Genomic DNA, 72,089 nt, shown 5'->3' with positions numbered 1-72,089 from the left:
GTCTGTTCATTACTGCAAGTTCCCTCATAACATCCGTGCCTAGAACCAACATTTCCTGGTGAAATACAATTACAAAAAATGAGAGTTCTGATACTCGTACATCTTTCAGAACAAATGACAAACTGAATAATATCTTTATTGCCGCATAGAAATTCACGTCCTGTTCCCAATCATGTACCGATATATTATAACATGCGTACCAAAGCCAGTTCATTACTGCAAGTTTCCTTACAGCATCCTTGCCTGGAACCAACATTTCTTGTTGAAAGAAAATTGGAAATAGTATCGGTCCGACTCCTTTACAGCTATCAGAACAAATGACAAAGTAGATAAGATCTATATTCCAAGATACAAATTCACGTTCTGTTCCTAAGCATGCTATAAGTAACATCTATTTGAAATTCTGTGTGCTGTATAAATTAACAAATTGTTTATATTATTCGGGCTTTTCATGTTGTTTCGTTTACATCAAAGATTCATACACCTCACCTATACAGTACCGTATCAATTTTAGCATCCGTGCTCGGAACCAATTTTTTACATTTCTCTTTGTAAATGCCTGAGTAAAATATATTGGGTTTCCTTCATATCTGTAGACATCAAATTATCCCCATGTATATCATTTAGCATCTCTTGATCCTTAGCAATTGCAATTTAGTAGCTTTATTCTTAAATTATTTCGCACAAGAGTTGGTTCCTTTGTAAGGAACCTATACTCGTTTCTGTGAAACTATGCATCTACGTTCAGAACCACGACATTCTTACCATTGCCTCTCACAGCGCAAGTTGATGCCAAAATACATATCTGTATATAACCATTCTGACACTAACCACCAGTAAATTAAAGTAATTACTATTCCTTATTTTAGACGAAACGGTTATCACGAGAGTAGATAGTGTAACAATCAACTCTTATACAGCTATCAGAACAAATGACAAAGTAGATTAGATCTTTATTAGTGTAACAAACTTTTCGATAGGGAGTGGACTCTGACCCCACACCTCAACAGCCATGTCCAAATATCAAAAGTGGGGTGGCAAGGGTCAGAAGAAACTCTGTCTATACTCAAAGATATCCTAACAGAATTCCTAATTAGAGACCATTTCATTTATTGAAAACAAATAACTAACTGTAACGACATTTAATAAACCTTGACCGAAGGAATAATAACACCCGCCTTCACCCTGTCAACTGTCTCTCTCCTCCCTCCCTCCCTCCCTCCCTCTCTCTCTCTCTCTCTCTCTCTCTCTGTGACTCAACAACATTCCAACTGGAAGTGAAATATGGTCACAAGTTATCGACACACATTCAATACATTTTCTTCCAGAAAATTAAGTTAGAATTATTGGTTACGAACTTTCTTTAGATATCATCGATGGACATATAAAAATGTACATCTTACTAACAACCGCTTGTGATAATCTACCTAAGTCTATTTATTACTATAAGTTTCCTCAGTATCATCCGCGCCTTGAACTAAAACTTCTAGATGAAAGATAAAAATAAATAATATTAGTCCGTTTGCCATACAGCCGCATACAAATTCACGTCACTTTTCAATTCGTCGATAACATATGCAATAGTGACATTGACGTCATCAATAATAACATCATCGTTGGGAACCAAATGAAGTTCATATATTATCATGCCATACTAAATATAATTACTTGGAAATTCGAAATTCAGTGTGAAATATTAATCAACGAATTTCATAAAATTCTTGGTTTTCACTCTGCTTCACACACATTAATGATTCATGGACCAATGCTACAAAATACCGTATCAATGTTAGCTTCCGTACTCAGAAACAATTTATACATTTGTCTTTGTAAATGCCTGAGTAAAATATACTGGGTTTCCTTCACATTTGTAGACATAAAATTATCTCCATGTATATCATTTTAACATCTCTTGATCCTTAGCAATTACAATATAGCAGCTGTATTCTTAAATCATTGCTCACAAGAGTTGGTTCCTATATAAGGTACCGATCCTCATTTCTGTTGCATCTGCGCTGAGAACCACGACGTTTTTGCCACTGCCTCTGACAGTACCAGTTAATGCTAAATTTTATATATTATGATTTTGACACTAACCACAATTAAATTAATTACTATTCCTTATTTTTAGGCGAAAACGTTATCACGAGAGTATACAGTGTAATAATCGACCAAAGCCAATTCAGTAATGCAAGTTTCCTTATAACATACGTGTCTGGAACCAACAGTTCTTGTTGAAAGAAACTTTCAAATAGTAGCGGTCCGACTATCAAACGGATATCAAAACAAATGACAAAGCGAAAAAGATATTTATTGCCATATAGAATTTAATGTCCTTTTCCCAAGCATGTGACGATAGCATGTAGAACACGGACATTTACATCACCGCTGAGAACCAAAATCACTTCATACATGAATTATCATGATATATTTAACAACTTTAGTAGGATAGTTGGACTTGAGTGTGCAGTATATATCAAAAAATTTCACACAATTCGTTATTTTCATGTTGTTTCACTTACATCAAAGATCCCTGGACCCGTGCTTTAAAGTACCGTATCAGTGATAGCATCCATGCTCAGAACAACTTATACATTTAGGTTTACCGATGCCTGAGTAAAATTATATTGTGCTTCCTGCACATTTGCACAGGTCAAATTATCTACACGTATTCAATACGTTTGCTTCCACACAATTAAGTTAGAATTATTGGTTACGAATTTTCTTTAGATATGGTTCTAAGCGCCGATGCATATCATCAAATATACGTGTATCGGTACCTTACATAAAACCACGTTTTTCTGATTTAAGAATAAAGATGATAAATTATATTACCTAAGGAACAGGAGATGATAAACAATTCGCATGGAGACAATTTGACTTATACAAATGTGGGTGACGCACAATATATTTTACTCAGGTATTTATAAACATAGAAAAACAAGTTGGTTCTGAGCACGGATGCTAATTATGATACGGTACTTTACAGTACATGTGGAGGAAAATTTGATGTAAGTGAAACAACATGAAAAGAACGAACAGTATGAAATTTGTTGACTAATACTGCACACTGAATTTCAAATTTCCTGGTAAATATATTTAGTCTGTCATGGTAATATATGAACTTCATTTTGGTTCCCAGCGATGATGTTATCGTTGATGACATATATTTCCCTATTACACATGTTCTCGATGCATTATTATTGGGAAAAGGGTCGTGACCTTGTATGTGGATGTGTGGCATATAAATCTATATTATTTCTAATTCTAACAAGAAGGTTTAGTTCCAGGCACGGATGATATAAGAAAAATTATATCAATAAACAGACTTCGCTAGATTGTCACACGCGGTTGGCAACAAGATGTACATTTTATGTGTGTGTATCGATAATATTTAAGAGTTCATAGCCAATAATTCCAATTTAAAGTTGTGGAAGCAAATGTACTGAATATTTGAGATAATTTGTGTATGTTTATTTCAGTTCCAGTGCGAGAGAGAGAGAGAGAGAGAGAGAGAGAGAGGACAGGGTAGACGCAAATGTTACTTTTCCGTAAGTCATGCTTTATTAAACGTCGTTGCAACCAGGTTTTTTTCTTTTCAATAACTTAATAGGTCTCTAATTAGGAATTCTTTTAGGATATCTTTGAATACGGATGTCGTGGTTCTGAGTGCCGATTAATATCTTCAAATATACCTGTACGGGTACCTTACATGGAAACCATGTTTTTCTACGCAATGATTAAAGAATCAAGATGGTAAATTATATTACCAAAGGAATAAGAGATGCTAAGCAATTTAAATGGAGATAATTCGACTTGTACCAATGTGCGGGAAGCACAATATGTTTTACTCAGGCATTTACAAACACATATGTATAAGTTGGTTCTGAGCGTGAGTAGTGAAGGGGGATATTATAGCGACAATGGGAATTAGCATTACAGGACCCCTTGGGAACATATAGCGACAATGGAAATTTAACATGGAGAAAAATCGTGGGAACATATAGCGACAAGGGAAATTTAACATGGAGAAAAATCGTGGGAACATATAGCGACAAGGGAAATTAACATGGAGAAAAATCGTGGGACTGTTGAGCGACAAGGGGATTTGAACATGGAGAAAAATCGTGGGAACATATAGCGACAAAGGAAATTAACATGGGATTTTTTTAAAAAAAAAAAATAAAAAATAAAAAAGGGGTAGGCAATGGAAAGGCTATCTCTTTTCGAGAAATATGGCTGGCCCTGAAAAGGGCCTTTGGGTTTTCTTCTTCTTCTTCTTCTTCTGCTTCTAATTTCTTCTTTTCCTCCACCAAGTTCTTATTTTATCTCCTACACTCTTCTTCCCTTTCTTTTTTTTCTTCTCCTCCTCTTCTTTCTTCTTCTCTTCCTCCTCTTCTTTCTTCCTCTTTTCATTTTCTTCTTCTTTTTCAATTTTTTCGTTCCATTTGCGTATTCTTATTCTTTCTTCTTCATCCTCCTTCTCCTCCTTTATCTCTTTCATGACACCACTAATCTTGTCCTTTGCTTTTCTTAAGTTATTAATTTCCATCTTTACACGATGGGGACTATAGGAATAATGGTCTTCAACGAGTCTTATTAGCATCTGTTCCATTATTCCTAAGTTGTCTAAAACGTCTTGCAAGGTTTGTATTTTGTCCATTTGGTTTGACGCCATCTTCTTTTTATTCTTTGCAGAATGGTTTGAACGACGAATACTGTGGGTTCTTATACTTAAAGCGCGTACGTGAAGGAAAACACCCCCCTAAAAACATAAAATGGATCTTACCTAGATCATGACCAAACAACGCGCGGACGTGAAGGAAAACATCCCCCTACTTTTTCATTTCATATAATATAACCCAAACTATACTCTCCACATTTGCTAAGAAACAATAAAGAAACCCATAATCTACTATTCGCACAAACATACCTTTACTCTTACAAACACAAACACACTAACACATACCCTCACATTTTTTTAAAAAAGAGTTAGTGTTTATATACACACTACTCTACCTACACACATTGGCAAATCGATAGTTATTTCTTTTCTAGAGTATTGGGTAGCCCTGAAAAGGGCTGTTGGTTTTTTTTGAACTCCTGATGCACCTATCCAATGGTTGCACCTTCCTGGCCTGGCGCCACACACGCATCTTCTTCCCCAGTCTTCTTTCACCTTTCTTCTGGGGAGCGCAGAGGGAGGATGATTCGCTTCAACACCCCAATCCTCTGTCTCGGGAATATTGAACGACATCCTCTCTTCTCTTTTCTTTTCCTCTTCTTCCCTCTCTCTTCTCTCCTCCTCTTCTTTCTTTATTCTTTCTTCTTCTATTATAGCCTCCGCAGCCAGTTCATTGACCAGGCGCCTTACATATTCCAGATGTATCTGGAGTTCAAGAAGTTTGCTTATTCTGCTACTATTCATTCTTGTGTTGATCAATCAACAAGGGTAGCTAGACTGTCCAGCGAGTTTCAAGTTATAGTGAAAGCGCGGACGTGAAGGAAAACATCCCCTAAAAACATAAAATTGATCTTACCTAGATCATGACCAAAAACAACAACAACGCGCGGACCTAAAAGAAACACTCACTCACTTTTTATGCTACCCATCACTATTTTAAAATTTTTTCATAAATCACTTCAATAGACTATTTACATACGCAAAGCAATCCAATTTAACCCCAAATACACACCTCAAACACCAAAAAAGACATCATTTTAATCTACTATCCATACCAACTTACTTGATCACTTACAAACACAAACACACAAACACATACCCTCACATTTTTTAAAAAGAGTTAGTGTTTATTTTCACACTACTCTACCTACACACATTGGCAAATTGATCGTTATTTCTTTTCTAGAGTATTGGGTAGCCCTGAAAAGGGCTGTTTTTTGTTTGCTATGGCATTCTTTTTTTTAGTTTCTTAGAATGCGATGTCCTCTGAGGATTGACTTTCTGGCGATAGGTCTGCTTCTTCGGAAAGAGAAGAAGAACTCTTTGGTGTCGATACGACAATCGACAAAGCCTCTGTCAGCTTCAGGTTGTTGCTGCTGCTGTTGCTGTTGTTGCTGCTGTTGCTGCTGTCTCTGAAGTCTGTACTTCTCTGTCCATTCTTCTTTCTCCCTGTTCATTTCTTCTCTGAAGAGCTCTTCTATCAGGTCTTCAGTGATTTTTAACATTCTCACATTCTCTATTTCTTCTGGCTTCGGTATCAGACTGTGTCTGACCCTATGCAAATTCACGTAGGCTTCGTTGAGCTTAGCTAGTTTGGAGCACATCTTCGTAGGAGGATGAGTCAACAATGGATGGTTAGACTGGAAACAACCCCGGTTCTTAAAGTCAAAGCGCGGACGTGAAGGAAAACATCCCACACGGTTTTCGAGCCGCAACGTTCATGAGAGGGATAGTAAGAAATGAAAGAGCATCAATCCAACATTCTTATAGCTAAACAAAAGACAAAGGCATTTTTTTCAAAACAACATTTTTTATTCAAAAATCACTTAACACTAAACAACAACATTTTTAACATTTTTAACAATAATCCAACACTATAACATCAAACAAATTTTTTCAAATCACAAACATTTTTTCTCAATGGACAATCTACTTTAAACAGGGCTGACAACGTTGTGAATGAAATTGTGATTTCCACTGTTGGAAATCATTAGGCCATTGATGGACACTACGTTTCCTAGCTTGAGACAAAAGATAAGCATAATGGTCACAAAACCATCGATCTACTTTCACATCATTTCTAGCAGAAGAACGAGGATCGAAATGAGTCACTAAATGTTCTAAGGAATAGCCTAGGCTGCGATGATGCAGAAAATACACACAATATTGTCCACACACCAAGGAATCTGTGCCTTGTAATTTCACATTATTGAATCGGGTGGTTTGAGCATTTCTTCTCATAAAGTCAATGATATCGTCTTCCAAAGGGGGCAATCCGTACGAATCGAAATATTCCACACATCCTTCTTGAGGAAAGTAGACGGCTACCCAGTGGGTTCCTGGGAGATGACTGTCGTCCGTGTTGATCACGTAAGCTTGATGGTCTTTAGGTTTGCGATGAGGGAGTTCATCTTTAGCACAGACGACAGGATTCCAAGAAGCCGTATACGAACTGTGGTTCAAAAGGTAATAAAGTTCCCAGGTATCCATTTGTGTTGTTTTCTTCTTCACAGGTAATAATAAGTCGTCAATTCGATCCTGACTTTTTGCTTGAAAATGTCTGACGAATAAACGGTTATTCGTTCTGTTTCCTCACTCTGATTTAGGAGAGCTTCGATACGATGGATCTCTTGAGTGGTTAATGGTGGACAAGAATGTTCACGCAAGTCTTTATACCACTGGTGCAACACGTCTTTGTTCGAGATGAGACTCCAAGCTTCGTCCAGATACTCGTCCAATTTTTCTTCTTGACTCAACATCAGGCATTTATCGTGTTGAATTTGACTGGGATGATCGTTTTGACATCCATAACAATTTTTCTTGATCAATTCCGTCATTTTTTCGACCAAGTGTTTGGCAAAACAGGAGACTAAATGGGCTTCTTGTTCTGGCCATCTCGACTTCATCATGATCACTTCTTCTTTTTCCACACATTCCATCTTTAAAGTTTCTCCACTAGGTAAAGAGGGAGAACAGTCTTCCATGGTTTCTAATAATCTAGAATGACTTCTCTCAAACTGTTGATTTCTATGGTATTATCGAATTCTGCATACAGGATGACGTTCACCGTTACATCAGGGTCTCGGTTTGCAAACTGAATTTCCACACGAATCTGGCCTGATTTTATAGGGTGGAAATGTCCCTCGTCGCTGCCTTGGTCAGGAGTGAAATCGAAAGCCCACAAAGCGTAGCCTCCTACATAATCGTCGTACGTAATACCGTGACTGGTGTTGGTTCCTAACTGGCCGGTGGCTTCGTACAGGGACAAGTACGATCTCAAGTAATTCTTCTTCTGAAAGTCAGGCTCAAAGGGTCGGGTACACAAGGTCTTGCCATCGCGACTGACTTCGATTTTGGACACGCCAAAGTGTTGAAAGTAGAAAGGATTTTTAGCCAAAGCTCCGTTGAAGGCTTCATTTTCGACGATACCAACGATCAAACGTTTGGGTAGCTGTCCTTGGAACAGATGATCTTCGATCATGGATCGCTGTCCCTTGGGAATGGTGAAGGTTTTCACTTCCACGCGTCGGATCGGATACTTGGCGGTCGTTCTGCTCAACGTCTGACTGATGTCGTTACCCACTTTAGGTAACACTTCTACGCGTCGTACGTAGAGCCTGGCTTCCTCGATGACAGTTTTGCAAGCAGTATTACCTATCAAATGGAAAGCGGCACTGCTACGATTCAGTCTCAGGCGGACATTCACCCCGTTCAGCAAATATTTCTCTTGCAACCACATGTCCAAATGTAAACGATCCATTAGTTCTAAACTTTGTCCGTTTTTGATTTTGTCTCTTCGTTCTACAAATCCGTCATTGTTTGGTGTTTTGGTTGCATCAGTTTCGAATGTTTCAAACTGGCCTGCTTCGTCAGCTTCCCATACCACACAGGCATTGAGATGAGTGTTCTTGGCGTCTATTCCGTACGTCAAGAGATTTTCCAGGTACGCTCGATAAGGGTAAGTATCCATGCTGCTGCTGACCAGTTTGTTGTTCAAGTACAAGTCCACTCCGCTAAACAAGGAATGCATGAAATTGTTGACGGGAGCTATTACCTCATCGCCATCTAGGGTTGAATTGTCCTCATCGACAACTTTGACTTTCAAGTACAAGTAACTGCTATTCAGATCGATGTAATCTTCGGGCTGTCCTTTGATTTCAAACTCGATGGGAGCTGAGGCTGTCAATGAGGAGACGGGGTGAAATTCCACCCATTGGGATTCTTGCATCGTCATCATGGTGGGGGGCATGGCAAACAGATCCAGTTCCGTCTTGGAACAAGCGCAAGACTCTCGGTGCATCATTTTTTTGTCTCTTTTCTCAATAATCGAAAACGTCTAAGTCTCGAACGGTTCTTCTTTTCTTGGCCTTTCTAGCTTGAAGTCTGGTGAAAGGGTGTTTTCTTCGTCGTCTCTTTCTGCCTTGTCCTTGCTGAATGCCTGACTCGGTAGCGTGCAGGGCATTTATAGGTGTGTCTCGTCGGCCTAAAATGTCTTTGCCCGTTTGTAGCAAGACATTTTTGCCTGCCCTCATGAAGGCTTCTTTAGGGTTTTGTTTGTCGATGATGACATTTTGGAGAAATTCTTTGCCTTGCGTCAGTGCCGCATCTTTCAAGGCGTGCAATCCGCGTGTCACCATCGGTTTCAACACCGGGGCCACCGAACGAAAGGCTGATTTCAGCATATCTCCTAAACCGTGTCCTCGCTGTCGAGCAACCCCTCGGTACACTGGATACATGACTTACGAGTCGTGAGAGAACCGTTTTCGAAAATGGAGTTTCACCGTGACTTTTCCTTTGGTGAATGGAATATTTTGTCCCAGATCTCCCTTTATAGCAATGTTGACCGTGTCCAAATAAGACTTGCTGACAGGCAAATAGTGAGGATGGACAAATTCGCGGTGGACGTGGTAAGTGTTTCCACCTTCCTCGTCAGCGTTCGTGGCAGAATCCACTTTGAAAGGAATGACACGCAGTAACGGTACGGAGGTGTGTCCCACCACGTTGTACTCCACCACATCGGAATACACGAACATCAAATTCAGTCCTTGATTCAGTTCTACTGGGGCACGAAATAACTTGCTAAAAGACTCGTTGTCGTAAACGATGGGTAATTCGTTTTTCTTCATCATGGTCATTCTCATGTCCATGTCTCCGCCCAACATGTCAAACAATTCAGGACAAAATAAAATGGACACGATTTTACTCCCGTCAAATTTCATCAAGAAGCGACGAGCTGCTTTGTGGTATTCCATGGTGACACTTTTTTTGGCATCCTCCAAAGCTTTCAGAAACACGACATTAAACCTGGAGGTTATGGTGCTGACCAAATGTTGACCACTAAAATAATACCCTGGGGGAATGAACAAGTGATAGGTGGTGTACTTTTGATTTTGTAAACGGGTTTTCTTGTCATATTTGCCATGGTTATCCAACCACTGTTGCACTCGCTCGTCATAAACTTGCACATCAAATTTATTTTGATTGGGAAGGACATTGAGGACTTGGGTCGGGTGAATCATTTCTACTATAGCCACTTCCCAATGGGCTTCGTGATCTAAGGGGATGGCTTGAGGTAATTTGGCCGTGTAACAGCACAACGTGTTGTGGGGAAACACCTCCATGGAACTGTCACTGGGTAAGGTTAAGTAAAATTGGTTTTCGTGACTCATAATTCCAGAGTTCTGTGGCTGTCCGAGGGGATATTACTGGACGTCAGAGGCGTGTCTCCTCCCAAAATGGGGTTCTGGTTGTGGTTGGAGTGGTGACTGGCACTGGCACTGGACACAAGATTCCCGTGGTTCCCGTTCGAGGAGAATTTCAGGGAGGGATTGGGAAGCAGGTAACCGATGCAACTGCTCAATAAAATGGTCCACAATTGTTTGTCTCCTTGTTGCAAACTCAAATTGGCGATGGCTGCCCCGATGACACAATACACCACGAAGATTTGGCAGAAAAAGACGATTTGCGTTTTAGGCACACGTTCTCCACACCACACCCACAAGGGTTGTTTTTGTAAATCTTGCACAGAAGAACTAGGTGAAGGAGGAGTGGTCGACGTAGCTGCGTCTAGTGTGTGAAAGGGCATGATGGTCACTTCTTCTTTTTATAGTCGATGACTTGCGAAGCGTCGATCCAAGAATCGAAACTGGGTGGATATCCTTTCCAACGTACTTTGACTTCTTTGAAACGTCGTTTGCCCACTTTACGGGTTCTATGTTCGAGAATGCTTTCGATGTCGTACACGTCGTCTTCTTTTTTGGTGACACGTTGTAACTCGGGCAAATAAAACGTTCCTTTGAGCAGTTCTCCGTTCATGTCTTCCAATTTATAGACGGCAGGATGACGGCCATGCACTCGTCCAGTGACGCGAAACAATTCGGTCGTCCAGTTAGGTAAGTAACCTTTGTCGAAAGTGCGTTTGGTTTTGCCAATGCGCACCCAATCTCCTACGGCCAACTCTCCACTTTTCTTGGGGACAGCCCTCGTCGGGGACGTACCAAACAGGCGCTCAAACACCAACACTTCGTTCTCGGGAGTCACGTCTTGCGGGGCACGTCCTATGCTTCGATGGTAAGATTGGTTGTACGTTTGCACCAGGTGCGGTAAGATGTCGATGTACTTCAGAGTGTGGTGATGCGTAAAATATTTCCACATGCGTTCTTTCAAAGTGCGTTGAAAACGCTCCACGATGCTGGCTTTGGTTTCGGGATTCTCGGTGGTAAAAAAATGAATGTCACGTTTCTTTAATTCTTTTTGGAAAGCTTGGTTCAGAAATTCGGTGCCTTTGTCCGTTTGCCATCGAAGAGGGTGACGACCGCTTTGTTTCAACACCCGTTGCAGGGCTCGCACTAACTCGCTGCTGGATTTGGAAGTCAAGGGCACGACCCAGGCAAATTTGGAAAAGACGTCGATGACACAAAACAAATATTTGTAGCCACGATTGTAGCTGGCCAAATGAGAGACATCGGCTAAATCGGCTTGCCATTGATGATCGATACCTTCCACTCGGGTGCGACTTCTGGCAAACTTGCGTCGAATGGGTTTGTGCAAAGTGTAGGTAGCTTGTTCTTGTAACCATCGTTGCACTTGAGGTAAACGGAGACTTTTCAGTCGAGTTTTGGCAGCACGATACAATTTTTGAACTCCTGCGTAACCTGCAGGATGCGAGGGATCGTAGTAAATGCTGGCTAAGACTTTTTCCATTTTTGTGTTTGTGTGTTAATAAGGCACCCACTCTTGGAAGAGGCTACTCTTTTTCTCTTGGGGTATTTTCTTGGATTGCAAGGCTTTGCGTGTGCGACCGGCAATAGGTGTTGAAGAGGAGGATACGGGGGATATCGGTTCTTGTTTCACTTCTGTCTTCACTTCTGTCTTCACTTTCTTTTTCTCTTGTGATGAAGAAGGGGTGGTCATCATCTTTTTAATCCATCCAATTCTGGAGGTAGGTGGTGTTGTTAACTTGCGTACTTTTTCTGGTGGAGTTTGAAACCCTTCTTCTTCTTCTTCTTTTCCTTTTTGTGTCTTGACCACTGGTACTGGTACTGGTACTGGTACTGGTGATGGTGCTGGACTTTTCATCAAGGTCTTAAAATCTTTCAAAGTGGGTAGAGCTGTTTCGTCTAAAGCTTTCTGGTGAAAGAGTTGCAATCGTTGCAAGAGTTGACCGTACTTTTGCGATTTTTCTGTTTCGGACAAATCTTGGCGATCCATCAAGGACTGCAATTCGTGTTGTAACTGGGACATCTCGCTCAAATTGGGATTGGGAGGTAAATGCGGGGTGCGTTGTTCTTGCCACCGATGGTATTCCATCCATCGTTTGTAAGGCACTAAAGCTAGTTTTCGTCCTTCCATGGGGTTGTCAGGGGTCGATTCTGAGATCTTGGGACTTCCGAAGGCCTTTTTATCTTGCTCCCACCAGTCCTCCCAACATGGTTCCCAAGACTCCTTTCAGTATGGGGCCTAACAAGAGAGGTAAAATGCCTCCACGCTGGACCAACATCTTCTTTTTTTGACGAATGGGAATTTTCTTTTGAACCATTTGGCGAAGAACGTGACGATGTTTGCCTAAGCATTGTTTCTGGTGTTTGGACAAAGGGATCGTGCCTTTCAAAACGTTCAAACAACATTCGCACACGGTATCGATGACCTCTTTGGAGGCCGTTTGAATGAGTTTTTTTCGTAGAGGTGGAGAAGCTTTGGACAGGACAGATAACAGGTCCCCATGTTTGGCTAAACGTGGTGGCAGTCCTTTCCTTTTCTTTCCTTGGGGTTTTTTGGAGGGTGACATCTTTGAGTCTTTAGGAGCACCAAAAAAACACTGATACCCTACTTGGTCACAGGCCTTTTTTATACTGGAACGCGTCGCCACTGATTATCTTTACGGCGTATTAGTTTGAGGACAGGCATGACACGTCGTGCAGGGGTACGTAACGGACTAAATCGAGCCAGTTCTTGCTTGGACAAATCCAGTAAACTTTGTAACATGCCCGATCTTTCATGGACTTTGATTTTGGGAGAAGGTACTTTGTGAGCAGCAGCCACTGCCACTAAATTGGAGGGTCCTGCCACTGGGGAAGTTCTTTTGGGGGTCATCAACGGAGATGTTCTTGGTGTGATCAACGTCTCCAAGTACTCTTCAGTTCCTGGTGTCATCAACGGAGAAGTGGACAAACGTGAGGATGCTGGGGACGTAGTCACCGCCGTGGCAGGTCGTGGTTTGCGAGTGTAAGGTTGCTCCTGGCCGAAGTGCCTCTCTTGCGACTAGTTTTCTTCTGTGGACTTTTCTTTTTCTTGGGGCTTCTTTTCTTTTTCCGGGGTGGTGTCTGGTAAGAGGAGGGTCCCGCCACTGGAGAAGTTCTTCTCTTTGGGGACCTGGTCTTTTTCTTTTTCTTCTTGGGGCTTCGTTGGACTTTTGTCTTGGGGATGACTTTGGGGGCATTAGGATCCCATCTTAAGAGTGAACGAATGATGACCCCTCCTAGAGTACCGCTCCCTCCAGGTTTCAAAATGATTTGTTTTTTGGTTTGAGTGTCGATGCGGGGATCGGCCAGTTGGACCAAAGCGACTTTGTTTCGATCGAAAAAGCGTTTGGTTTGATGAGGAATCTGAATGATTCCTTGGAGTAATTGACGTGCCGTCACCGTGAACCATCGTAAGACTTCTTTGAGACTAGCTTCTAAGACACGAGCTCGTGTTTGTGGATCTTTTTCTCGACTGATCCCATACAAGGCACGAATCAATTTGACGGGAAGATGCGACTGAAGGGACGTCATGTTCACACTGTGTGAGACAGACGAAAAAGGGTCTGAGGTTTTTATAGATTTTTTTGATGGGGAGTGAAATGAAGTCGAGGACGGAGACGTGTACAGGACAGGCCCTCCGTCTTGGCACCAGTGGTGAAACAAGTGGGTACGAAATCGCAAATCCTCGGGAGTCGTAGGTTTCAAATCGACGAGTAAATAGGCGGGTGGAGTTTGAGTGGCATCGTCGTACGCCTGAGTCAGCCAAGGCGTTCCTAACTGTTTGGCTAAGACTTGCACTTGCGATTTATCTCGAGGGCTTTTAAACAAGACCACGTAATGTGCATTGAGACTGATGGTGCGATGGGCTTTACTTTGTTGAAACAAATTTTTGGGTGATGTAAACGACACTGGCATTACGATGATGCCCTTTGCGCGTGAACCACAATTTAATTTCTTCTTCGTCTTCTCCTAACATGTCGTCGAAAATGACCAAATGGGTTTGACGGGAGTCAGAGACGATGCCGTCGTCTTCTTTAGGAATACCTTCCACAAACACGATGGAATCGCCTTGACTTTCTCGCAAGAGGCTGTACGCCGATTGCCACTCTTTGTAACACCACACGATCCGTTGAGGGGGCCGATCGATCAAATGATGTTTATGTTCGATCAAACGTTTGACGAATTCGGTTTTGCCTGAACCGCTAGGTCCAGCAATGAGCATGTTAAAGGGATGGCGAAGATACAAAGCCTCCCAACTGGCACGATCTAAGTGTTCGTCGATGACTTTGACATTAGAGGAAGAGGGAGTAGAGACAGCAGAGGTAGTCATGGTGTGAGAAATGTCACTTGTGACACTAAAACAAACAAGACAAGAGTTTATATACTTTTTCAGAACACGTTTATTGAATGTTTTTTTTCAAACATGAATACGAAAGACAAAAATACATAAAAGCCAAAGGCTTAAGTACAACAATAAAAGGCACATGATAACTATGAACGTGGAATAAACACAAGTGTCTGTACAACAATCACATGTTTTGGGTAATGTTCTAACCAGTTCTATAGTAGGGGGTAAGGTCACACAAGTGTCCTCCCGAAAGGGTCTTTCAGGCCTGTCCACGACAGTCCTGTCCTGGGTGACGGGTTCTTCTGGCACCGTCACTAACACGGGTTGAAAAGTAACTTTTTTCCTTGAACAACTCTCGTGCATACTGGGCCACTTCTTGGGTCCAAGCCTCAAAACCCCATTCTTTCCAGGCACGGACATCTGTCCAGTGGGGATGTAAGTCACAAGCTACACACACATCGTCATACACGTCTTGGGTAGCTAAAAGTTGACGAATCTTTTTTTCCTGTTGAGGTCGAGAAGTATCCAGATGAAATCGCAAGGCTTTGAGCAAAAGGAGTTTTTCGTGACCATTTAAGGCCATTGAGGTGGTAAGTACTGATCGTAAAGAGTCCAAAAAGAATCGGCTGGTAAACGAAATCCCAGAAAACAAGTCACTAAGACACACACCACTTGTCGTCCCAAATTGAATGGATACAGTTCTTGTAATAATTGATGGTAATGATCCACGGTTTGAATATGGTCATTGAGTTCCTTCCACGGAATCTGTTGGATGACATGTGACATAAACCGTGGCATGGCAGCCTGTTTTTATATTCTCTTTTTTTCGGATGCAATAGACGTACTTTCTAGCCAGAGATCTTCGTTCTCCAGTAGGGAATCTAAATCTTGCATACTGTAACCGAAACGTCAGAGATCGTTTAGGTGTTTCCTCTTCCGCTAAGCAGATTCCACGTAAAATATGTTTGTAATCCTTTAACTTGTCTTCCTCAATGCGTTGCACTAGGTGAATCTCGAAGTAACCATAATCATGAACATGTCGATCATTAGCGACCTCAAAGTTTTGAACAATGTCTGACCATTGAAAGAATTTCTGACGAATCAGTTCTCTTATACCATTCAGGTACCAGTGGTTAAAGATCTGGTGACGTATCGGATGCAATTGTTCTTTACGTTTGACTTGTATTTTGACCAGCTCTCGGTAAATGCATTCTCTCAATTCCACAGGCAAGGCACGAATGTTCTCTAGCAAAGTATCCATGAATAGGTCATACTAAATCCTCTTTGGTCTGACACAAGAAATGTACTGTTGGCACAAACATGGTTTTAATTCATTGTCGAATCTAAATCGTTTCACCACTAATCTACACATTACAATTCGTTCAGAAGTTTCCTCTTTCACTAAGTTGACATTGCGTGAAAGATGTTGGTAATTCGTTAACTCTTCCTCTGGAATTCGATGCAGTACGTTTACAATGTAGTAGATAGAATTATCCATACCAAACCATTCCTTTTTATAACCAGGAGGTCGTTGATCAATGTCTGTCCAATGGAACACTTTCAACTCAATCAATCCTTGTATAGCCTTCAGGTACAAGTGGTTCAAACACCGGTGACGTAACGGATGCAATTGTTCTTTACGTTTCACTTGTATTTTGACCAGCTCTCGGTAAATGCATTCCCTCAACTCCACAGGCAAGGCAAGGGTAAGTAATGACAATTCGGTGACCATCGAGCATGTTCTACGTAGGCCGAATCTTGCGGTTCCCAGTGGTGAAGTGACACACCGCAACTGAAGCACTTGACTTTATCTCCTTCGCCCAAGTAGAAAAATCCGGCTCTGGCTAATTCTTCGGGGGTCGGTCCTCCCAGATACTTAGGCCATTTTCCTTTGAACGATTGAAGACGATTTTCAAAGTCGCAGTATTCCGACAAACGCACAGGAAACGAATATTCGTCTTTCACAGGTTCGTTTCGATGAGGGTTGAGTGACATGGGTAGGAGTTTGCTCAGGGCTGGATGACATCCGTAGGGGGGTAGACGTGAAGGTGAACATTCCCCTTTAAAACGAAACCCAGTAAAATGTCCAAGAGGACGAGTGGCATCGCTTTCGCATCCCTCAGGTCTGACACGCACAACATCACTTTCCATGATAGGGGTAGTGAGAACAAAGTTCCCATGATGCTTTACGGCATCGCTCAGGTCACAAGGTACAGCATCGTATCCATCGCAAGGCTCACAATCGCACTCGTCTGCAAACTCCGTTACGCAATTACAATGGTAACCACATGGACAATCGCAGTTTCCTTCCGGACATTTTCCGTCGCAATGCCTGGGTCCTATCCATCCAGTATTAGTCACACTAGAGGAAGATACAACTTTTTTACAATCCCCAAACTGGAACGATGTCTCTTTCAAAGTATTCATCTTGTTCGCTCGGTCTTGGTAGTCCCAATGAACTATCGATCTTGCCTAGGGTTCCTTTTTTATATACAGACCAATACCGACGTGTCCATACGGTAAGGTGAAATGATTGGGAAGTCGCACTCGCTTCTGGTATACAATTTGATAGACTTTTTCCAAGGGCCGACTGACGATGTGGTGAGTGGGTAAACGTACAATCTTGTTCGGTTGATAGGTGGTCACTTTAAAGTTTCCATCCTCTCCCGATTGCAAGGCTTCTTTCAATACCCCAAAGTTGACCACTCGACTGGTACGATAATTCAGAGTCAGTCCTTTCACTTTGCACGTCGTGTGCACTTCTCCTTGTTTGTCACGGTATTCGTAGCCGTAATTTTTGGGACCGCCACTGACGAAACTTAGAATCTTGTCGTCGGGATGCTCGTCTGTCCAGGCTCCTAAACGGTCTCCTTCGATGTTAGGGTGATGTTGAATCGGGTGATGGATGTAAATGCAACTGTCCGTGTCAAAGTACAGGACGCGTTCCCCTAACAGTTCTAAAGCCTCGTACAATTTTAAGCGAGCATGAGCTGTCACGTAAGCCGCAATGATGACATTTCCAAAAGGGTCGTCTTGTACAAAGTCCAGAACTTCTTCGTAATTGACCAAGATCAAATTCTCTCGAACGACGTCCACGTGTTTCATGTATTTGGTTTTGTCGTGAATCATCTGGAAGTAGCGGGAAGGTTCTGTCAATTATTCCGTCTTGGGTAAACACGGTCGTTGTGCCATTTTACCCCACAAGCAATTTAACATCACTTTGGCAAACGATCGCCTGCCTTCGTTTTTCTCGATGTGGTCTAAAGTGATGCCTTCTTGTTCGTAGTATTTCTCTTTGAATTTTATTTGGTCTTGGGGAGTGTGACACCAGGAAGGATAGCCGCTGGCTTCTTGCTTCAGTTTCAAAAAGGCATCCACGTAGTCTGCGAAAATGCCTTTCTGAGTAGGGTCACCCTTGTGGTATTGTTGTGTCTTGGGAAAGTGGCAAATTTCGTACACTTCTAACAGTTGGTATCCCATGTCCAGAGCTTTGAACAATTCTACGCTGACCCAGGTTCCCGTCAAGGCCCGTTCTTCCTGGCTGTGCTGACAAGGTTGATCTTGGTTGCACGTTTCGGCACAAGTACGGCACAAGGGAAACATCAATTTGCCTTGACAATGGTGAGGTAAGACGGGATGGTATAGGTTCGTGGGAGGCAAAACTTTGCACTTGATCAAGCCTTCGTATTGTCGAATGTTGACCAGGTCGATGTGTTCCGTCAGCAATTGCGGGTGCCCTACAGGAAAGCGACAATATTTGCACACGTAGGGATACAGCGAACACACGTCCAAGTATTTGATTTCTTCTCCTTTCTCTTCGTCAGCTTGGTACAGCAAACAGGTGGCATTGGTCCTTCCTCCGTACAAACTATCCCTCGGGTTCAGCGGGTCCATGAACTGGTAACTTTCCACGAGGCGTTTAAAGTCGGGATCGGTTTTCATACGGTGATCGTACTCGTGTTCCCACATTTCCACCACTTGGTATCCTTGCTGTTCTAACTTTAGGCGCCGCTGACAAGTGTCCTGGTACAAGTCTTCCATGGTTCGTTGCAAAAACTGATTTTTAGTGCCACGGTCAGGGTAACAGACGGGACATCCGTGAAATAAGCAACCGTTAAACTCGTACACGATCTTGGGGTTTTCTAAGTCCCAGCCATCGACCGAATACGTTCCGATGGTCTTTTCGCCCCCTCCGTTGCGGGCATGCTGAATCCACTTGTCTTCCTTGTCGCACAAGTAATGTAACCAACGTAGGGCTTTGACCGAGTATTGACGTTTGACAAAGTGGGTCGTTTGAGGACTGATGACAGCCACGGTGTTTTCAGGCATGAATCGTTGTCGATACACTAAGGAACACGCTTTGGCAATGGTGCAAGCTTCTTTCAAAGGATCGACCCCTCCGTGTTCCATGAACAGTTCTCGAAATTTTCCACAGCAACGCCGTAAAATGTCCACGTCGGAACGACAATACTTTAGCATTTCTTCCTGAAAGTCGAAAGGGTCCGAGGCGTGAGCCTGGTACCAAGCGTAGAAATCTTCTCGTTGTTCGGTACGCATGTTGTCGGGGTCGTAATAGTGAGCCTCAGGCAAATGGGGTAGAACGGCGTGTTGATTGGCTTCCGTATTGAAAAAGTGTGGAAAGTACCCTTTAGCCATTTCTGTCATTCCAAACGTTTTAGGCATTCGACTCAAAGGCATGGCCAAATAGCTCATCGAATCTTTAAACTGTACTTGTCCCACTTGCATGAAAATGATTTTGGCTCCGTTCAAAGTCACTTTAGGACGCTCGGTGCCTTGTTCCGTATAGTATCTGAGAAGAAATTGTCCATCGTATCCGGAGAAATTGTGAGCCATCACCGTGGCATGACGATGACAATCTCCGTAAAGTTCGATGTCCTCTTGGCTCCACGTCTTCTCGACGGGGTCTAAGACCCATTGGGCAAAATCGGCTAGCGTGTTCGGTCCCCGAAAGATTTTTTCACGCCCTCCAGGAATCTTGCTACAGTGAGGGCAATGACTGAAGATAGGTTCTTGAATGCACTTCTCGCACGCTCGATGAGCCACGCAGAAATTAGGAATGTGAATGCCGGTCTCTTGCATGCATTCGAAATCGAAAAAGATGAAATTGCCTTTCTTCTTGTGACCATCCTCTTTCTCTGGTGGGGGCTGATATTTTTGCACGTAGCATTGGTGTTCCAAGTCCACGATGTGGTGACAAATGTGACATTTTTTCTTTCCTGAACATACGTGTGCCTTGGTATTATTGGTACGTATGACTTGTTCACACGTAGGGCACAATCTCAGAAGTTGACAAGCACATTTCTTCTGTGAACCTTGCGTTTTCAGATGTTGTTGGTAACAGGTAGGGCTAACAAACTGCGCAGACAAGTTGAACAAGGCACTGGTTCTTCGCTCAGACAGGGTGAAGAGGCCAAACATCCTGAGCATTTCGATCCACAATGCTTGTGTTGCTCTCGATTATTATAACCATGGTCACATTTCTCACAGTAATAACCGTATCCCAGGAATCCGGTGATAGTGGTAATGGTATCGAAATGGTCATCGTGATAATAGACATGAATGTATTTTCCGTCCTTAAAGTCTTGCCCTCGAAACAACAAAGACCCGCGCACTTCTTGAGGGTGCACTTTCAAGGTGTAACGTGGAGCTAGGGCATCTTGCAATTTTTGCATCTCAGGAATGCCACAGGGTGTGTCTTTGGACAGGCCAGCTTGTTGCAACAGGAGTTCTGCTTCGTTTCGTTGTTTGGCTCGATCGGATCGTTGAATAGTTTTCCAGGCTCTTTTCCATTGTACCGTGTCGTTCTTGTTGGCATAGGTTCGTCCCACCACGATGGCACGGGCTAAACACATCTGGTCATGAGGATTGTGAATTTGGACAAGGCTACGCTTAATGCTGCGAAGGTCGTTCACCAATAACATCTTTTTGCGTCCGGTCCCTTGAGGAGGAGAGACGTGGGTCATGTCCAATGTGGCTTTTCCATCGGTGATGTCAAACTGGTCATTAGATTGTTGCACGTGTTGAATCTTGTCCATGACTTTGGAAGCGGTCAATTCTGCAGGGGTGCTAAACTCGATCCAAACAGGGGATTTCAAACCGTCGTGTTGTATGGAAAGTCTCAAGCGATCGTCTTCTTTGGGTTGACATTGTTGCTTGAGTGCAGTGAGCAAAGAATCCCACACCTCAGTGATGAACACTTCTGCTTTCTCTAACGGCACTTCAGCCTTGAAATCTTTAAACTTCACCGTGTATTTGTAAGCCGTGGTTCTAAATTTTCTAGAGGAGCGCTTTTCCGTCTCTCGAATGGAATAGTATTTTTCAGGGTTGACTAAGGGTGGTGAACTTGGTTTAGAGGGTTCTGATTCTGGTTCACTCATGTCCTCTTCAAAATCACTGGCATGAATTTGTGCCAAGATTTCAGCTCTGGTACGAGGCGATAGATCACGTTTCTGCCTCTTACTTTCTTGTTCTTTCTTCTCAAATGAATTAGATCGTTTCATCTTGAAAGCAAAAAGTCAAATGACTCAAGTTCAAACACCATGAGCTACTTTATAGTCATAGCAGACCAGCGTATATAAAAGGGTGTGTGTCTTGTCCTTTCACTATTCATTTCACTCTCAAGCCGAGCACAACGATGGAAGAGACTAACCAGATGGAACGTTTCGTCAGAGCTTTGCGAGGGGTCATTAGAAAATTCTCTTCAGACCAGCCTACGGACTACTCTCCTTCCTTTCGAGATAAAAGTCAAGATACTTGCTATATCTGTCAGAAGAAAGGGCATTGGTCTTCAGAGTGTCCAGACCGTCAAAAAAGAACAAAAACAGGGACTAAAAAAGACAAAAGTCAAGATACCTGTTATTATTGTAAAGAAAAAGGACATTGGTCTCCAGATTGCCCAAAAAAGAAACAAGAGGAGTCAGAAGAAAAGAGGGATTCTTCAGAAGAAGAGAGGGATTCTTCGGAAGAAGAGAGGGATTCTTCAGAGGAAGAAGAGGAGGAAAGAAGACAATTCTATTTACAAGAGGCAAAGAAACAGGAGAAGAAGAAAAGAAGAAGGGAAGAAAATGAGGAAAAGACGGTGAAGAAATTTAAAAAACAGAGAGACTAAACAAGGAGAAAGAAGAAGTCAATGAACTTTTTATTAAAGTGTTGTGTTGTGAATTGTGAATTGGATTGTAAAAAATGGAGAAAAGAATAAATTAATGATATAAGGTAAGTGTCTTTGAGTTTTGATTTTAAAATAAGAACGTACACTCACGCACTCATACACAGACACGTACTATAAGGGTAAAATGGGTGGGGTTTATTTATGAGTTATTGGCAAATTGAAATTGTATTTCTCTTCGAGAAATGTGGGTGGCCCTGAAAAGGGCCTTTTTACTTTATGGCGTAGGGGTGAGTTTAAGCAATCAACTTTAACTGCCTTATGCCTTTGCCACGGCCAAGGCCTACTTCTGGACTGCGTAATGTTGATGATGATGATAATGATTGAGTTGAAATCACTAAGGGTGGTACGGTAGGCTTAATCACAGGGTTGACGTGTTTAGCTCGGGAAGGTCGTATTCTCTTCGGTCGTAATAAAGAAGTCTGATACATTTGTTTCAGACTTCTTAACTCCGCTAAAATGTCCAACAGTACCGTGACCGTTTGATTTTCACCCTCTTGTTTCTTTGCTGCTACTTCTTCTTGCTGTTGTTGCTGTTGTTTTTTTCTTACCTCTTCTTCTTGCTGCTGTTGCTGTAGGAGAAAAGCTTGTTCCGCTTCCTTTTTTCGTTGTATAAATTTCTCCAATTCTTCTTTCTGTCTCTGTCTAAAATTCTCCACTTGCGGTAATGAAGAAGGTAACGAAGGTTCCGGAACAAATTCTTGCGAAGAGAGAAAATCCACAAAATCCCAATTCACCTCTTCTGAAAGTAAGTCCGGGTTCCCTTGGGCGGTCTCCCCTGCTGGTGCACCCCATTGGATCGTTTTCTGAGTTTCCGTCATGTTGAATCACTGTCGCATAGATTGACTGAACGCAAGCGCTAACGAATCTATATAGACTACGTGACGTCACAGACTGCTCTCTTCGGATTGGATGTGGGCTGACTGAATTTTGTAACGCGTGTTCGGATTGGTGAATGAACTCAATCCGTTTCAATCCTACCTCTGCCTATAAATAAGCGCAGTTCACTGCATTGATTCACCTGTTCTCGGAGCCTCAGGATGTGGACCGACGTTCAATCTTCAACCCTTGTGTCAACAATGATGTTCAGGACGGACATGCTCATGTATGTCCGGTCCAAGTGGACTGTTGTTGATAGGACAGATACTAGTCTATGGATGAGGAGAGTTTATATAGAAAGACAAGGATGTCTCAAGAGGGTACTTGTGTATGGACCGGCAGTTAGAAGGAGTTTAAGAAGAAGAAGAAGATGTGACAGATGCCATCTATGTTAATATTAATATTAACATAAACCCAAAGGCCCTTTTCAGGGCCAGCCATATTTCTCGAAAAGAGATAGCCTTTCCATTGCCTACCTCTTTTTTATTTTTTATTTTTTTTTTAAAAAAAATCCCATGTTAATTTCCTTTGTCGCTATATGTTCCCACGATTTTTCTCCATGTTCAAATCCCCTTGTCGCTCAAGAGTCCCACGATTTTTCTCCATGTTAATTTCCCTTGTCGCTATATGTTCCCACGATTTTTCTCCATGTTAAATTTCCCTTGTCGCTATATGTTCCCACGATTTTTCTCCATGTTAAATTTCCATTGTCGCTATATGTTCCCAAGGGGTCCTGTAATGCTAATTCCCATTGTCGCTATAATATCCCCCTTCACTACTAGCGTGGATGCAAAAACTAACACGGTACTTTATAGGACAGGTCCAGAAATCTTTATGTAATTGAAAGAACAAGAAAAGAAAGAAATGTGTGAAATTTGATGATTTATACTGCACACTGAATTTCAAACATCCAACTTAAAATGCTGACTATGGCATGATAATACATATTTGATGTCGTTTTGGCTCCCAGCGGGGATGTTTGTAGTGTAGTGGGGCGAAAGGGGGACAATGGGAGTTAACATTACAGACCCAGAACCCCCCTGGGTCTGTATAGGGACAAGATATATAGGAACATTGGGGAAATGCAGTCAAAAACATAGTGGGCATGTGTAGGGACAAGGGAAAGATAGCGTCTGACGTCACAGTAGGGGAGATTGGTAACAATGTGGCAACTAGGGAGATGACGTCACAGTACTGAACAAAGAGCGGGTGTACAGAGATAACACTGACAAGAGACAAACACTTATGCAACATTAGGAGGAACAAAAAAAATTCTTTTCGAGGCATATGAGTGGCCCTGAAAAGGGTCTTTGGGTTTATGTTAACAGTATTCCGTTAACATAGAGGGCATCGCATAGGTCTTCTGCTTTTCCTCAAAGTTTGCCTGACTTCGGGTCGGTAAATCAGAACCCTCTTCAAACAGCCTTGTCTCTCCACATAAATTCTTCTTCTTTAAACGCTTGTATCCGTCATCCTGACAATGGTCCACGATGATTTGTACGGAATAGCATTGAAGATACGAGAGTAGAGAATTCTACGTTGGTCCACATCTTGTGACGAGAACAGGTGAAGGAATGCAGCGAACAGCGGTTATTTATAGGGGAAGGGAGGATCGAAACGGATTGAGTTCATTCACCAATCCAAACACACGTTACAAAACGGAGTCAGTCGTCCTATCCGAAGAGAGCAGTCTGTGACGTCACATTCCCTATACAGAGGCGCTAGCATCTGTGCTCAGTCAATCCATGCGACACAATTTTCAAACATGACGGAAACTAAGAAGATGATGAATTGGGGTGTACCGGCTGTGGAGACGAAAAGCGATGGAATAGCATCGACTACCCAAGTCAACACAGACCTACTTCCAGAAGAGGTTAATCTTAATTGGTATTTTGTCGATTTTCTTTCGCAAGAATTTGTTCCGCAGCCAGTATCTTCTCCACCTTCTCCTTCTCTACCACACGTGGAGAATTTTAAGCAGAGACAGAAAGAAGAATTGGAGAAATGTTTAGAGCAGCAAAAGGAAGCAGAACAAGCTTTTCTCCTTCAGCAACAACACCAATGTCAAGCCAAAGAAGACGATCGCTTAAGACTTTCCATTCATCACGAAAGTTTGAAATCCCCTGTTTGGATCGAGTTTAGCAGCCCAGCAGAACTGACACCTTTCAAAGTCATGGACAAGATGCAACACGTGCATCAATGCAACAACCAATTTCACATCACCGATGGAAAAGCGACACTGTTCATGACTCACATCTCTCCCCAAGGGGACCAGACAACGCAGAAAGGTGTTATTTTTAGACGACCTTCGCAGCATTAATCGTAGCATCGTCCAAATTAACAACTCTCAAGACCAGATGTGTTTAGCCCGTGCCATCGTGGTGGGACGAACTTATGCCGACAAGAACGACACGGTAGAATGGAAAAGGTCCTGGGAGAACATTCGAAAATCGGACCGAGCCAAACAACGAAGTGAAGCAGAACTCCTGTTACAACAAGCTGGTCTGTCCTAAGACACACCATGTGGTATTCCTGAAATGCAAAAATTGCAAGATGTCCTAGCTCCACGCTACACCTTGAAAGTGCACCGTCAAGAAGTACGCGGGTCTCTGTTGTTTCGAGACAAAGATTTTAAGGATGGAAAATACATTCACGTCTATCATCACGATGAGCATTTCGATGTCATTACCAGTATCACTGCATTCTTGGGATACAGTTATTACTGTGAGAAATGTGACTATGGCTATAACAATCGAGAGCAACACAAGCATTGTGGTTCGAAATGCTCAGGATGTTTGGCCTCTCAACCCTGTCTTGACAAAGGACAAGAACGAGTGCACTGTCCTGCTTGTCGGCGCACTTTTGTCAGCCCTGACTGTTACCAACAACATCTTAAGACACAAGGTTCACAGCAGAAATGTGCTTGTCAACTGCTGAGAGCGTGTCCTACGTGTGGACATGGCATATTTACCAATAATGCCAAGGCACACGTATGTTCAGGAAGGAAACGATGACACATTTGTCACCAAATCGTGGACTTGGAACACTAATGCTACATTCAAAAATACCAACCCACACAGGAATATGATGACCACAAGAAGAAAGGCAATTTCATCTTTTTCGATTTCGAATACATGCAAGAGACCGGCATTCATATTCCTAATTTCTGCGTGGTTCACCGAGCGTGCGAAAAGTGCATCCAAGAACCTATCTTTAGTCATTGCCATCGCTGTAGCAAGATTCCTGGAAGACGTAGAAATCTTTCGGGGTCCGAACACGCTAGCCGATTTCTCCCAGTGGATCTTAGACCCCATCGACGAGACGTGGAGTCAAGAGGACATCGAACGGTACGGAGATTGTCATCGCCATGCCACAGTCATGCCACAGTCACAGTCACGGCAACGATGGTTACAAGAACAAACCACCTACACTTTACACAAACTCATTCGACGAAAGTTTTCCAGAAGTCACACCCAAGTGGAGGGCATCGATCATCAATGGAAGCCGATTTAGCAGATGTCTCTCATTTGGCCACCTACAATAGTGGCTACAAATATTTGTTTTGTGTCATAGACGTCTTTTCCAAATTTGCCTGGGTTGTGCCATTTACTTCTAAATCGAGAAGTGCGATCCCTCCAACTGGTGTTGAAACAAAGTGGTCGTCACCCTCTTCGATAGGAAACTGACAAAGGCACAGAATTTCTGAACCAAGCTTTCTAAAAAGAATTAAAGAAACGTGACATTCATTTTTTCGCCACCGAGAATCCCGAAACCAAAGACAACCTCGTGGAACGTTTTCAACGCACTTTGAAAGAACGCATGTGGAAATATTTTATGCATCACCGCACTCTCAAGTAAGTCGACATCTTACCGCATTTGGTTCAAGCGTACAACCAATCTTACCATCGAAATATCGTACGTGCCCCTCAAGAAGTGACTACCGACAATAAAGTGCTCGTTTCTGATCGCCTGTTTGGTACGTTACTGTGTGTCATTCCTTTCAAAGCGGATTCTGCCACAACCGCTGACGAGGAAGGTGGAAACACCTATCACATTCACAGCGAATTTGTACATTCTCACTATTTGCCCGTCAGCAAGTCTTATTTTGATACTTTCAACATTGTTATAAAAGGAGATTTGGGACAAAATATTCCATTCACCAAAGGGAAAGTCACGGTGAAAAACCATTTTCGAAAACGATACTCTAACGACTTGTAAGTCATGCATCCAGTGCACCGAGGTATCGCTAGACAGCGAGGACATGGATTAGGAGATATGTTGAAATCAGCTTTCATTCGGTAGCCCCCGTATTGAAACCGATGGTGACACTAGGACTGAAAGATGACGCTTAGACACATGATAAAGAATTTCTCAAAAATGCCATCATCTACAAACTAAATCCCAAAGAAACTTTCTTCAGAGCAGGCAAAAATATTTTGCTGAAAACGGGCAGAGACATTTTGGGTCGACGAGAAACGCATATAAATGCCCTGAACGCTACCGAGTCAGGAATTCCTGCTTCCCTGAAGTCACAGCAAGGACAAGGCAGAAAGAGACGACGAAGAAAACAACACCCCTTCAGAAACCTTTACACTCATAAAGCTAGAAAGGTAAAGAAAAGAAGAACCGCCCGAGACTTAAACGTTTTTGATTATTAAAATACAGAGACAAAAATAATGCACTAGAGAGTCTTGTGCCTGTTCAAAGTCGGAACGGGATATGTTTGCCATGCCACCCACCATGATGACGATGCAAGAATCTCAACGGGTCGAATTTTACCCCGTTTCCTCTTTGACGGAACCTGCTCCCATCGAATTTGAAATAAAAGGCCAGCCATCGATCTGAATAGCAGTCACTTGTATTTGAAGTGAAAGTGATCGAAACGACCGACAATAATAATCCAGAGGACGACGATAAAGTAGCCCCCGTCAACAATTTCATGCATTCCTTGTTGAGCGAAGTGGATTTGCATTTGATTAACAAACTGGCCAGCAGCAGACTGGATAGTTATCCTTACCGAGCATACCTGGAAAATCTCTTGACGTACGGAAAAGAAGCAAAGAACACCCATCTAGATGCCTGTGTGGTATGACAAACTGGCACAGCAGGCAAATTCAACGATATAGCATTTCAAAATGAGGGATCTGTCGCCGGTGGAAGCAAAATCACACCAGCGGACTGCAGTTTAGAACTGATGGATCGCTTTGCATTTGGACATTTGGTTGCAAGAGAAGTATTTACTGAACGGTGTGGATGTTCGCCTGAGACTGAATCGTAGCAGTACCGCTTTCCATTTGATAACAGATGATGCTACCAAATACAAAACCAGAATACAAGAAGCTGGACTCTAAGTACACGTGTAGAAGTGTTACCTAAAGTAGGAAACGACATCAGTCACACTTTGAGCAGAACGACTGCCAAGTATCCGATACGACGTGTGGAAGTGAAAACTTTCAACATTCCCACTGGACATCAGTCCATGATCGAAGATAATTTGTTCCAAGGACAGTTACCCAAGCGTTTAATCCTTGGTATCGTCGAGAATTCGGCCTTCAACGGAGCAGCCAATAAAAATCCTTTCAACTTCCATCACTACGGCGTGCCCAAAATCGAAGTCAGTCGCGATGGCAAGACCTTGTGTACCAGACCTTTCGAACCTAACTTTGACAAGAAGAATTACTTGAGATCGTACTTGACCCTATACGAAGCCACGGGACAGCTAATGACCAACACCAGTCACGGCATTACGTACAAGGATTATGCAGAAGGTTACACTTTGTGGGCTTTTGATTTCACTCCTGACCAAGGCAGCGACGAGGGACATTTCCACTCTATAAACTCCGGCCAGATTCGTGTGGAACTTAAGTTTGCAAAAACAACTAGAGCAGAAGGTGAACCTCATGCTGTATGCGGAATTCAATAATACCATATGAATCAACGTTTTGAGAGAAGTCATTCTAGACTATTAGAAGCCATAGAAAACTGTTATCACTCTTTACATAGTGGAGAATCTTTGGACATGGAATGTGAGGAGCCCGTGGAAGTAGGACCCCAACACAAAGACGAAAAGGACATACTGATAACGTCCAGATGGACAGAGCAAGAACTATACCTAGTCTCCTGTTTTGCCAAATACTTGGCCGAAAAAATTACGGAATTGGTCAAGAAAGATTGCTATGGGTGTCAAAACGACCATCCCAGTCAAATTGAACACGATAAATGTCTGATGCTGAGTCAAGAAGAAAAATTGGACGAGTGTCTGGAGAAAGCTTGGGGTCCCATCTCGGAAGAAGCCGTGTTTCATCAGTGGTATAAAGGTTTGCGTGAGCATTCTTGGCCTCCATTAACGCCTCTGGAGATCCGTAGCATAGAATCTCTCTGGGAGCAAGGTACGAAGTCGGAGCTAATAGCTGTTTACTTGTAAGACATTTTCCGAGAAAAAGTCAGGATCGAATTGATCACTTATCCTTACCCGTGAAGAAAAAACAAAATACAAAAAAAATGGATACCTGGGAACTTTTTACCTTTTGAACCACAGTTCGTACACTGCTTCTTGGAATCCTGTCGTGTGTGCAAAAGATGAACTACCTCATCGCAAACCTCAAGACAATCAAACTTATGTGATCAACACGGACGACAGTCATCTCACAGGAACCCACTGGGTAGTCGTCTACTTTCCTCAAGAAGGATGTGTGGGTTATTTCGATTCGTATGGATTGTCTCCTTTGGAAGACGACATCATTGACTTTATGAGAAGAAATGGTCAGACAACACGATTCAATAATGTGAAATTACAGGGCACATATTCATTGGTGTGTGGAAAATATTGTGTGTATTTTCTGCATCAACACAATGGTCCAATGGCTTCCAACAGTGGAAATCTCAGTTTAATTCAACCGTTGTCAACCTTGTCCAAAATAGATAGTTAATTGAAAAAATGTTTGTTAGTTTATTGAATTATTTATTTTAAAAAATTGTTAATTGTTATATGTGAGTCATTTGAATGAAAAATGTTGTGTTTTGAAAATAAATGCTTTTCCATGCTCTTTGACTTCTCTCTATCCCTCAAATCAAACTATTTTAGTGTTCCGACTCGAATCCGTGTATGGATGTTTTCCTTCGCGTCCGCGCTTTTACTTTAAAAGCGGGGCAGACTCCAGTCTGACTATTCATTGTTGACTCATCCTCCTACGAAGATGTGCTCAAGATTAGCCAAGCTGAACGAAGCCTACGTGAATTTGCATCGTATCAGACAATGTCTGATACCAAAGCCTGAAGAGATAGAGAATGTCAGAATGTTAAAATTCACTTAAGACCTAATAGAAGAGCTCTTCACAGAGGAAATAAACAGGGAAAAAGAAGAATGGACAGAGAAGTACAGACTTAAGAAACAGCAGAGAGAACAGAGAGAGCAACAGCAACAGCAGCAGCAGGAACATGACAATGGTTTTATCGGTTGCCGTGTCGACACCAAAGAGTTCTCCTTCCCTTTTCGAAGAAGCAGACACTATCATGTGGGAAAGTCTGTCGCCAGACGATGCCACAATCTTAGATCACACAAAAAACAGACTTTCAGGGCTACCCAATACTCTAGAAAAGAAATAATCATTCTATTGCCAGTGGTATGTTAGTCAGTTAGAAAAAAAAACAAAAAACAACAGAAGTGCGTCTATAAGTACATTATTTATTTATCTTGGTTAGAAAGTGTGACTATAAACCGGCTTCGTTTCCGTCGCTTTTCGAAAATTTTACATGAGTGATTGTTAGTAAAAAAACGAGTGAGTGTTTCTTTTAGGTCCGCGCGTTTTTGGTGATAATATGGTCAATGTAATTTTGGGTGTCAGGCAATGTTTTCCTTCACGTCCGTGCTTAACGTATTATATATGAAACGCTCGGCAGTCTGGCTACCCAATGTCAAAGAGACAACATTGTAGAATGAACACCAGAATAGCCAAACTATTGGAACTTCAGATGTACCTGGAGTACACAAGGCAAATCCTGAATGAGCAGGCTATGGAGGCCATAGCCGAAGAGGCTAGACTAGAAGAGGAGGAAGAAAGAAAAAAGAAAAGAAGAGGAGGAAAAGAAAAGTCATATTCTGTCTCACGTAATTTTGAGACCTAAGTGTGAGGTGAAACCAGAGGCGAGGACGCATCCGCAAACAGTAACATCACCACAGCAGCGTCAACCACAGCCACAGCCTCTTCCGCCAATACAAAGACCAGTGGTACGCCCAAGTGAAAACTTGGAAGAAGAAATAAGACCACAATATCCACTCGTGTGGATTAGAAGAAGAGGGAGGGAAATGTTTACTATCACAGAGACAGAAGATTGGGATGCTGAGGGTAATAGTCAAGCCTGTGCACTCCCATCTGCTACATTCAACTGGGATAACGATTGGAGCAGGAGATGTGTTTATGGGGCAAGACCTGGAAGGTGTCATCACTGACAGGTGAATCTGTAGTTCCAGAAAGACAGCCCATTTCAGGGCTAACCAAAACTCTAGAAAAGAGACTATTCAAGTTGCCAATTTGTATGGGTGTAGAGTAGTGTGAATATAAACACTCACTCCTTTACTAATGTGATTATGTGTGTGTGTGTGTGTGTGTGTGTGTTTGTATGAGCTCACTTACTTTTGTGTGGATAGTAGATTATTGGGTTTTGTAAGCTTACTTACTTAGTTGGATTAAAGTGATGTTCGCTCCAGGGAGCATATATCACTGTTTAATGCACGCACAGCGTGCTATTTAATTACTCCTGGGGGAAGGAAGAAAAGCCACATCCCCCAGGCTTTTATGTGTTCACGGAACCCTTATTAATTAGGCCGTCAGATCGAGGTACTATTTAGTTCCTAGCGATTTGGATGTATGGCCGAGGTGAGTGGGATTGGACCCAGCACGCACTCATTGCTAAGGGTGCATTGTTTTGCTGATTGAGACGAGTGGGATTGGACAAAACGCTCACTCGTGTATTTGGCTATGGGGGCGTGCACTGCTTTTTGATGTCCGGTCGTGGTAGAGGAGGAAGAGGCTTATGGATCGGGAGGTGGTTCGTGGCACAGTTTTGGCGTTTCTAAGTTCCAGGGTATAGTTCTAAAAGTGTCGTCCTGCATAGTTTGGAGGATAACTCTGTGCTGTTTTAGAGTAGGTTAAAGATAGATAGCCAGGTTGACAGCCATGGGTTTTGATGTTGCCACCTTGTGTAGCGGGCCCTGATGGACTTGGGTATTTGGGACCACATTGGTTGGTATTGGTTTTAAGGGTCTTAGTTTTCTAATTAGTGCTGTTTTCGTTGCATCTTTGTGCTGCTGGATCTGATGGTCGTTGGGTTTTAGAAGCGCTCACGTATGTTTGTGTGGATAGTAGAGTGTGTGGTTTTTTAACCTTCCATTCTGTGTGGATTTTATAATATTTTTTTGCTTCTTCGTGTGTGTGGATAGTAGATTTTGGCTTTGATTTTGCTTCTTCGTATGTGTGTGGATAGTGTATTGGTGTTATGAATTTGCTTCTTCTCTTGTATGGATAGTAGATTTTAGGTTAAATTTTGCTTGTCCGTGTGTGTGGATAGTATATTATGGTTGTTTTTTGCTTCTTCGCGTATGTGGATTGTAGGTTTTGGGTTAGTTTTTTGTCTCATTACCTCTGTGTGGATAGTATAGAATATGAGAAGAGAAAAGTACGGGATGTTTTCCTTCAGGTCCGTGCTTGACAGATAAATACTCAAGCGTCCGTCATTTTCGCCATTCTACGGAATAACTAAAAAAGAAGAAGATGGTAGCAGTCACTGCTTTATTCAACAACTTGAAAGACAGTTGGTACTGGATGATATATGGGGAGTATGTAGTGGAAAGACTTGAAAGAGAATGGAAGTTCCCAGGCAGACTGGTGTTTGCTAACAACATGAAAGTAGCCAGGGAGAACATAGAAGAGATGATATATAAGAGGGGATAAAGAAGCTGAGAGGTTTCATCCAGCCTGAATATGTAAGAGTCGGAACGTTGAAGCAGTCTCTTGAAATTGTTTTTAAAGTCAGGTGGTTTTTTAGATGATATATTCAATTTGACAGAGTTGCCATTTGTCAAAAGGTGACGGGACCAACTTAATAAAGCCGATGAAATTATGAAAGAGGTCTTGGAAGAAGAAGTAAAGAACATTAAATATACACGGGCAAAGGAGAGGAAAGAACAAGAGAACAGAAAGAAAAAAGAAGAATTTGAGAGACTTAACAACAACTGGATGAAAGTCCAGGAGAAGTTTAGAGCATTGGGCCATCCAGACTGGATTACTGAGTCGCAAAAGAAGAAGAAAGGAATAATTGGGAAAGTGAGGAGATGGATGAAGAAATGGAGGAAATAGAAGAAGATCCCAAAGGCCCTTTTCAGGGCCAGCCACATGCCTCGAAAAGAAATTACTTTCTTGCCTCCCATTTTTTTTGGTATATAAATGTTGTGTAAGTGTTTGTCTCTTGTCAATCTTATCTCTGTACACCCGCTCTTTGCTCAGTACTGTGACGTCATCTTCCTAGTTGCCACATTGTTACCAATCTCCCCACTGTGACGTCAGACGCTATCTTTCCCTTGTCCCTATATAGGCCCACTATGTTTTTGACTGCATTTTCCCATTGTTTCTATACATCATGTCTCTATACGGGGGGTGTGTGTGTCTGTAATGTATTTTCCCATTGTCCCTATAAGTCTTGTCCCTATACAGGCCCGGGGGGGGGGGTCTGTAATGTTAATTCCCATTGTCCCCCTAACGCCCCACTACACTACTGATGTTATCATCGATGACGTAAATAGCTGTATTCTACATGTTATCGGCGCATCATTGGGACCATGAAGTGATTTTTTATGTGGCAATAAAGATCGTCTTATTTTGTCAGTTGTTCTGATAGCTGTGTGGGAGACGGACCTCTAATATCTGCAATTTTGTTTCAACAGGAAATGTTGGTTCCAGGCACGGATGCTGTAAGGAAACTTGCAGTAATGAACAGACTTCGGTCGATTGTTACACTTTCTTCTGTCTACTGTCCTGATAACCTTTTAACCTAAAATAAGAAATGGTACGTACTTTAATTTAGTGATGGTTAGTGTCAAAATCATGACATACAATATTTATTTTTGGCACCTGCTTGCGCTGTGACAGGCATTGATAAAAACATATCGGTTATGTGAGCCGAAGCATATCTTGTATGTGTATGAATAGGTACCTTACACAGAAGCCACGTTTTTCTGCGAAATGATTAAAGAATAAAAATGGTAAATTATATTACGAACGGAACTGGAGATGCTAAACGATTTATATGGAGGTAAGTTGAAATGTACGAATGTGCTGGATGGACAATATATTTTACTCGGACATTTACAAACACAAATGTATAAGTTTGTTTTGAGCGCGGATGCTAAAAAATTGTATGGTTCTTTATTGCACATGTCCATGGCTCTTTGATTGATGTGAAGCAGCATGAAATGAAATAATTGTATGATATTCGTTGAATAATGATGAACACTGATTTTCAAATTTCTTCGTAAATATATTAACTATGGTGCGATAATATATGAGCTTCATCTGGTTTCCATCTATGATGTTATCTTTGGTGTCGTAATTTTCCCTATTACACATAATGACATTCTTGTCTTCAATAAAGGAGTAGTACTTATTTTAATTTATGGTTCTTACTGTCATACGATATTATATTGATATTTACTTTAGCATTATCATGTAAGAGATAGGCAGTTGTACTAATGACGTAATTCTGTGAGCGGAAACAGCTTCAAATACACAAGGGTAGGTAAATTAAAGTGGAATCTCCTCGATCTTGAGCGAAATGACTTTAGAAAAAAAGATGCAAAATTAGAATGCCTAAGGATCAGGAGATGCGAAAATGAAACACATGGATATAAATTGATATTTATGAATGTGTGGAAAACCTTACATATTTTATTCAATCATTTACAAACACAAATGTATAACACATGGTTCTCAGCACGGATGCTTAAATTCGCACATTACATTCTAGCCCAAGTCCAGGAATCGTTGACTTATTTGGAGCAGAATGAAAAATAAATAAATATGATATTGGCTGATTTATACTGCACCCTCAATTTATAATAATCTAGTAAACTGTGGCATGACGAAAAATGGTCGTGTATTGGTTCCTACCGGTGATATTATCATCGATAACGTAAATATCCGTAGTCAACATATTACGCAGTGATAAGAATGTCGTGGTTCTGAGCTCGGATGCATATCTTGAAATGAAAGATATGTACCGTAATATGGGATTAATCTCTTTGCGCTAAGATTCAATACGTAAAGATGCGAAAATATTATATATAAATATTATGAGACGCCAACGATATACATAGAGATAATCTGACTTACATGAATGTGATGGAATCCCACTTTAATTTTACTAAGCCACACAGATGTGTAAGTAGGTTCTCAGTAAGGGTGCTCGTATAAATCATATGGTAAATCGCAATCAAAGACAGTCGCCAATCCTGCGACAACCACAGAGGAATCTCTCTACTCTGCAACGTAGGCAATGTCGTTGCCTGGCTACTACCGAACAGACTCGCAGTGCAACTTGATCATGGCCTACTGGCAGAAAGTCAGTGTGGCTTCAGAAAGGAGAGAGGCACCATAGACATGATCTTTGCTGCCAGGCAGATGCAAGACCAGTGTCTTGGAAAAAATGTCAAGCTATACACCACCTTCATGGACCTGACTAAGGCATTCGACACTGTCAGCCGGGAAGGCTTTTGGAAGATCATGGCCAAATTTAGATGTCCAGACGTCTTCATTGAAATGGTGAGGCATTTTCATGATGGCATGCTTGCCAGAGTCCAGGACCAGGGTAACTATTCTGAAACCTTTGCATTTACAAATGGTGTGAAACAAGGATGCGTCTTATTCCCCACTCTCTTCAGCCTCATGTTCTCCGCAATATTGATGGATGCCTTCAAGAACAGTGATGTGGGAGCAGTCTCCCATACCGCCTGGATGGGAAGTTGTTCAACCTGAGGAGGCTTCAAACCAAAATCAAAGTCGAAGTTTGAGAACATTAGCGACCTCCTGTTTGCAGATGGCTGTGCTCTCAATTCCAGTACGGAGGCAGGCACGCAACAGAGCATGGAACTTTTTTCCACAGCCTGCACCATCTTCAGACTCGCCATCTCTACCAGCAATACTGAAGTTCTGTATCAGCCAGCTGCTGGAGAAGATTATCTGGAAACATCCATGACTGTCGATGGCCAAAAGCTCAAACATGTAAACAGGTTCACATCCCTTTGCAGTACCCTTTCACAAGCAGTCCACATAGATTACCAAAGCCAGCGTATTATTTGGCAGACTCCACTCAAATGTCTGGGATAGGAGAGGGATCAAGCTCGCCACCAAACTCAAAGTCTACGTAGAGGTTGATATCCCCATCCTCCTCTATACTTGCTAGACCTGGACTGTGTATAGCCATCATGTCAAAAAAATTAAAATAAAAATGAACCACTTCCATATGAGTTCCCTAAGAAAATTACTGAAAATCAGATGGCATGACATGGTACCGAACACAGGGGTCCTCACTCAGGCCGGCATGACAAGCATCCACACCATTCTGTGCAAGGCACAACTCGGATGGGCTGGCCATGTTGTCCGCATGCTGGTATAACGCCTACCTAAGAAGGTCTTCAATGGAGAGCTACAGCAAGGCAAAAGATTTCATGGTGTTCAAAAAAGAGGTACAATGACACCCTCAAGGCCTCGCTGAAGAACTTAGGCATTTACCCTGACAGGTGGGAGAGTGTCGCTTCTGATCGATCAAGTTGTTTACTTGATTCTCAATCAAGGTCAGGAAGTAGGTCAGTTAAAACATAAAAAAGTTATATTTTTAGGTGTTTTTGAATAAACAGTCGGGTCAAACTAATTTCTGGAAAATATAAAATTCCTAGTAAACAAAATTACATTACTTTGACATGTATTCATATTTTTAAAAAGATTTTAAAACTTAGAAACAATTAAATTAAATCAAATATACATAATCCTTCCCTCATAATGAAAAAAAGATTTATGTGATAAAGCTTTCTTTTTGCCACATATTAATTATACATGAGGTTAAAAATAACTCATATACATTATACAAAGTGTACATGAAAAAATACTTTTATATACACGGGAAAGTGCATCGTATTCAAATCGTTTAGTTACTAGTTCACACGCCAAGCACCGCAACATACTTTTCCTCTACAGACAAAATTTCACAGCGTAAAAGATTTTGATAATCCTTTAATTCATCCGTTTGAATTCGATGTAGTATGGCCACCTTGTAAGTAGTAGGATGGGCAGCCACCAAGGTCTTTTTCCAGTTCAACAATGTCTGACCGATGGAACGTTTTAAAATGAATCAGTCCTCTTATACCGTTCAGGTACCAGTGGTTTCAACACTGGTGACGTAACGGATGCAAGTGTTCTTTGCGTTGGACTTGTATTTTGACCAATTCTCGGTAAACGCGTTCTCTAAATTCCAGAGGTAGATTGTGAATGTACTCTTTTAGACTAGACATTCACGGCAATGTCTTTTGTCGGAGGCAAAAAGTATTTTCTGCACATAGATGATCGAACCCCAGTGGCGAATATAAATTGTTTAGTCACTAACTTGCACTCCGTTCAGAAGTTTCCTCTTGAACATTGGTATCCCTCTCAGTTTTCTTCTGGAATTCGTTGCAGTAAGTCTAGCTTGAAGTAAAAAGAATCAGTAACAAACCAATCCTTCTCGTCCACATCCAGTTGAACAATGTCTGACCACTGGAATACTTTCTTCACAATCAGTCCTTTTATAGCATTCATGAACCAGTGGTTTAATCATCGGTGACGTAATGGATGCAATGTTTCTTTCCCTTGAACTTGTTCTTTGACCAATTCTCTGTAACTGCGTTCTCTCAACTCCACGGGCAAACCAAGAATGTCCTCTTGAAAAGTATCCATCAAGAGATTACTAAGGTCGTCCCACAAAAGGTAGGCAGTAACCATCCCGAGACCATCTAGTATGTTCCAGGTAAGCCGAATCTTTTTGCTCCAACTCCTGAAGTCACACACCGCAACTGAAACACTTGACTTTATCCCCTTAACCCAATTAGATAAATCCGGCTCTGACCAATTCTTCAGGGGTATGTTCTCCCAGATCTTTAGGCCAATTTCCTCGAAAGGTTCGGAATCGACTTTCAAAGTCACAGTATTCAGGTAAACAGATAGGTAACGAATATTCGTCTTTCACAGGTTCATTTCAAACAGGGTACGATGAAATCCGCAAGAGTTTGCTCAATATTAGATGACATCCTGGTAGACGCAAGGTTCAGGTTGTGGTTGACATTGAAAACCAGTAAAGAGTCAATGATAACACGAGTGGCATCGCTTTCGCAACCGTCCGTTTTGACACGCACATCATCGCTTTCAGTGGTAGGTGTAGTGGTAGTAGTTGTAGTCATAGCAAAGTTTCCATGATTTGGTACTGAATCACTGAAGTCACAGCGTACAGAATCTGTGCAATTGTAAGTAAGGCATCGCACTCCACTTAAGTAACTTGAATTGTGCCTCTCTAAACTTGTTTTGTGCTTCTCTGAAAGTGTTCATCTTTCTCGCTTGGCGTTGGTAGTTACAATGAACGATTGGTCTTGAGCGTTTTCCCTTTTAATATACCGACCAATATCGACGTGACCGTACGGTAAAGTGAAGTGATTGGGAAGTGATTGGGACTCACTCACGTCTGGTAAACGATTTAATAGACATTTGCGAAAGGTGGACTGACGATTTGGTGTGTAGGTAAACGTAAATTCTTGTGCAGTTCATAGGTGGTCATTGCAAGGCTTCTTTCAATGCCCCAAAGTTCACCAATTGACTGGTGCGAAAATTGAGAGTCTTTCCTTTGTCTTTACACTCCGTGTGTACTTATCCTTGTGGATCCCGATATTCATAGCCGTAATGTTTAGGACCACCACTAGCAAAACATAGAATCTTGTCGTTGGGGTGCTCGTCCATCCAGGCTCCTAAACGGTCTCCTTCGATTTTAGGGTAACAGTGACTCAGCCGATTGATGTAGATGCAACTGTCCTGTCAAAATACAGCACACGATCTCCTAACTGGCATAAAATTTCTTACAATTTTAAGCGATCATGGACTATTATGTAAGCCGCAATGATGACATTTCCAATTTAGCCAGCTTCCACAAAGTCCAATTCTTTATGGTAATTTACTAAGATCAAGTCCTCACGAGCGACGTCCACGTTTTTCTTATATTTGGTTTTGTCGTGAATCATCTGGAAGTAGAGGCAAGGTTCTGTCAAATACTTCGTCTTTGGTAAACACGTTGCTTGTGCCCATTTTGCCCCACGAGCAATTTAACATCACTTTGGAAAACGATCGCCTTCCTTCGTTTTTCTCCACGTGGTCTAAAGTGATGCCTTCCTGCTCCCAGTATTTCTCTTTGAATTTCTTTTGGTCTTCGGGAGTGTGGCACCAGGAAGGATAGCCTCTGGCTTCTTGTTTCAGTTTCAAAAAGGCATCCACATAGTCTGCGAAAACGCCTTTCTGAGTTTAGTCACGCGACTGGTATTTTTCTCTCTTGGGAAAGTGGTAAATTTCGTACACGTCTAATAATTGGTAACCCAGGTCCAGAGATTTAAATAATTCCACGCTGACCCACGTTCCTGTCATGGTGCGTTCTGCCTGGGTTTGCTGACAAGATTGGTCTTGGTTGCACGTTTCGGCACAAGTACGGCACAAAGAAAACAACAATGGTGTGGTAAAACGGGATGGTACAAGTCCGTGGGAGGCAAGACTTTACATTCCTTCCTTTTCCACAATACGTTTAAACTCGAGATCAGTTTTCAAATGGTGATCGTTCTCGTATTTCCACATTTCCACCACTTGGTATCCTTACTGTTCTAGCTTCAAGCACCCTTGACAAGTGGCCTGGTACAAGTCTTCCATGGTACGTTGTAATAATTGGTTTTTAGTGTTGTTGTTGTTGTAGGGTTTAACGCGATTTTTTAGCACACGATATGCTATATTAATCATTGAGGAAGAACCAGGGAAAACCCCGGAAAGAACCACCGACCCACGAGAAGCTCTTGGCAAGCTTTCTCAGATACCCACATTGGCTGAATCCGAGACTCGAACCCACGCAGAGAGAGGTGAGATGGCAGTGATCTGTAACGGAGAGCGCTTTAGACCACTCAGCCACTCGGGGCCCATTGGTTTTTAGTGCTATGGTTAGGGTAACATATAGGAAATTCGGGAAATAAGCATCCATTTAACTCGTACACGATCTTGGGGTTTTCTAAGTCCCTACCATCTACGTTCCGATGTTGTTTTCGCCTCCTCCGTTGTGGCTATGTTGGATCCATTTGTCGTCTTTGTCGCACAAGTAATGTAGCCAACATAGGACTTTGACTGAGTATTGACGTTGGACATAGTTTGTCGTTTGAGGACTTATAACAACCTGGGTGTTTTCGGACATGAATCGTTGGTGGTACACTAAGGAGCACGCTTTGGCAATGTTCTTTAAATAGGTCTCGAAATTTTCCACAGCAACACCGTAAAATGTCCATGTCGGAACGACACCATTTTATTATTTCTTCTGGAAAGGCGAAGGGGTCTGAGGCGTGAGAGTGGTACCAAGCGTAGAAACCTTGTTCGTTGTTAGGTGCGCATGTTGTCAGGGTGGTAGTAGTGAGCCTCGAGAGAGGAAATTGGTCTTCATACTGCCCTAAGAAACAAAAGGAGCAAGATGAAGAGAGGGGTTCCGAACAGAAAGAAGAAGTGGTACCTTCCCAAGAGGACGAACACAGAAACGTCCAGAAAAGATTGAAGAAAAGACGGCGAGGAGAAATTGAGGAAGAAGAGGAAAAACCTGTGAAAGTGAAGAATTAAAAAAACAGAAAGAGTGAACAGAGATACAGAAGAAGTATATGAACCTTTTAAAGTGTTGTGCTGTGAATTGGATTGTACAATTTTTACCAGAAAAAGACCAGAAAGAAAACGTAAGCGTCTCTTGGTGTTGATGTTTTAGAATAAAGACCTACACTCACGCGCGCGCGCGCGCACACACACACACACACACACACACACACACACACACACACACATACACACACACACACACACACACACACACACACACACACACACACACACACATCATGGAGCAAAATGAATGGGATCTTGAGTTCTAATTGATTTTGCCAAAATGAATAATGTCTCTTTTCGAGAGAAGTAGATGGGACTGATAACAACCGTTGGGTGTTTGTCTTTTTAAAACACAAACGCAGGAACGGGAAGCAATTAGCTCTAACTGCCTTAAGCCTTTGCCACAGCCAAGGTCTACTTCTGGACTTGCTCATGTCGATGCTTTGGTAGAAATCACTAGGGCTTGTATCTCAGGTGCAGTAATTGGTTTAGGCTGTTTGGCATGGGAAGGTCTTTTCTTTTGGGTCGTAATGAATGATATATTTGTTTCGGACTCCTTAACTCTGCCAAAATGTTGGAGTACCGTCACTGTTTGACTTTCACTGTCCTCCTTCTCTCTTTGATCTTGTTTCTTAACTGCTGCTTCTTCTTCTTCCTGTCGTATCCTTCTTCTTTTCTTTTCTTCTTCTTGCTGTTGCTGTTGAAGGAGAAAATGTTTTTCTGCTTCTTTCTGTTGCTGTAAAAATTTCTCCAATTCTTATTTCTGTCTTTGTTTAAAATCATTGACTTGTGGTAAGGAAGGAGAGGGTGGCAAAGGTGTTGATACTGGAACAAAGTCTTGCGAAGAAGAGAGAAAATCCATTAAATCCCAATTAAAATAGGTCTCTTCTGGAAGTTGATCCATGTTAACTTTGGTATCTGCTGCTATGCCTTCGCATCAAGTCTTTACGGTCGGTGCACCCCAATTCATCTTCTTCTTAGTTTCCGTCATGTCTGAAAACTTTGTCGCATTCATTCACTGCGTAAAGACGCTGACGCATCTATATAGGGAATGTGACTTCAAAGTCAGCTCTCTTCGGATTGGAAGAGAGACACCACACTTTGTCTGAATTTTGTAACGCGTGTTGTGATTGGTGATAAAACTCAATCTGTTTCGATCCGCTCTTCCACTATAAATAACAGCGGTTCACTTCATTCCCTTCTTCTGTTCTCGTCACAAAATATGGACTAGTGTTGACTCATCTACTCTCGTATCGTCCATGCTGTTCCGTACGGACTTACCCATGTATGTTAAATCGTCATAGACAATCATCCGGATCACCGATACGAGCGTTTGTAAAAAGAGGCGCTATGTGGAGAGACAAGGCTGGTCGAAGAGAGTCTTAATTTACGGTGCAGAAGTCAGAGGAAGTTTGAGGAAGAGAAGAATACCTATGCAAACGGAATGGTGTTAACAAAAAACCAACGGCCCTTTTCAGGGCCACACTATTGTCTCGAAAAGATTTGTTCTCTTGCCTAAAATTTGTATAGTTGATTTATATTTTATGCTTGCCTTAAAAAACGTACTCTCTTCCATATTTGTTTTTAGTCGATTTTATAGTTTAGGTGTGATAGATTTATGTTCATGAATCTGTGTATATGTGTTATATATGTCTATGTCTCTACTTTATTTGTCTTTATCTAAAGTAGCGCGAAATCAGGTCAGACCCTTGCCACATTGTTGCCAATGCCCAGTGCCGTGACGTCACCTCACCTATTCCATTCCTGTTTTCACTATACAAAAAAAACAGTTTTCCCATGTCCGTATACAGGCCCAATATTGTCCATGTTAAATTCTCATTGTCTGTAAACGTGCCCAAGGGGGTCCGTACTGGATTTTCCCATTGTCCGTAAAGTGCCCCTTCACTACTGACAATTCTAAGCACGTAAGCTAGGGTAGACATTGAACTAAAATTTTAGTAAATGTCTTAAAACATGACAATGCTCAGATATGCAAACATTATACCCTCAAAAGATCGAGCGCACGATATAAATTAAATATATATAACAACTTCTCTCATAATGAAAAAGAAATATTCATATAATAATGCTTTACTTTTACATATTAGTCAAGCACACGCATGATACTACAAGAACTAAAATTACATAGAAAGACGTCCAATGAATGACACTAATGTAAATACACAAAATAAAGCAAAATAGTACTTTTATACTCGTCAAAGTTCATCTGCAATAAGATTATATTTTTTCAGGATGTGCCTAATGTCGATGTATCTCTGAATCATCAAAATAAATCTCAACCATCTCTAATATTTTTGAAAATTTTGCTAATGCAACTAAGGGGGTTGTGGTCACTGAACACAATAATAGAAATCTAACATTCCTTCTAGATTGTGAAAGTTATTCCTGTGTTGCTTGTTTAGTATTTATTTAGGAAAACTATTGATCCGCAACATATGTATCATCTTTAATCAGTATCCCATAAACCTCTATATCTCTTGCATAAATATAGATTTAAAAAATTGACTGAATCGACAGAGTTGGTGCACCGTTAAGTATGACCTTTATTTTGTCGAAAGATTCTCTACATTTGTCATACCAATACAACTTGGATTTCTTATTCAACAAATTTCTCAGAGGCTCGGCAATTATTTAGAAATTTTAACAAACGTTCCAATAACATAAAGAAAAAAACCCCCCACCAATTATAGTTTGATTACAGGTACTGGGAATTAAGAGGTCGCATTGATCTTAATTTTTACAGGTTGAACTTGAACATATTCCACAGTATGTCCTAAAATCGTGACACAAACAGACCAAAACTCACTTTTATCTCAACTAACTGCCAGATTTGCATCAATGACTCGGTCAAATGACTTCCGAATGGTTTCCAGCATCTTCACTATCAACGGATCCTATTTGTTAACCCTACCTGCACCTTGACAGATAGAACATTTATTTTAACCTTTGTCCTAGCGTCATCTATTTGATTTCATGAGCTGCATCCCTTAGTATATAGAGCAAAAAATAAATAAAATGAAACATCGGTGCATTGTACATCAAACGAAAATGTTGGAAGCAAGTTACTTCAAAAGGATACTTTGTAAGTTTAAGATCGAAAGTATGACTACGTACCAGAGAGAAGTCATTACGGATGTATTTGAATGAAATGTATTTGTACAAACATGGACCGGCAGTGGATAATTGCTTTGTTATGATTCCATTCATATTATGTGCTCCCCTAGTCTCAATCATGTAGGAATAGGGTTTCAAGTTATCTTTCAAGGTATCGTTGCAGATGATGATGCTATCAATCTATGCATCCCAGTTGTCTAGACCAGACATTATCATGTTCATTAAACGCTGGAATATTGACGGAGAATGTTTCATACCAAGTTGTATCACTTTATATTGATAAAATCGACTTGGACTTGAAAATGCTGAAATTTATTGTGCTCTATCCTTAAGTAGAATATGTCACAATGATTTTAAAGGTCAAACTTGGTGACATATTTTCAATTCCAATTTTATCAATTTATGTATCAAAGCAATATGATTGAATTATATTCTTTAAATCTTTATGAAATCTTTCCAAAGCCCATTGACTTTCAGGGTGATAGGCAGAAGATTTAAACGATTGAATGCCTAAATCCAACATGATTTGTTGAAATATTTCAGAGAAAATATTACCCTCTCTCAGCCTCGAAAATTTTTTGAAGGTCAACACGTTTAAAAACTTTATCAAAGCCTTTACTATGGCTTTAGTTTTAATATTTCTCAAAGGAATTGAATCAGAGTCTCTTGTGGGCGCACACATTTTGGTCAACGAGTATTGATTACCTGAATTGATGTTAATTATGGGACTCGTACAGTCTGCCATTATTCTGCTAAATGGTTCATAAAACGAAGGAATAGGCTGCAGATGAGTCTTTGACATCTTTCGATTGGGGTTTTCATACCATTTGACAAGTACAATAAGATCGGCAGTATTTAGAGACATCATTTTTAATTCTCCGCGAATCAAAAATGATTTAAGACCTTGTGATGAGTGTTATTGACTTCTAAATGATAGCAAAAGAAGTTACATAAGCTTGACTGGAATTTCCTGTCTATATTATTTAGAAACAACAATTTGATAGCTCACGGACCACTCCTAACAAGCGGGTACCTCAGGCGGTTTCCATTTTAAATAAGGAACACATTTTCACAAAATAACAAACTATTACGTGTGTGGCTTCAACTTCGCAAATAGTCATCTGAACACACGGGGGATCTTGGGATCTTGATCCGGTTCTACAACGAGTGAGTTTCACTTTCCCCCCTGATTAGCATAGAGAGAATAAGTAGTAATAAGACGGTCATTGTGATTAATACCATACCAGGAGAAAATGTCACCTCATCTAAAGACTGAACAATAAATGTTTCTTCTGATGGCATACTTTCCTGATCATGATCATTCTCAAGAGCTTTTTTTTGCCATAACTCGTAACTACACAAGCAGGATGTAAATAAGGGATTTCATTCTTAACAAGAGTAACTTTTGATCCAAACAAGGCTTCTCTGTTACAAGTGGATTTACTGTGAGCTTATCTCCAGCTAGTTTCTTGCCTAGTAATAAATGAATGGGTACATAAGTCACTGTTCGGACAGTCACGGGTGTTGAGATTAAGTCTGATGCCAAATTGACACAATAGAAAGGATCATCAACAGAGTAGCACCCTTCTTCCTGAAGAAGACTTCCCAGACAAAGGTATAGTATCTGATAAATAAAGAATCCGAGAAGTTCCAGTGTGTCTTAGTATTTTAATCGGGTTAGGATTAACACACTGAACAATAAGTGATATACAACCTTTTCGACGTGAATGGTTCATAGTTTTGCAAAATAGAATCAGACTGGTATTGTTTGACCCAAAAAATATATTGCTTTCACTACAAGACCGTCATCGTGACTACTTTGAAATAAAAACATTAGAAATAGCTCTTTACCTGTTGCCTATTTTTCGAACTGTTAGCAAACATGTATCAATCAAAAATGACGTGCTCTTTCTTAGTACAATAAGTGCACGTACGAAAAGATAACGATTACTGATCAGATGTTTAAAATTTGGTAATTCTCACATGAGACTGGGATGATTTTTGTATGGTACCACAAACACTACTGAGAGGAATTCTTACCGTCAAATGAAACCTTGAGTCAGTGAATACTCATCAATTGTGTGACCATCATTTTCCTACGACTAGACCTTTTGCTCATTAAGATAGGTCTTGACATGACTTGAACTCTTCAATTAATATGATATTCTAATGCTATCGTAATCTTGATCAGCCTTCTTGGCTGAACATCGTCTATCAAATGATCTCTATTTTTCCCTTGCAAATTCACCATGAGTCTGCCAAGTTACCTTTTTACAATTCCTAAACATTTGTCGATATGCCTCAGGTAGCAACTCATAACCCTTCCAGATACATTCCTTAACTATATCATCATCTGCACTTTGTTGTACGGCAGTGAAGTGTCAACTCCATGAGCATTGTCTATAAGTAGACTTTGTAATAATACAGCCCTATGCTCCTTTTGGCATTTCAAGTGTTCAGTAATTTTCTCAAAGTGTGGAAAGTATTTATTGTTAAGGAATTATGTGTCATCTTTTGAATTTATAATATATTTTTTTTTATATTTATGTCGTTTGAGACTATGAAATTATATTGTTGTATTGATTAATTCCATGGTTAGTACTATCGTAAAAGTACATTTTGTACTTCATAGTAGAATTCATTCACAAGGTCTCTAAGGTGAAACAAACAAATGAATGCAGATCAAGATGACACACGAATATTGATTGTGGATCGTGTGAATAAGCGCTGGAAACCAAAGTACTACTGACTTTACATGCGCGCTGGTTTAATGAGATTTAAAGTTCTAAGCAGGACTGTATTTGTATTCACGACTGTTTGAATTATGTTCAAATAGTAAGATTTAAATGTTTCAGGTTGTTGTGAGAGTCAAAATTGTGTATTAAAAACGCCAGGAAGACCATTTAAGAAAGATACAAGGATTAAGTTTAATCTTCTTCATTTATACATAGCGTTTGTAAGAGTCTTGAGGACGAACACGTAATTCATTGATAATAATTGAGAATTGATATAATATTGATAACTGATGATTGTTCGTTGGATATAGCAGAGTGCATAATCTGTGATTTAAACAGTCAGTACTTTGGGATTATGTGATTATTATCCAAGGATTTGAATATATACCTGATTTCTATCCGATTATGTGAAACCTTCCAGGACTTCAATGATAGCCTACATTCATGAGATTATATTTAAGCAGAATACACACACACACACACACACACACACACACACACACACACACACACACACACACACACACACACACACACACAGGTGCTCGACGCGTGCGAGATTGATGTTAAGAAAAAAAAAACAATAATCTGAAGGAAAAAAAAATCATACAGAGTGACAAAAATACCTTAGGTAACCCCTATGACCCTTTCTGACATGGGACCCTCTCTATCATAATATATAGGCGAGAAGCTACGTAACTTCCAAATACTTGATTTCACCCATGACCCTCGATTTCCTTCAGCTCTTTCCATCTTTAAAGGCACACGACCATACTCTATGGCTTGTTTTACTCCTGAGATATTTTTCTATTCAGCAAGCCATCACTGACTTTTCTGCGTTGTACCAAACCGAAGTTACGGGCTCCGAAGCGTGCGATTTTCGCGAATTTTGCAGGCTGACACCACTCCGAGCTCATGCGACAACCGGTGAAAAGAGCTACATATACCATGTTTGCGACTCGACGATACATCCCTTCTTTAATTACAGAACAGTGGTAGATGCAAAAGTAAGTTTTTACTTTCCATTAACTTGATTTAACTTTAGGAATCATGTTTCATGGAAGAATTATACATTGTCTTCTTCAATGCACGTACATCGCATACAAGCGACTCTCATTTTCAAAACATATATACTATGGGACACACACGTCAACGCCGAAATATGATTGTCTCAAAAGGTTATACTTTAATGTATACCCTCATTCATTTAACACATTCAAATGATTCCAAACATGATGCGACCATGTTATTACCTATTTATGCCAGGGTACAAATACTCTACATCTTGAAACGGTTCTCTGATGCATGGATGTTATTTGCGTATAACCTTTTGAGCAAATCATATTTCGCAATTGACGTGTGTGCCCCATAGTATACATATTTGCCATTCGACAGCAGGTCAACTGCTTTCACAGTTTCAGTCAGCGTTATAACATTAGCATGTGGTATTTTATTTTCACTCGTTATATTGCCTCCTCCGTAACAAATGACTGTTGATTGAGGATGCTGCTGAAGAGCTCTGCCCGTCTATATGTTATCTTTTGTTTTGTCAGTGGGAGTTGGATACAGTTGAGTACGCAGAGTCTTCAGTTGTTCTGGACATTCTCGGAATTTATGTGGATTGTATCCATTTGGTTGCCCCGTTCTTCGACGAAATGCCTGTTTCGCATTTTTCTGTTTCAGTTTGGCAACATTAAACTTTTGGTATACATTTTGCTTTTCTTCGGCTGCTAGGCTGAATATGGAAATATAGCTTGTTGATTATGAATGTGGTCAGTCGATCATTGTGTACTTCTCATGGCCTTCGTTACTCAGACATTATGTCTGTCTCTTCTACTGTCGATTATGTAGTCAATAAGATACCAGTGATTAGAGCCTGGGTGCATCCAATACTCATCAACTGTTTCGGTATTATGTAAAATATTTACCAAATAATTAGACTCTTCTTCTATTTTTTCCAGATAGATTTTAAACTCCTCAATTTTATCAGGTTTACAATTTTTTATTTTTTAAGATAAATTTGTTTAATTTTGATTAATGTTGACTCACATATATTGTATTCGGTATATTTTATTACATCATCAATACTATCATTGTAACGTTGGATCTGTTGTTTTTCTTTCTCTTCTTTTTTCTCTTGCACATAATATCTCCTATACTTTTCTTCTTTCTCTTTAGCTAATCGCTACTGCTCTTTATTTTTTTTGTAACACCACAGTTTGTCGTGCAGCTGGAACTCCTAATTGCTCAGTAATGTTTTTCTGCACTTCTTCAAGTAGACCAGGTAGTCCTTTATCAGATAATGTTTGGACATCTTCTGGTTATATCGCAAAAATATCTAGCTGTTTGCCAATTACAGCTTCAGTTACTGGTTTGAATAGTCATGCGGTATCTTATACTGTCTGCTATTGTCCTCTCCGTTCCTGCTCTACCATCTTCTTTAATGCAGCCCTTGTCGCAACACATTTCTTTGGAACCTCTGTTCGTTTCGCATCCATTTCTTTCCGTTTTATTTATTTTGTGAAACTAATTTTAGATTTTGACTGTTAGACTAGTTTTCACAATCCAAAAACTTGTCTATTCCACATTGAAACATACGATTTCGATCTCTTGCTGGCTTATCAAATAAAAAGAAATTAGGATTGTCATTATCAGCAGCAGCTCTCGCGCTATATTTTGTACGTCAATATTGTCGAGTCCAGCGAATAATACAATACAACCTGTATTTCGCCTAATAAATCAATCGACGGTATAGAAACATTGTGCCAGATAGATTGCATTACATTTTCTGTTGCGTGATAGTGAAATATAAGATTTTGTCTTATTAATCTCGCTGTTACTCAGCGGGATGTCATCAAACACAATTCTTTTATGCTCGTTTGAATCTAGCTCGGAAATAGGAATGAGATCTTCAGGTTGTTTTATGATAAATATATCACCAAGTTCATTTTTCAGTTTTTCATTGTATTTGCTAAGCAGCCCATATTTGTTCTGCCATGGAATTATAGTATAGATAAAAACTCGATCGTAGTTGAGGAAGTCGTTAAGTAGCAGATTCATCAGCAGGTTGGTTTTACCTGATCCAATTCGTCCTACTATTAGATAATGACAATCCGGGATGTGGTGGTTATGTTGATGTTTGATTAATCGTTCCTTATCAAAATTGATTATGCTCATTTCTATACTAGGTATTCACATTCATTTCTTCTCAAGGTAATAATAAGAATGAGCTATTACACAAAGTTTGGTACGGTAATTGCCAGCTCAACAGCAGAAACAACTACAACCACTGCAGCTGGCATAGACTTAACTAATTATATCAAAAACTATGGAAATGCAATGGAAGGTAATTTAAGCATGTCAGATCAGCGATAGGTAGACCTTGAAACAAAATATCCACATGATAATATAGATAACTCACAGGCTGTAAGCTTTGCTTAACTTAAGACAGTTGATAATAGCAAGTTTTCATTTACAGGTGGAAAAATGACTGGCAATATCAATATGAGCGGAAAAAATAACGAAACTGCAAACTGAATACCCTCCTGCTAACATAAATAATACACAGGCGATATGTTATGTACAACTTAGCACGGTCGATAGTAACAAGCTGTCAATAATTGGCGGAAAGTTAACTGGAAATGTAGATATGAGCGGAAAATTAATATTTAATACTCAGCTTGATAATACAACATTGACCAGTAACGATTGTATAGCAAATGTAGTTTGTCAAGGACAATTTTGTCATAAAATCCGGTGATACGATGACAGGTACGTTAAACATGGGATCGAATAAAATAACAACGACTTATAATCCAGTCACCCCTTTTGATCTAACAAATCAATTGTATGTTGACGCTGATATAGCAAGTACAATTACTACTGCATATGCAATTTACGTAAACAATCTGGAGGCACAATTGCAGGTGCGATCGATATGGTTACTAATAAGATAACTTTTACGTACGTACCTGTTTCTACATCAGATCTTGTGAATAAATAGTACGTGGATAGTGTTATCCAATCGCCTGTGATTGGTGGTAGTACAAACGAGCTAAAAATAGTGTCGGTCAAATCCAACATCTTCCTCAAGCCAGAAACATTTGTTGGAGTTTTGTTGCAACAGTATCAAGTTATTATCAAGAAAAGAATCCAGTTTATACAATTGCGTTTAACAGCCCTCTTTCTGACGGGTTAGAGTGGATCACAAACGGAGAAACAAGTGGCTCTTGGATTAAAATAGAGTGTCCAGAGGCTCTTGGAATATGGAAATTTCGATTACGAGGTCACAAAATGCTAATGTCAAAGAACTTTATGAATTTCAATTACAAGGATCGAGTACTGATTCGGCATGGACCAGGCTAATTAATATATCTAACATTAATGCTCATATTTCTCGGCAATGTACACTTGGTCCTTCAGTAACCACACACAATCACTCGTATTTCCGGATTTATTTCTCAAGATCTGAAGGTCCATATCCAGGTTTCAGATATATACAATTGACGATTTAATGTAATTGCAACTTATAATTTCTGTTGATCTTCCATCGATCAGAGTAGCAAAAGAGCTTTTCACCGCTATGCTAAACCAGAAGACGGAGATAGAAATAGCTGATGTTGATTCGCTAGACCCAGAGAATGTTGAAAAAGCAAGAGCAATAAATATAATTGCTAGAATGAACAAATCAACTTCTTATCACGCGGTTTAAATAAAAACAGTGATAATTTTGCTAGAGTTTCAGGAGTGACAGGTCCTCAACTCAGACACTTCTTTAAAGAATTTAATAGTATTAACAACTTCGGTACTGTCAGTGGGTGTGGGTAAGGGCGATCAAGGGTTGAACAGTTTCTGATAGATACGTTGCTTGACCTAAACAAACGTAATATTCTTACGATCGACAAATCTAACCTTATAAATACAAAATTTCATGGTGATAAGAAACCAGAGCAAGAGCGATTAAAAAAGGTTTATGACGAGCTTGAAAAACTAGCCGAAACAAGAACATATAAGCTTCTTCAAAATCGTAAGCTCAAAGACACTTTTGCTAAACTATCATTATTAATAACAGGTCCTCAAGTTGGGTAATCAAAACTGAAATCGACGCTGTTGCCTCAACTTTGTTGTTTTCGTATTTTGTTCAGACTAACGGGGGGGGGGGAAGACCTTGGAGGTTAGGGTAATCATGTTGTCGTCCCAATACAAAATAGTGGTTTTGATTAGAAACCCCTTTATATTCTACTACTGCTATTAATGTTTGTTTTTGGTACAAATTTGAATCATTGACGAGAAGGGGAAAGTTGATATTAAAAGCTGTCTATATATTTCGCATACACTTTTAGGAGTATATAGAACAAATATGCCAAAGAGTGCTAGTGTCAGGAAGCATCTCTGTTGAACTCCACACTTGATCTCGAAATAGTCGGTTGCAGAGCCGTAAAACTGCAACAAATATTATCATGAAACGAGCAGATCAGGCTGAGGAGTTTCAGGGTTAGCTGGTCTTCCCAAGTATCTAAAAGAGTCATGCCCTGCTGACTCTGTCGAATGCTTTGATGATGGTCAAGTAGTATAGTGTTTTCTCTGCATTTATCTTGCAGTTGGCGTAGGAAGAAAATCATATCCACTCATAATGTGTTTGTTTTGAAGCCACTTCGAAAGTAATATATGTGCTAGTTGTTGGAGTGTACTTAAGATGAACATTGCAAAGGCTTTCATTGAAATTCTCAGGAGTGAAATGCCGTGGCAGTTGTTGCAATCGCAGTGTTTAGCGTGATGATGATGTCGTCTCTCGTGTGCTTTGGAACGTAGCTTAAGTGCTAGGTGGCATCCATTTTGCGAGACGAAATGAATACAGCCCTAGGAAGTGCTCTACCCATGAGACATATGTGATCCATTTTGCGAGATCAAAGGAGTACAGCCCGAGGATGTGCTCCACCCAATGAGACATATGTTTGCTGCTGTTAGTAATCACCTCGCTATAGTGTGCCGTCAAGGGTCAACGTTCGTGATAGTGGGGCCAAGAGCGTCATTTTTCCCATCATAGGTAGCGATGATGGTACCTGCTTCTGATGAGGTCTGTACTTTCGGGTTTTCTGATTTGCGCCGTGGCTGGTTGTATTCTGCACCGCAATCTTCACCGACTTGAAAGCCTGAAGTGCCTATGGTATTGGGATTTTGTGGTTTCGGTAGTCAGCATTAGTTTTTTCTATCACTGGCACCATTTTGTGTGCGTTGGTTTCGAGCAAGTATTTGTTTGAATCCTGATTTCACCAGATACGGTGAGAGCTGATTGAAGATTACTGAGAAACATTTCAACATTCGCTTTCTTCAGATACAGCCTGTTCCACGACGTCTGAGAACTGCATCCATCTCGCGTTTTCTGTCACACCGACTGTGTTGAAACGTGGAAAGCTTTCATGGTTGGATCCATGTAGATTTTGGAACTTGACTGTTACTTGGCTTCTGACAAGTTAGTTGTTGGTGTCACGGACTGCACTATAATAGATGTGAGCATGACGTACACTGGCTGGGTCGTGTTTCGTGGTAATAGCCATGTTGAGTAGATGCCATTAACTTTATAATAGTTGGATCCATGCCACTTTGTATCAAGATTTGCTCTTGAAGAATGTGTTGGTGAAGCAAATGGTCTTCTGAGTGCACAGTTCGATAAACATATAGTTGTTCTCATTAATCATGCCGATACTTGATGGCCTTGATCTGTAATCTGACTCGACTCTTGCGTCAAAGTTTCAGCGTATGAACAGCTTCTCTCCCTGTGCTATGTGCTCGAGGATGTCATGTATAGCTTCGTGGAAGGGGTCTTTGTCTTGAGAGGATGCGTATAAAACTGGAGCAAAGGTACTGATAACTCTAGTGAAGCCTCCAACGGATGGCATGCGGAGTGAGATGATGCGCATATACCGGAGTCCTGACTTTCTGCATCAATGCGTTTCAGACTGCAAATTCCAAGCCATGTTTACGGTATTCATCAGCGGTCTTTCTCTGAAATTTGGAAGGTGCAACAGGCTTCGTGTTTTGAGGTTGTGTCAATTATTATTAATTCCTGCAGAGCTACAATGTCAATGTTCAGCTTGTGATCTTTGCGAACAATCATTGCTGTCTTGCGGATATCCTCTGTCACTTTGAAGGCCATCAGTAGTTCTAGAACCCATATTCTTGACGTTCCAGCATTCAAGCCGGAAACGTTTGGTTTTCTCTTGGCTGGGTGTTATCTGCTTGTCAAGAAATTCTAAGCCACCATGCACCCGATGAGAGAAGCGGACCGAAGCTAGTCTGTACCTTACTGACTGTTGGCTGCCAAGTCTTGTGGAAGGCGATAACTAACCAGTAGGATACAATGATCCTTCCGATGGTCGGCGACAACCCATTGAGTCGTTGTTCTATGTCAATTAAGTGGAATTTATATTCCGTAAATTACCGCTTTCCGTGCCTGCTGGTGAGAACAAGGATGAAGTATTTTGTTTCTGGGCAAAATGAGTCCAGAGGAAAGGCACGTGCAGATACGTCTGGATCCAGCTTGGTTGTAGGAGTTGCATACAGCCACCTACTGAGACTCCGCTCCAGTTTTTCTGTTAGCTTGAACTCCCTTAACATTTGGCTCCCCCAAGCCTACAAGGCAGTAGGAACTATTTGACCTTAGTTTGGGTTTGGTGGACGGATATCAGGGTTTGTTCACACGCGTCTCTGGGAGTAAAACTCCCCTGAGATATCCCTCAGTTTAGCCTGGGGGACACGGTTTCGATTATTGCCGCGAAATCGTTGCTGACACATACACATACTCTCATCATTAAAAAGATAGGAATATTCACACATATACCTACTAACTAACCAACACACCGTTTGGACGACCATAGCTCATCTACATCTGCTGATCAGCATTTGCACTTACTCACAGAAAGGGTTCGATATAAAAGAAAGCCGATGAACTAGAAGTAAAACTTTTCATAAATAAACTCAATACTCTTACTTCCTCTATTTCTCTATAACGTATCTACTATTTCCTGATAAATGAAACTACCATTATTACAATCCCTACAACTATTGCATAGCAGTGAAAAGAAAAGAGAGAAATGGGCATGAATATGTATACCCTATACACACAATGTGTGGCACATAGGTGGGGGCATTTTGTATGTTGATATCAAGCTGTAAGTTTACATTAAATAGACATTTAGGGAAGGAGACACTGTAGAAATTTAATATTGGAATGTCACTTGAAAGCACTACGGGAATTTAACAGGGTGATGCTACTTGGGACGCAAAGGAAATTTAATTATTACAAATCCATGTTGAAACAATCATGGGGTACAAGGGGAAATGCAACGTCAAGCACTTAACAACTGTCCAACGATATAGTGTAGTAACTAATAGTTATCCACTCTCCAAAATCCCAAACCTACTTACTATCCAACACTCTGCACTATACAATCAGGATGTGCAATACCCCACATCTGCTACCAACGAAAATGATAGGATGTAACAGAAGGGAGCTGAAATAATAATAAAAAGCCATTCCATAATAGGACATAGAGTGGGAGTATTTATAAGCACACTATACTCACAAATGAACAAATCGCACAAGTAGAGGTTGAAATTTGTGTGTGTGTGGGAAAACATGTCATAAGTTGGCAATAATTGAGTAATATCTCAGTTGCTACAGAACTGGGGTGGCTTAGCCAAAGAGGATCAGTGCTAGGGGCACTGCTTTACAGTTGTTCTTTTCAAGCTTCTCCTTATAGATGGTCTATAGACTAATATTCTTTTATTGAATCCTTTACTTTACACATATACTCTTCTCTTCCAGATAGCTGTATAGGTATGAATGTGATTGTCCACGTTACTATGACATACACGGGGGTCACTTTCACTATAAATATATACAGTGGCATCTTACTAAACATCCGCCCATTGGCAAAAGATTAATTTCGGTAAATACTCGTATTATGTACACAAATAAGTAAAGATGCATGCTCAACGTATAATCGTGATGTATTCCAAGTAACAACGTACGTGGTTTTGCTATGGTAAGATTCACCATATGTAAGCAAGACCATTTCCGGTACAGCTTTGAGTGAATTCTTTGTTTTCTGTCATCTATCGTGAACACTTCTTTGTTACAATAATTGCTCTCTCTCTCTCTCTCTCCTTATGTTCAAAGCATTACTCGGTAAAAATCCGTTTGACAGATATCAATTACCGAAGAACACTGATAGACCTCTAGTTCTGCAATGTAAGACGTAGACCCTGATATTTATGACGGACGTGTCAACGTGCTACTGTCAGTATAGACGAAAAGCGGTGTTGGGTGGCTTGAGATCTCGGCACATAAGATACTACCTATTCCGGTATTAATTTAATTTAGAAATCATGATTGTCAAGGTCGGCCCATTCCCGAGTTGACACACAACAAAGTCGACCCTTTACAGATTCGGTTCATATAAATTTAATTTTAATTATAATTTACTGTGACAGTGGGCCCACGCTATCTAACTATGTCGGTTTCGGCAAAAGTTTATAGTTTCTGATCACCCTTATCTTTGATCTTGTTTTAACAGGACGAATCCGGGGATTAGATTTTAGCGAAGCTCCTGAAAGCAGTTTCGTGAATAAGATGTTGATTTATAATGTAATTGAACTATGAATGAATCTGACACCAAACTATTGCTCATCAAGTCCGACGATGGATTGAACAGAATGATGCACACTGACTTAAACAGCTGATATAAGGAGTTGATATCGTTACTAAATGGAACTAATAAGAACATGGAATTTCATCGAGTAATCAAACACGAATTAACTTATAAACAGTATAATTGATATATGGATCTATCACTATCGATGATCATTATTTAGAATTTAAATTGCTTGAGTCGGACAATACACAGGTTTCTTTTTTGTTGAAATGAAATTCTGGCACATTCAAGTGGAATCGTTTGCATGAGCCGGTGGCATAGGTTTCGGTTTCTTAAATTATGAATGCATAGGTTTTGTCGACATTAGCTTGCATCTCTTGTAGATCAGTCATCTTGTAAGTTTAATTTTTTGGGGTTATGATGAAGAACTAATAATGTAGTCGTGCTTCAGATGAAGGAATAACATAAAAGACATGATACTGGAGGATATGTGGAATCAAATAAAACAAAAATTAGATCAAAATGTTATGCATTCAAAAACGACTCTAATAGCAAAATGGAAGAAATTGAATGGAGCATTTACCATTGTTGGATAAAATAAAAAACGATAAAGGAAATCAATGAAAATGATAACAAATGAGATGAAAGAAATGTTTTCGAAAGGGTCTAGAATGTTTCAGATGGAACAAATCAGACACAAAAAATCAGTCATATAATTATGAAATACATCAGATGTAAATATAACCTATTGCCGCTTCTTTCATAGTGCCTCCGCAACCGCGGTTTATTGTTAATCCCGCCAATGTCCATATATGCTTCGATAATTTGTATTATAGGATTCAGTGATAACATACAGTAGGATCTACTAGGTTTTTGGCACTGACTTTAATAGTTCGGATAAAGGAATTTAAAAAAAGGAACATACATACATGTGCATCTAGTATTTCGCAAAACAGTGAGCAATAATTACACCACTCTTGTACGTATGACACTGTACATACTTTACATTTCACGAATAGTGCATTTCAAAAAAGTAATGCCATACTTATTCAACACTTCACTGATTCACAAGGGTGGAGTAGACAATTCTTGCGACTTTTGCGTTCTGGTGAGTATAGGGCATCAACCATTTAATTTATACGGGAAGAGGAGGGCTGGAATATTTTGTCAAATCGAGATATTTGTTTTTCATTTACCTTACGATCTTTATTTTTTCAACTAATATAACAACCAACTTATAACATGTACTTTCAGACAGCACATCTAACGTAGATCTTCTGAGGTATAGGCAATCGGTGAACCAGAATCCCCTGGCCATTGCTGGAGAAAAGGAATCTTACATATGGCGGAATCATTTCGCTATTATGGTACCATACTGGTGTTAATTAGGTCAGGTTTTCATTCTTCCAGATAGAAAGTCATTAGTCTCAACTAGTCTTTGACTCTGTCTGTCTGTCTGTCTGTCTTAGGCTCTGTCTGTCTGTTTCTCTGTCTCTCTCACTCTGCTGGTGGAACATTCTGTCACTTATCTTGACTGTCGTGACGTACAGCCAATATCACTCACTTGGACTGGTAACATAACGTGTGTGGTCTAAAGTCAAAGTCTGAGAACGAGTACAACGCACATAAATCAATTTTTTCTTCGTACTTAAACCGACGGTTGAATGATGGCTACTGATTCATAGTCTTTTTGGTTTTTTGTTCGGCTAATAAAGATGTTTAAATGGTTCAAGTTTAATTTAAAGAATTATTTTATGTATTTGTTGTCATTTCTTTTATTAGTTGTTTATAACTACCATGTCGGCCAATTCTGCGTGTTGGTTAATTCTGCGCAACAATAAGACATTCCTGTAAGCATTGAATCACGTGTTGTTTTTGGTCGAATATCCTATTTGTATGAAGATAGAACGATCGCCCTTTCATTAAGGAAGTGATATTCATAAAGTGTACAAAATATCCCACATTTGTACCTAATTGCATATGAAAATGTGATTTCTAAATGTCAACACGAAGACCCACTCCATGAACTTCTTGAACTTGTAACCCAGAAAATTCTATTTACTATGTGTATGCTTAGAATCATGAAATAAATTTATTATATAAAGAATATAAATGTTTATCTTAAAACAATGCTGCATATTAATCCAAGTTTCCGATTTTGCAAGAGGCTGTCCCACACGTACAAAATCTTCTGTTATCCAAAATGTGAACTTGCCGCTAGAACGGGATTCTCAAGAAATTTCCCGGCGTATAGTTTGCTTTTAAGTTCATTAGTTATTTTTTTCCACATAAACGAGACGTTGTAAACACATTAAATCCTATTCTTTTTTTGTTTCTCTTCAACATAATAACTTATTTTTTATATAAAATGTTGAACTTTACTATTTTTTTTACACGATCATGTTAGTTTGCTAAATATTTCTTGCAATTTATTGTCATTTTTTTACGTTGAATTTTGTAAAACCAGCTATAAATCTGACTTAATTAATCGACCGAAATGCTGACAAGAAACAGTCCAAAGCAGTATCTTTTATTTCCATAGCCCGATTAATAAACATTACATCTTTTCAACGCACTGCGCAGAATAGGCCGACAATTCGCAAGTGACGAAAACACGGGTGGTATCCGGTGTGTCCAAAATTAATATTATTTTGAACAGATTATTCTTTCTACAATTGCTTCTTTTGAAAAGGTAACCATTGCAGCATTTTATTTTCGTCAATCGGTCGAATTCGGTATGCGTTTTGCTTCAATATTGGTGACGGAAACCTTATGTGCGCAGAAATGCCCAATGCATTGTACATGAAGACTTAAGATCAGTTTCGTTTCGTTATAGGCATCTTGATATGAAAGAAATGTTTCATGATCCATGAGGCGACATCCTGTTTCGTTTTCTCAGTAACCAGTATTTGTTTTACATATCCTTCTATATTCGAGTTTCCGTACTTAGCCTGATTCACGAAACTGACTCAAAGAGGAAATGGAACTGAAACTCTCAATGTGATAGACTGATGATTCGCACAGGTAATGTACTAAAACGAGAAACGTGTCTCCACAAAATTTATCTTTCTCAAAGCATAAGGCAAGGACGAAACAAAACCTTAAAACTGAAATAAACGGGAAATTCGTTGAATAAATCTGAGTTATTCAAAAGCAGCGCGTTCGATTCGCTCATATATGGTTAAGATTTAGAGATAAGAGAGTACAACAAAGTTCGATTACACTACGATACAATTTCACAACCAAACAAAATGAAATAACCACAAACTACCTATATACGCTGATCTTTTGCATTTCACTCAGTATATGTGAGATTGCTTACATTTTTTATACTATCGTTGATATGAATTTGCCAGCATCATGGCATTATCTTTATCTCTCTCTAAAAGTCGACTTAGTAATCAATCTTTATTTCATGAATGGTATGTACACTGTGCTCCTTAGGTTGATATGTTGCCTGCTTCCATCATCTGAGTATGCTGAATTACTTACGGGTAGTAACTCTCCAAAATGTGTCACAATCGTGCTTAATCTAGAAATATATCGAAATGTTAAATTGCAAATTCACTGTAAATTTGTTTGGAGTTATAAAAATGTAAATATTTACAATTTATTGATGTATTTTAGTTTAATTAATAGTCATTATTTGTATAAAATGAAAAAAGAATTGGCAACTAAACGCTTGGATCGAAAACCATATAAATCTTCATATTATTATTATGATCAAAATCGGTGTTGTCGGAGTATTTTAGCAGTAAGCAAGTTAAACGTCGATCATGACCCTCACACGCTAATCTCGAAGTTATTTTCAACCGCTTGAAGAAAGAGCTTGAGAAATAATTCAATTAAATTTAAAACAAAAAAGGGTAAATCTCTCTAAAACCATTAAAATATGGCAGTGACTGAATCTGCTGGTGTGAAACGATGTGCCGTATACTCGCACATTGTGGTTTGCTGTTCTGCAATGCATACTACAATACGGTTTCTGTTCCGCGATTTTGTTTTTCACGGTCTTGCTTTAATTCAAAAAATAGGTTAACGTGCGGTAGGCACTTGGGAGGGAAGGGGGAAATCCTATATTAAATGGGTCCATAGGTTCATCATAGGAATGAGTTCGTAGGGACAATATTATTTATAGGGTCAAAAGTATTTATAGGGACAAACGTATGTATGGGTACAAAAAAGGGTTATAGGGACAAGGGTAAATGCATTGGTAACTTTGCAATTGTCATAGGCAGTTTTCATATTGAAAATTTGTGGGGACGTACGGAAAATGTAATGTTAACATTTTTAGACACAATTCAACACACCGTTCTGAGTACTCTTCAGCGACTTCTTTTTGACTACATCCAAACACACACATTACAATCCAACAACTTTTTGATTACTATCCAACCACACCAATCCGGTATCCATTTTTCGATTACTATCCAAACTTTATAAGGGTCTACTAGAGTTTAATATGGTAATAGCTATCCACCATCCAACACCCCATACACGTAATCCAAAAAGCCTTTTGTAGTCTCATAAATCCCCACACTAGCATCAGACTAAACTGCATTGTATTTAAACATAAAATCGCACAAACGGCTGCTCCGTTAGCAAAATACAGCACAAATATTTGGCAGCAAAAAGACGATTTGAGTATTAAGCACACGTTCTTCACACAACATTAACAGGGATTGTTTTCTTATATTTCTTGAAGAGAGGTACTCTGAGAAGAACAGGTTGTTACTGTGTTTGATTGTATGATGATTACTTCTTTTTATAGTCGATGACTTGCGCAGCGGCAATCATTTTGCCGAAGAAAGTGTCGACATAATCGTTTTGACCCACGTTATTATTTCTACTCGTCTGGGAGTAGGGTAAAGTGTCAGAATGTAAGGTACCATTGAAGTGGGTATAGGAGCAGAGGGTATTTGAAACACTTCTCGGATGTCCTCTTCTTCGTCTTACATACACGTGGCCGCGTCTGTATTGGTGACTTTGGATTCATTTCATGATCTTCTTGAAATATTGCCGGGTTAGTTGATATGTTTCGTCTACCTCTTTCTGGTGAAAGAATTGAAGATGTTGCAATGTTTATAGCCGTACAGTTGCGATTATTTTATTTCTGATAAATCGATTTGATCCATCAACGACTGAAATTCTTGTTGTAACTGCGACATCTCGGTGAGATTTTGATTCAGATGTATATGAGGTGTCCGTTCTTTGTACTAATGATGGAGTTCCATACATCATTTGTAGGGAACTAAAGTAAGCTTTCGTCCTGTCATGATGCCTTTGAAGAAAAGGTGTCAATTGCATCTTTGTCTTCATACTTATCTCATGAAGCTTCATAAAAGTGGCCCAGCAGTAGATCCTACAAAAGGAGCAACCACTTTTAGCAAGGGTCATATCAGCATAGATACAAATTCTCCGCTTTGAACCAGCATCTTTTTCTTTTGGCGGATGGGTATTTCCTTTTTAACCATTGGCCGAAGAACGTTCCGATGTTTTCCGAAGCACTATTTCTGTCGCTTGGACGGAAGGTAGCGCTTTTTCAATACATTCAAACAATATTCATACACATTATGGATAATTTCTTTTGGCGCTTTTCGAATGTTTCTCCCTTTCCTTTTCCTTTGTTTTTGGTGTTCTGTGTACATAAATTTTTGATTGACATCTTTTTCTTTAGGAGCAAAATACTGAATTGAATCGAATCTCAGCCACCATACTGGAATTAGTCTCCACATATTGTCGGTACGTCGTATCAGCTTCATGACTGGCATCACTCGACGTTGTGGGGTTTTCAAAGAACCAAATATTTTCAATTCTTGTTTGGATGAATCTAATCAATTTTGTAACACGCCCGTTCTGTTTTCTGCTCTGGTCTTGGGTGGAGGTACCTTATTTAGCGGCTGCAGCTAAAGAAGATGTCGCTACCACTGGAGAAAAAGTTCCTTTAGAAGTGGGTTTCCATTTTTTCATTAAATTAATAAACACTTATGTTAAATCAGTTTAAGCAGGCATCACGGTCAACTACGAAATCGAAGGGGTAGAAGACGACACCACCACAGAGTGGTATGGTTTTCTGGGGTACATTCGCGTCTGAACAGATGCGCCAATCTTTCCAGTGGGAGATTTTGTTCTTGAGACATTTCTTGTTCTTGGAGTTCTCTTTTTCTTGTGGTTTGAACTTGCTGTGGCACCACAGCTCTTTTTCTTTGGACATCGTTTCGGGAGAGACTTTTTCTTGGTTGTTGCTTGGGGATTAGTATTCCATTTTAAAAGGGAGCAAATGATGACACCGCCCAGAGTAAATCAGCAAATCATCGTAAGACTCCTTTGAGATTGGCTTGAGGTGAGCACGGGTTTTACCATTTTTGAGACTGATGCCGTACAGTGCATGAATCGATTTGGCTGAAGATGAAAATGGAAGAAGTCATGTTGACGACTGTTGGACAGATAAGACGTGTAGGATGTTTTTATACTTTTTTTTCGGAGAGCCAACAAGAATGACGGGACCTCCTTCTTGGCAATAGTCGTGGAACAGATGGGTAAGAACACTCAGGTAATAGTAGGTTTTAAATCGACGAATAAATAAGCACGAGGTGTTTCAGTGGTATCGTCGCACGCATAATTCAGCCAAGGAGTTCCGAACTGTTTGGCGAACACGTACTTGAAATGTATCTCTTGGACTATTAAACATAACTACGCATTGGATATTGAGACACATGGTACTATGTGCTTTACTTTGTTAATACTTTTTTCTGTAATGTGAACGATACTGGCGTTACGTTGATGCCCTTTGTGTTTAACTAAAGTTTAATTTATTCTTTGTCTTCTTCTAGCATGTCATCGAAGATGACATATGTGTTTGACTCGAGTCAGACACGATCAATTTTCGTGAGAGATGCGTTCTACATATGAAATGGATTCTCCTTGACTTTCTAGACGTAGGGTGTAAGCCGATGCCTTTTTTTGTAATACCACACGGTACGTTGGAGTGGCGATCAAACAAATGGGCTTTGTATTCGATCACGCATTTGAGAAAATCGGTTTTGCAAGAACCACTTGGTTCAGCAATAAACATGCAAAGGGATGGAGAAGATCCAATCCTTTGCAACTTTGACGATCTAACGATTCGTCACTCAAATCGAGAACAGACGTGGAGGAGGAAGAGGTAGTCATAGCTGCGGTGTTAAGATTTTATACTTTGGAGATACGTTTTATGTGTGTCCAAAGAACTTTTCATATCAAGAATTTAAATAAAAATACCTCGCGATAAATGAAATACATATCAGACAATACTAATAATTCAATTTGCTAAAGCTGCATATAAACAGGTCAGTAGACAATATTTTTAAATGAAGTGTGTCCCAGGAAATATAGGTACACATTATAATGTCTTAGTCTCTACACCATTCATTCTCTCTAATTGTGCTGCACAAATGGCATTTCATTCGTTTCGATGTATACAACTGTACTGTCTGATCTTTTTATAGGGTTTCCTCTGTGCTGGGTTCTTCTACCACTGCTTTTACCATTGGCGTCAATGTCATGTTCACTTCTGGTTCTAAGTTAACTTATTTTCTTAGGTCATTTCCAAGGATACAGATCTTTGGCATAATGAGACGTTTCTTGCGTCCAAGCATCGAACAGGAAACAATTGCAGTCATGTACATCTTTCCAGCGTTGGTGTACGTCACAAGCTACACTTCTTGGTAAGCATGAAAATTCGATAAAGCGCAACGAATCTTTTCCTCACACATACTTAGAGAAATATTGATGAGAAATCGCAGCAATTGGAACCGAATGAGCGTCTCTTGAACATTTAAAGTTAATGTGATCATGATGATGCCTTTGCAGGTACTGTTCATAAACAGTCTGCAATGAGTATTATGGTAAATTAAATTGGAGAAAAGTAGTTATACCACACACAAGACGTGTCATCCCAAATGCAATGAATCGAATCTCGTCTTAGAATTTGGTAATTCTCTAAGGACTGAATACTATCATTGATTGAATTGCACGGAATCTGTTGCACCTATACATACAAAGGTCGTGACATAGTAACAAGCTTTGATATCTGCGACAGACAGATTCTGAATGTACTTTGCCATTCACATAAATGCCTTTCCTTTTTCTTTTTTGTTGCAGGGAAAAGTTTATCCCTAGACACTTGCTGGAAATCCTTGGAAGGAAATATTTATTTCTCTAAATGAATGTGACTAAGAGTTGCTTACTGTGGAGCAACATATTCATTTTGGAGAGAATTGTTGTGGCTGTTTAACTATAAACCTTGCATTCCCGAAGGAAAAGAAAGGATCCAATGCTTAGGCTGGTTCCCTGCTTCGCATGCTGCCTGTATTGCACTCCGCTGATCTAGTTCCTCGCTACAGCATAGTGCAGCGCAGGGTTTTACGAAGCTAGGAACGAGATTATTAAATGTTCAACTTGCAAGCTAACATTCGTCAGTTAAGAGTGTCACATAATAAGACAAGAAAAAACTTGGTTTTGCCCTAGAACGATTTGACCATTTTTCGTTGTACATGCATACGACCTTGCCTAGGGTGAATAATTGTTTTTCCAGGTAAGCGACTGTTCTTGCATGTAACTCGTCGAAAATTACTCACGACGGGAGACATTAAAAGCACGATATGTACGGGTATTTTACCCTGACTATTACTCAATCACCTATGGATTTAAGGTAGATTCCGTTTTTAACCGACACTGATTGTTTTGGATCTTGTCAAGGAGTGAACGTTCTCCATTGTGTTATCCAGCCATAGGGGTAAGTGTAATATTCATATTGTATTTGATATGTGAAGCTTATTCAGGTTTTAATGTCATACCGTGTAATGATGCATTTATTACTACGCAGATTTGAAACGGTGTGAACTTTGAATTACAAGTTGCTATTAGAGTTTAATTTATTAGCATATATCTAAAGATTTTTTCAGAACCCATTATAATGACCAGTTTGGTTTTACTGTAGCTGTTCAGGGCTGTTTAGAGCTGACTGAAGATGTGTAGGGCTGACGGTAGCTGTTTAGGGCTGCGTACTGTCTATATGTATGTGTATACGTGTGTCTGTCCACGTGGTGGAGCTACGAATGCAGACGTAGCCAATACAAATACAAGGGTGCTGTATGCTGTCTGTACGTATGTATATACGTATGTCTGTACATGTGGTGGATCATTGAAGGGTTTGAGCGGCCGATAAAAGTGTGGGCCAACCCAAGGACTCGGTGAAACTGTGTGGTTCATCAGTTTATGAATTATACGACTGTACAAGTGTCAAGAAGCATATGTTTGTTCCAACTGATGTTTCAGTTGAGTACATTTTCAATTGCATGGGATTATTTTGAATCTTATTTGTAATATAGGAGATTAAGCGAAATCTCACTTACACTGCATACTATAGGAGATTATGTGACTCACTTACAGCGCATACTATTATTTGAAACATATTTGAATTCCTTGAGATTGTTTGAATCTTCATAGTATTCCATACGTGAGATTATGAGAATCTCTCTTACATTGCATACTATTATCTGAAACGTATTTGCACCCCACGAGGTTATTGGAATCTCACATTCTATACATAAGATTACATGAATCATATTTTCGTTTTCAATTTGTGAATGTTTGTGTAGAGTGATTGTATCAATCGTATGTTGAGAGAGTGAGAGGATCATTGTATTCATACATTTTTATTAATTCATTTTATAAATTTCCATCGTTTGCGTTATTCATTTAATCAAAAACCCACTCGGTTTCAATTCTGTTACAAAGAGCAACATAACATGAATCATTATATGTTGAATGAATACACTTAAGTCGTTTGTTGAGACCTTGTATTAGAGGATCTAATTGTCTAGACGGAAAATACAGTCACGTTTATCATCACTAAGATCATTTCGATGCTAGTACAACCATCACATGATTTCATGGATACATACGAATAATGGAACCAGACTATTCAGTGTTCTACTCGCAGGCGTACACTCGTCAGTCTATCCTTTTACGACCTCAAGCAATTTAAACAACAGAAATGTGCTTGTGCATTACTAACATCTTCCTGGAAGAAATAAAGAAAAGTTACACGTTTGTTCAGGTAAGAGATGTCCTTTTTGTGAGAAAATCTTCGAGTTCAGTTAGCCTTTTGCATATAGAACTATGACAATGAACTCGAAGAAGTACTGAATGACGACCAAAACAAGAATAATATGAAACCTGTGATTTTATCTTTTTTTATACCTTGTATGTTCTATAGAGAACGAAATTCACTTTCCTTATTTTTATGTGACTCGTGGCGCTTGAAAGGGTGCATCCATGAATCATTATTTCATCACTGTCAGAATTGAACAGTGATTCTAGGAGGATGTGAAAAGATACTTAGTGGCTCTTGTAGTCTTCCTGATTTACCAAGAGGGTTTTAGACCCCACCGAAGGCATTGGAGAACGCTACAATTATGGCTGATCATTTTTCAGATATGACGGGCGATTTCGTTTGAAATATTATTCAGAACAAGAATCCAGTTATCATATTTACCATGAACAGAGCCGAAATAATGTACATGAAAGTAAGAAACTTACATTGTAAAGATTTCATAAGTTATTTGTCAATGCCTTTGAGTATAATGCCTAAAACGTTTAGATTGACAGAGATGCCCAAAGTCTATTTTCCACACTTTTTCAGTACCATAGCCAATCAACGTGTCGTGCTTGCTCATTTGCCTGAAGTTCACTGTCATCCGACGATATGCAAAATGAGCATTGTGAAGCTTTCTATGCTTGGTACCAATCTCACTCGTCAGGATCTTTTGGATTTCAAGACGAAACGTTAAATTATTTTTGGATCACGAAGGCATCGAAACTTGAAGGAATATCTTTCCATTACCAAAACGTGCAGATTAGTCTTTCTAAAAAAGTTCATGCTTAAGAAATAATTACCCACCATACCACATCAGTCATATATATCTGTTTGCAGTCAGTATTCAGCCAAAGCTAAGCGCTGGGTACGTAACTTGTGTGAAACGCAAGACAAGTAGGCACAGCATACTAGAAACGGTGGCGAAAAGAAAACTGGATCCTTTTCCATGCGTGGTTCGGATTTAGAAATCCCAAAGATTATCTACGAATTTCAGTGATGTATATTTTAATGAGTGTCCTGCGCGTTTTTCTGACCGAGGCCTGAACAATCATTTTTCAGAATTCACAATAGAATAGTTATACGACCAAACATATCAATGACTCCCGAGTTTGGAATGTCGAGGACACAAAGTGTTTGAAATATGAGAACACGACTACGATAGACGTTTGAAAACATACACAATATTTAGACGCATTGTCAAAGATCACATTGTGCGCACATGGAGTCTTTAAATCCACGCAATAGTTTCTTAGGTGGATGAACTAATACTACACGCTTGTTGTCTAAGTGGACGAATCTCAAGTATAGCAAATCAAATACATCGATGTATGTTCATTGCATTCTTTCGTGTGTAAATATGATGGACTCCTCGCCGTTTAGGCTGAAAGGTTAACAGAACACATTGATGCGGAACACATTCGCCAATGTGAAACCGACGTACTTGAACCATCCCGTCTTACTCATCGTTGACAGGGTAAACGTGTGTTTCTTTCATGCTGTACGTGTGCCGAAACGTAGGCAAAAGCAGCCTTGTCGCAATGAAGATCAAGAACGTACTTTGACAGGAATAATGGTGAGTGTCGAATTGTTTTATGCTTTTGATCGCTGATTTCGCTTATTAACAGTACAAGACATTTGGCAATCTCCTATCACATAACAATATCAACAGGACGACAATGCGATTCTAGTCATTGTTTGAGGCTACGATATCGAACGTCTGAAACGGAAGCAAGAATCCATCCGCGATCCGTCTTGGCATTGCAGTTCAGAAGACAAAGATGAATTTAAAGAACGATACCAGGCATCACATTGGCAGCCGTCAAACAGAACGAAGGATTACAATCTTTTGCTAAAGTCATGCTGAAATGCTTGTCAGGAAAATTGGCTCAACATCCAGTATTTCTAAGACCAAATAGTTGGTAGATCCAAGTTAATACTTTTGATTCATCGACGTTCAAAAACGTCGGTTTCATCGACGTTAAAAAACGTTTGATTCATTGACATTCAAAAACTTTTGATTCATCGACGTTCAAAAATTTTTGATTCATCGACGTTCAAAAACTTATTAAAAACGTGGAAATCAATCGTGAATTAGGAAGAAGTTGCAGAGTTTGCACCAACCGACGAGTTTGGTAATGTCATCATTGCTGCTTACGTTACAGGCAATGCCCATTAAAATTATATCTCTCTTGCAACCTTTAGGAAATCGAGTCGTTTTCTGTGACACCGATAGTTGCATGTTCATTGATGGCCCTGTATTTTAGATCAACATTTAGGAGCTTGGACCTACAAAATTTCTGAATACGCTATATTTCGTTGTGCCAGTGGTGTACCTAAAATGAACTCAACCAGTATAGAGACAAAAAAGACAACTTCGTACCAAATGTAAAGTAAAAAACAAACAAACTGAAATTGCACTGTCGTTCCAGTCAAGTTGTCTACACATTGTCGTCTTAAAAGAAAGATTTAAAGTCAGATAAATATAACTTTTGCATTTGATCCTCACAAAACTGTACGTTGTAAAATACTAAACTGTCATTCAACCCTTGGAAAAAATGCATCAGATACCGTTCTTTAGTATAAAAGTAACCCCCATCCCCTCGAAAAAAGACATCAAAGAAAACAACAACAACAACACAAAAGCAACACAACACTAATGACAGAAAACCAACGCAAAACAAACAAACGGTATTGACTTCCACAGAGGAATGGTGAATTCAACACATATAATGTGATGGACCCACCGACGCCATGTTCAGTGAAGTCGAGTGTGAAGATGTGCCCTGCGACGAGAGTGGTGCCTTACCCTCTGACGTAAGCGAAGCAGTACGACCTTGCCACTCTACTATCGAGACGATGATGTGTACGTGACTAGAGATGAATGTCATCAATGTGCCCATAAACCAGCCCGGATACCACCCCAAGTTCAGCGAGAGTCACAGAGAAAAAGAATACAAGTTTCCTTTTGCCTGGCTAGTGTAATTTTGAAGGTCGATTCCAGAAAATGTCCAAAATATCTGTAAGGGCATAGTCCCAAAATATCTAGCAAGAACAGGATTTTGTTGCTTTAAGGACGATTGAACCAATTCGAGAGTTTAAGTGTGGTATACAACTTCACGAATGAGATTATAAAGATACAACATTTCCCTTGAACAGTTCAGATAGTCTCGGTGCTGTTGCAGACTTCTTTTAGTCAGTGCAAGATATGATCATCGTGTTCGATACTTTAGAAGTGGAGAGAAATCAGAGTTTACCATTGGAGCTGCGATAATGCATTTACAGAGATTTTGTCAAGGTTCAAGTGAAACGCAACGAAGAGTTACATCCTCTACCACTTGACGATACGGTTCCTTTGAAAGTTGGACAACATTTCGTGTTTGTGATAGTGATTATATTTCTTGGAATTTGTGTAACAGCATATTCTTTGTGACACTTATGAACAGTACATGCAAAAACATGACAGCCAAAACTTTATCTGTGCAGATATACTCACTGTGTTAAAAATATTGCAAATAATGATGAATACAATTTAATGTTCCCGTGTACAAAGAAGACATTCATCGTATTAATCAATTCTTCATACTTACCAAGAAGTGTTTATAGCAGGTCGGATATACTAACAGATTTATGACTCAAACGATGTACGTGACGGAAAAAGAACAAAAAGAATTGATTTCGACGCTTGAAATCATGAGGTAGTTGACACTGCTAAAGATATCCATTTGAAATCATGAGGTAGTCGACTATGCTAAAGATATCCATTTGAAATCATGAGGTAGTCGACTCTGCTAAAGATATCCACTTGAAATCATGAGGTAGTCGACTCTGCTAAAGATATCCACTTGAAATCATGAGGTAGTCGACTCTGCTAAAGATATCCACTTGAAATCATGAGGTAGTCGACTCTGCTAAAGATATCCACTTGAAATCATGAGGTAGTCGACTCTGCTAAAGATAACCACTTGAAATCATGAGGTAGTCGACTCTGCTAAAGATATCCACTTGAAATCATGAGGTATTTGACTCTGCCAAAGATATCCATTGTGACTGATTAAAGAAAGAAATGAACAGATGATCTTGTCGTTTTTGAGACGCGAATACTTTTGTGAAAAATTCAAACGTGTATAAAATATATATAACAATATTTTGTCGTTTGTGGAATCTCAATGTTCCAAACAGAACTTAAAAGTAATGACTGCATTCTATGATATTTCGTCTTTAGAAGAAAGTCTTTGCGAAGGCAACATTATCGTGTCTAGCTTTAGTCAAATGCATCTCTTCGTTTTCCATGACATGTTATGAGAAGAAGAAAAATAAATTAAACTTTTGATTTACATGAAAATGACATTATTGTAATGCTAGTATTATTTACATTACTCAACGTATATTTCAACGAAGTAACGCGCATGTCACTATCTTTGCCAATGCTCATTATGTTGTGTTGTGTAAAAGTCCAAAAGAAAAATCTCAAGCTGAAGTGTTGAACAAACAGTTATGAACAGCTTGGCTACATTAGGGTCATGGCCATGCCACTAGATCGTCAAATGCCTCTTTGTTCGCCGATTTTATACATACTAATCCTAATTAGTTGAGATTTCGTACGGGTTTGTTTCATGATTGGTGTCAAGAAAGAGGACCATTTATTTGTATACCGCCTTTCTCGTTTTGGTCTGTCCAAAAGCTATAAAAACATATCTTCTCTTCTTTTCTTCTTACAGTGCGCAACAAAACCCCCTTTTAATATCATTCTGTTCACTTAGTTCGTGCACTGTTTACTGTAAAACGCGAAAAAATGCAAAACTGTATTCAGGTTTTGTAGAAGCTAGTTTCAAAGAAGTATTTCGCTTGTCAACTTTGACAGCAACTCTCAAGGCATAATCCACACTCTACAGTAAACAAAACGTTTTTGTTGTAAAATAAGTAGCTTTGAAAGAAATAGCTTATCCAAAAATCAAGACCCCAAAGCAAAAGTGAAATCAGCTGAATGTTATGTTTAGGGGTTCATTATTCGCTCGCTTCTATGATGGGACATTAATGAAAAAGCTAAGAGCCCAACGACAGACATGAAAGAAGAGAGGTGCAGGAAGTTCACGCATCTAAGAAGAAGGAATAACTCATTCAAGAAAGATACTTACTGCCGCCAGTCAAGAAAAGTTCAAATCTTTCTTCATTATTGTTTCTGTCTGGAAAACCAGATATAAGACCAATGTTTCCCAATCTGATGAAAAAAATGGAAACCCATTTCTACAGAAACTTCTACTCTGTCGACATCTTTTTTGACCGATCTAGCTGCTACTGCATGTCTTAGGAAAAAAGGGACAAGACAGAACAGGCGCGTTGCAAAGTTTATTAGATATTCCCCAAAAGAACTTCTAAGGTATAGTACGTTGAAAGCACAAACAGTACATACTATCAACTTGATACAACATCCCGTCAATCATCTTGATCTTCATTGTGAAATGCTGCATACTATTCATTTCGGTTTAACTCCTGAACAAATATGTCACAAAGTTCACATCATCATCATCATCATCATCATCAATAGACAAAGCGACCTTCTTCCCAAAAAGAAAAGTCCCCTTAAATATTTAAATGCATTGTCAGTACTTACCACATCAGATGCGCTG

The sequence above is a fragment of the Sinohyriopsis cumingii genome, chromosome 12, assembly GCF_028554795.1.
Source record: "Sinohyriopsis cumingii isolate HCF-2022 chromosome 12, ASM2855479v2, whole genome shotgun sequence".
NCBI classification, from domain to species: domain Eukaryota; kingdom Metazoa; phylum Mollusca; class Bivalvia; order Unionida; family Unionidae; genus Sinohyriopsis; species Sinohyriopsis cumingii.
This window is presented reverse-complemented; position numbering follows the sequence as displayed.